The 72,089-nt window shown below is 42.8% G+C and overlaps 2 protein-coding genes across 2 annotated transcripts in view; one reads left to right on the forward strand and one right to left on the reverse strand.

Moving 5' to 3' along the window:
* Positions 1-9,325: 9,325 nt before the first annotated feature.
* On the reverse strand, positions 9,326-56,738 carry LOC308301179 (palmitoyltransferase ZDHHC14-like; the record flags this gene model as incomplete). The annotated part of the gene is made up of 10 exons (XM_080745074.1): positions 9,326-9,657; positions 11,566-11,845; positions 12,389-12,494; positions 16,501-16,610; positions 18,167-18,259; positions 19,010-19,077; positions 23,108-23,245; positions 24,616-24,774; positions 39,856-40,016; positions 56,419-56,738. 10 exons carry the CDS (start codon positions 56,736-56,738, stop codon positions 9,326-9,328), a joined length of 1,767 nt encoding a protein of 588 aa, XP_080601200.1.
* Positions 56,739-65,580: 8,842 nt separating this feature from the next.
* Positions 65,581-72,089, forward strand: part of tmem242 (transmembrane protein 242) — an 11,133-nt gene continuing 4,624 nt past the window's right edge. The window contains exons 1-2 of the mRNA XM_080744288.1: positions 65,581-65,670; positions 67,767-67,867. Of these exons, the coding sequence (XP_080600414.1) occupies positions 65,589-65,670; positions 67,767-67,867 (183 nt within the window). The 5' untranslated portion in view covers positions 65,581-65,588. The remainder of the gene's footprint in view (positions 65,671-67,766; positions 67,868-72,089) is intronic.

Consider the following 72,089-nt stretch of genomic DNA (forward strand, 5'->3'; position numbering starts at 1 on the left):
TATTGAGAGGAGCTGTTTTGTTGCATTGATCTCATAGACAGCCAAGAGTTGAGCTAAGCTTGGCTAAGCTCACGTTTCGACAAACCTTTGAACAGCAGAGGCACGAAATCCTCGAGTTTAACTGGAGGAGAAATGACCCTGATTAACCCTGGCACCGATCCTGATCCTGAGGGTCCCTCAACTCCCCCTCTCCAAACTGCACTTCACACAAATGCAAATAAACAGCTTAAATGATGAGGGAAAAGTTTTAAATCTGCTCCCCACTCCTTCATATCGTCACTGTTGGGCAGAAACCTTGTATCTCCAAGTTTCAAATTTGTATACATTTCTTCGCAAAGTAAAGCCCTGCTTCATCACGCAAGGCCGTTGCACAAAAGTAGTGAAAATAGCAGATCTACAAGCACACAACGCCTCGCGGTGCAAGGCGTTGTGTGCTTGTAGATCGGCTGTTTTCACTAGTTTAAATCATTTTTAAAATGATAAATACAAAACAAACGGTTATGGACATACAAGGTTTCCACCCGACAACGACGATATCATATGCCAATTGCCAATGCAGATGTGATTCAAGTTTGATTGGTCAAATCTACTGAGGAGAAAAAATGGATGAGGACACAGACAGACATATCGACTGACAGACGGACAGACAAAATGGGAGGAAGACGTGAGAAATACAAGGCCCATTTACAGTATGCCTACAGAGCCTCGGCACACACCAGTTTGAAAAGCACAAAGTGAGCCAAGTCAAATATAGTTCTCAAACCTTGTTATGCTAAGGATCCCCAAATTGATAGATATTTGGCCCCGGACCCCCCATCTCAAAAATGATTTGTGCCATTTACATTTTCAAATACTTTACCATCAAGATTTTTCAAAGGATGTCTAAAATCGCAGATGTACACAAGTTCGTTCATCTGCTATTTCTAAATGGCCACAGTAAGATATTTAGCTGGGGACCTCCTGGAACCCCTCCAAGGACCCCTGGGGGTCTCCGGACCCTACTTTAAGAACCACTGAAGTTGTAATAATGAACCACAGAGTCTCATTTTGTACATAAAAAGTTGTGAATTTATTGACATCCACTCGGCACGCATAATAACAGCCCGGAAGTCAATGAGATTCTTGGCACGTGGTCACGTTTTGACATCGTCACATTTTATAGACCGAGAGTACAAAGTGTGGCACTGGGTTTGATTGACAGACTTAGCCTCCAATCAGCGTCCAGATGTTATCTGAAAAGCGCGATGTCCGTTTACTAAGATGGAACGTCGTCAGATATCGACACCTCTTATCACCATTTATCTTTGTGTTTTTTCTTCTTAAATGAACGCCCTACTTCAGGGGTCTTCAACGTGTTCAGGCCAAGGACCCCTTAGTTGAGAGAGAGATGAAGCAGGGACCCCCACAACCTGTTCATATATATAGTTTCATTGTTTGACAGCACGATTAACAGTGTATTTTGGATTCATGTTAATGTGTGTTTTCAGTCTGATATTTAACCTTTCACTGTACTTCACTGCTCTTTTCACACTCCAAAGCGCTTTGCCAAAAATAGCCGATCTACAAGCTCACAACGCCAGCTTGTAGATCTGCTATTTTTGGCTAAGGTTCTCAGAATATGGACGCTAGGGTTCAAGTGGTTAATATAAGAAAGGGGGGGAAAAAACAAGTTCCTATCACACAAATATTTGGACGACCCCCTGTAGTAACTCTGGGGACCCCCTAGGGGTCCCGGACCCCCTGTTGAAGACCCCTGCCCCACTTGATACTACTACAGCGTCACACAAAAGTAGGAAAAGTAGCAGATATACACACGCTCGAAAGTCAAAACGCGGTGTGAAGCGACACATTTTGAGCTTGTAGATCTGCTACTTTTGCCAAGTTCGAATTTGAATCCTGAAAAGTATGAGTTTTGGACAGTCTTTCCACCCGACAGGGACTACACATATGTATTATATACAGTATATACTGTATAGGCTATGTTCACACTAGAGGATGACATTTGACAGGAATTCCCGTGGGTCCCGTGGGATTCCCGCAGGACAGGAGTAAAATTCGTATTAATGCCAGGATCGGGACGGGACAGGAATGAAAATCAACAGGAGTGGGCAGGAGCGGGAATCATCCCAGACCAGTTCATCAAATTGCAGAAATAAATTGGACAGGAAAGTGAGGTCTTTGAACTGCGAACATTATAAAATTATACATTATATAGTAATAAACATGATATCAAATATAATATGGATCAAAATAGAAAAACATCTGCGCAATGAAAATCCACTACCGTGTCATCCTCTAATTCACACTGTCAGCCAACATCCAAGATTTGAATCAGATTGTTTTTTTTTTTTCACCATAAAACCAACATGGAAACTGCTTTTATTGTAAATCAGATTCAAACCACATTCCTAGGTGTTTTGAAATGTGATTGCAATCTGATATAATAACATGCGTGTCTCAGTCTGGACACTTTTTGGACACTTACCAAATAATTTCCAAAACTTTTTCAGAATATTTAACCCGATTTCCAGGACTATATAACAATAATTCAGCTCAATAACGAGTCACTTACTCCTATGCACAGTGCCCAAAGACAGGTAGTGTATGCCAGTGGTTCTCAACCCCCGAAATAGGAATTTTGTACAACACAGTTTTATTGTGAAAATAGCCGATCTACATGCTCAGAGGCGTTGTGAGCATGTAGATCTGCTATTTTCACAATTTCTGACTCTGGTTGGCCAATGTTGAAATAATTTTTTTCCTGGACCTTCCAGGACCCTTGATCAATTCCAAAACTTTTCCAGTACTGGAAAAATATTTTTCTAATTTCAAAATATTTCCAGGAATTTCATGACGGTGGGAACCCTGTATATTGTTGTTTGACAGTAACACTCACCAAAAGTAAGCCGATCCACAGTCTCACAGCGCGCTGCGATGGACCTGCTATTGTTGGTGACGTCTCTGAATGAACACACACATCCAATCTGATCTCTGTGCAATTAACAGTGTGGACGGTCAGTCCTAGAGATCAGATTCGATAAACAAATCAGATTTGCCTGCAGTCTTTGAACAAGGCCTCAGAATAATATGACACGCAAACCGCTAGCATCAGCATTCTAGGACTGACGGGATTATCAAAGGGACCTCCTAAAAAAGGGTAAATTTTTTTTTAAAACCTTTCTCCGTTCATATACAGTGGAACCACGATAACAACACACGAGCCAATCTGCGCTGTTCCCATATAGTGCATAATGTTTACAACATGCAGGAATGAAACTCTTAAAAGCAGTAGCTCACCCCATTAATTACCCCAATAATTTGATGACCAGGTCATCGGCCAATAGAGGGTATGCGCATGTATACAGTGAATGGCAAATCGAGTGGCAAAGTGAGTGGCAAAGGTAACGTAGTTTAATGCAATCAGATAGGACTTTTCTGTTTGGATGTATGGGCTGTCAAGGCCAGAAAGTTTTTATTTTTTATGCCACTCAGTAGGCGTTCCCGCATAACTTCCGGGTATGGTGGTGATGTCACGTGCATATATGCCCTCTATACCTCAGTAGGAGACCTGTGACAGTTATCAAATTATTGGTTCAGGAATGCAAAACAAAAAAAGTCTCGCTTCATGTGATGAGTAATGTATAGAAAATAAGTATTTTTTTTGGAGGAGGTGAGCTACTCCTTTAACTCTGGCAGTATTTAGTGTGGTGACGTAGCCTATTAGAGCAACACAGGGAAATGGAACCAGCAATCCTGTATAGTGTTAGTAAAGCCGATCTACAGGCTCACAACACCGCGTTATTGGAAATGACACCCGAGCTCCAGGCGGAGCGGCTCGATTGTCCACGACACTGCAAGCGGCGCGCAGGCCAGCGGACCTTGCCCCCGAGCGCCGCAGGCGCGAGTGGCCGCGAAGAGCGGGCCAGGGCCGCGCGGCCGGCGGAGCGCCGCGCGAGTTACGAAGCCGTGGTGAATGCAATCGTTATATTTATGCCCAGGCCGTAAGGCCTGGGCAAGCCCACGATAAACGCCCTGTCCAAGCGACTACAATGGAGCGCTCCCTAGCTCCGCTTCAGCCAATCAAAAGCTTCGGTGGGCGGGGTTTCCCTGGAGCTCGGGTGTCATTTCCAATCACGCCACAACACCACGTCGCACCGCGAGCCTGTAGATCAGCCAGTTACGACCAGTAAGGCTCCCTAATCGGGAGATAAGCGACCGTAGGTCACTTATCTCCACAAATAGGGCAAAAATGTGTTTTGCCAAAATCTTCCTGATCCATGTTGATGACATGAGTGTAGACATACTGTGTAGTGATTTTCGTGATTTTAGGGCAAAATCTGTAGGAGCAGTGTCCAAAAATGTGTTTTTAAAAATGGGCCTGGAGGTGGCGCTATATGGGACAGATTCATGTTGATGGGATGAGTGTAGACATACTGTGTACCGATTTGCGTGATTTTAGGGCGAAAATTGTAGGAGCAGTGTCCAAAAATGTGTTTTGCAAGAATCGGCCTCATGGTGGCGCTAGAAGAGGGCCATGTGAGAAATGAGGGGTGGGGTCTCCGCGCCGGCAAGGCAAACGAATAGGTACCGGCCCCGGCTGTCCCGGTCGCTCCTAGCCGGAGTTACGGCATTTTATGTGAGCTGCAGTGTAGGGGGTCCTCCACTGGGGGCGCCACCACTTTTGCATCCGTTCTGGAGCACCAGGAGTCGGTGGTCCCCGGGAATTCCCCGTGAGCAGCCCCGTTGGGGTGGTCATTTGGTCATGTTTGCGCATTTGGTCATTTTTTACATCTGGGGGTCCCCCAGGGACCTGGGGGTCCCTGGAGCTCCGGTGGTCCTTGGAGGTTGTAGTTTGGCAGCCAAGGAACGTGTGTGCAAAATTTGGCATGGATTGGGGCAACGGTTGCGGAGATATAAGCAGGGAAAAAGTGTGACGTGTGAGGTGTGACAGACAGACTGACTGACGGACGGACTGACTGACTGACTGACGGACTCACTCACACTTTGTGCAGGTTTTGATAGTAAATGCGACCTACGGTCGCAACAAGGCTCTTTAAGTGATTTTTGTTACATTTTTGATCGTCTGCTAGAATGTGCCATGAGTATGGCGTGGCCATTGTAAATGTTTCTACAGATTATGGATTGTACGTTTTAAGTTTGAAATAATGTGTCACATGTACTGATATTACTTCAGTTACCAATAGTATCTGGAAAGAAACACATATATGTGAACAGGAACAGGAAATGGGTAGCCTACCGTTGTTTCCTGTTGAGATTGGCACATTGCACCCAGATTTTCTTTCATCTCACTCACGTCAATTTGTCTGCTGACCTCACTCAGCAACGAAATAAACAGAAAATAAACAAAAATTAAACAAGCAGTGATCACCCCATGATGTGCACTGCAATGTAGTTTCAAATGCACTACATTGCAGGCGCTTTTTAACTGTTATACTGCTCCGGATGTTCCCGTTCGCCCCAATTTTCCCGGCAGCGCGATGCCAATAGTACGTTCTTTGGCTCGTTCTTTTGTACCTTGGTTTGATGTCTGTAAACTGAAAACCCACTGGACGTTAGCATCAATGGAGTAACAAAACACTTCTTTGTTATTTTCTCTGGGTCTATTGCTCTGTAGCGATTGAGCGGCCTTGACGAACGGCAGCCTACCGCGGCCATTTCACATTAATTCTTGCATGAGGCTGCCCTCTACTGCTAGTATAGCCAAAGTACACCTATTTAAGGAGAAAAGAAAATAATAATGATAAAACAAAATTAATACATCTTTGTCTATAACATCGCAAAGGCAAGGTGCTTTTGCTGGCACAAAACCCAATAAATAAATAACAACATCTGGCAGTAAAACTGTTAAGAGTGAAAAAATAAGAAGACACGTGTGACATGTGTGATCTGGGCAGCTTGCCCCAGGAAATGTGCCAAGCTCAATAGGGAACAACGGTATGCCACCATCTGGAAACATTAATAGTTTGAGGACCACCGTTTGCACAGAGCCAATCGAGTGGATTCCTCATCCTTTAAAGCAGCACTATGTAGTTTGGGGTGTCAGTGGCCACTTTGGACACAAATAACATGGCAGCCAACGTCTGACTACATTACCCAAGAGTCTCTGCAAGCATGTCCGACGCGCTGTGATTGGCAGTTCTGCTTTAGTGCCTTGGCAAATGCCAGGACGATATAAATACAGTAGTAATAAATACAGTCAAGCCCCTGGCAGGGACCCACCTGAGTCTATACATTCATGGAAGGATGATTGTTATTGCTTAAATATGTAACTTTATATACATGACATGCTATGGTTGTTTACATAGCGGTGCTTTAAACTGCTCTTAAAAATGAAATTAAGAATACAACGTAATGTCCTTCGTTTGCACAATGTCATGTTTTCCTGTTTATGGCACATTCTATCAGACCCGGTCACCAGAATACTTTTTCAGGTACTTTTAGGTACATATGTCTCGACGTGTTGGGAGACAAAGCCTATTATCATCAAGCCAAGTGGGAGCTTAGTTTAACCACTTAAAGTGTTAGTTCACCTATTTTTGACATAAAGCTGTGTGAAATACTTGCCATTAAAATAGTGGTTACAAATGTATTAATTCATTACCAGAGTGCCGTGGTCAGAGTTCTGGTCAGTTTTAGATGAATACAAAGTAGTTCCGGTGATTTGGCAGGGGCTCATGGCCCAATCATTAAAAATAGATGAATCCACAAAACTAGCTTCATTTGTATTGTAGACCTATTTCTACCAAATAGACCAACTTTCGTTCAACTTTGACCCCTCTGTCACATGGTACTATTTTTTTATCACTACGCCACTGCAACGTATTTCCCCAAAACAAGGTGCTTTGCAGTCAGCTGATCAGAACGAAACCTCGCTCTATATGGTAGAAATAGGCCAACAATACAAATGGCGCTAGTTTTGTGGATTAATCTATTTTCAATGATTGGGCCACGTCAAATGGCCCCCACCCCATTGGAACTACTTAATATTCATCTAAAACTGACCAGAACTCTGACCACAGGACTCTGGTAATCAATTAATACATTTTTAACCACTGTTTTAATGGCAAGCATTTCACACAGCTTTATGTCAAAAATAGGTGAACTATCACTTTAAGCACAACATACTTCGTCCTACGGCAAAAATAGCCCATCCACAAGCTACTGTATGAGTCTGTAGATCACCTACTGTATCTTCGCAACATCTTTTTTAAATGTTTGACCATTTCTGAAAATGTTGCGCCTATAATGATTGGGAAAGTGGTTATCAACTCTGACAGGGTTAATGGGGAGGGGAGATCTTCGACTTTGGTCCCCGTTGGTTGGAACGCCGTTCCGTCAGAGAGGGACCCGGCTATTTTACCTCCTGTTAACTCAGTGGTTCTCAACCTGAGGGTCGGGACCTCTGGGGAGGTCCCCACATGATTCTTTTGGGGGGAGGGGGTTGCCAGATGACAGTGAAGTGACAATTTAATTAAAAAGAAAGAAAAGAAAAAAGACCATAACTGCATCAAAAGTAATCAACAAACTATACTATGAGCACTGGTCAAACCTTTGCCAAATTGTCAAATAAGAAAGAGGCAAACGTTTTGAAAATAGAAAACGGATCTGCTGTTTTCACAATATTTATCTGTGGAACTGACTAGTCAAACAAGATGTAGCGCCTCTACTCCTACAATTCCAAGTGCTTGTCAGGGTGGGTGGAGGGTAATAATAATAGTAATAATAATAATTGAGTTCAAATTCAATTATTTTGTGGGGTCACGGCCTGAAAAGGTTGAGAACCACTGCTGTGCGACTGAAAGATCACAGGTTCGAACCCTCACGCTGGCCCCGCGCTTCCATGTCGCACTGTAATGTCTGGCGTTAGTTAGCGTGTTGCTAATCTCATAGTCTGTCTTGCTTGAAGCTCTAACTAGGAGCAGCAGCTAAATAAAGGTACAAAATAAGGTTTATTTGGCACTGCAGTAACGTCATTCGGCACAGGCTGGGTGGGTGGACAAATAAACACAACCTGATTCAGCATTTTTAAACTGTCGTCAACCAGGAAGCTATTAAGAGTCTGAAAACGAGAGAGGCTGGAGGCGATGCCGCGTCTCCTGGAAACTGTGGCGACACAACGCGTGGGGAGTCATTTGTAGAAACACAAGGGAATAGAAGTGGTGAAGTTTGTTGTAGTCCCGGAACACGGAACTTAACATAGTTTTCCACTTCCTGGTTCGATCTCTCAAAGTCTATGGGGTTTGTTTTGAATAGGGCCAAAAAGAAATAGGGTCTGTGGTTAAGATGGGCTTTTCACGTTTTGTTCTACGACATAAAATTCATTAGTAAATACCACTCACACACGTTTTTACGGGTCTTAAAAAATGCGTTAATGAATCTACCTGTACAGACGTCAGGGACATGACGCATCATCATCACGTCGAACACACGAGCATCTGCGGTGGTGGTGATGTCCAAGACGTGAAAAGCTGTGGTGCGTGAGGGGGTTAATAATACTCTGAGCTTAAACACTGCCTGTCTGTATGTACGTATTACTGTACGTATTACTGTATGTGTCCCAAACAGTTGAGTTTAACATCCATGACCATCATCTTGGTGTCTGTCTGTGTGTGTGTGTGTGTGTGTGTGTGTGTGTGTGTGTGTGTGTGTGTGTCAGAGGCGTCAATAGGCTCTATGCATATAAACCATTTTGTTCTACTTCCGGGTGTCTTTCGACTTCCTTCACAGGTGTTACTGATGATACTAATGAAGGCTCTGTTTGATTTATTGTACAGTGGTTCTTTAATTTCAAGGACCCCCATAACTCTCAACAAATGGAATCAAATGGACCCTTGCAGGTCCATTTGCTTCCATTTGTACAGAGTTACACACCTGTATGGGGACATTTGGAACCCACTCAAGGACACTTTGAGACCCACTGGTGTAGCAGAGAGTTTCCAGTGAGCCAACATGCACAATATCTGCACCCTGACTCTGTTTGACCAGAATGGAACAGAGCCTTCATTAGTATCATCAGTAACACCTGTGAAGGAAGTCGAAAGACACCCGGAAGTAGAACAAAATGGCGTATATGCATAATAGCCTATTGGGTATGGCAGCTGCCATACCTTGGCCACAGAGGGAACAAATAAATTCATCATGCCTGTTGCTAAGGTATGGCAACATGACCGGTGTCTTGCACGCGCCATACCTTAGCTTTTGCTGAACTGACGCCACTGATTGATGTATGTGCGTGTGTGTGTGTGTGTGTGTGTGTGTGCGTGTGTGTGTTTGTGTGTTTGTGTGTGTGCGTGTGTGCACAGCGTCAGACGGAGCTGAGCTTGACCAGTCCCCGGACAGAGTCTTCGTGCAGCGAGTCCTGGCTGGCCGGGTCGTACAGGACGTGAGGCGGCGGGGGCAGGTGGGCGATGTGGCCGCAGGGCTGCAGGTTAAGGACCCCTCCCCCCAGCGTGGGGGGTGGTGGGGGAGGGGCCGGGCCCGGCGGCGGCGAGGTGGGCGTGTCCTCGGGGCTGCTGACGGAGGTGAAGTGGTGGTGGTGGTGCAGCTGGTGGTGCAGGTGGTGCAGGTGGTGGTGGTGGCAGCGCGTCGTCGCCAGCAGCTCCGCCTCGCGCAGGGACAGCATCTCCCCTCCCCCGCCTGGGGTGGAATTCAGATCAATCAATAATCAATGACAAAATGAGGAGACAAGACAATGTATTAGATGGTGGTGGTGGTGGTGGTCAAGTTTATGTAACCCATGGACGGAGATGCGAGAGACTAGGAAAGTCTTTTGTACCAGCTGCTCTCAAGCTGTACAACGAGACACACTGCTCACATCTCCGCAACCGTTGCCCTGATCCATGCCAAATTTTGCACACGCACTCATTGCCTGCCAAACCACAACCACAACCCATCAATTCTCACATGACCCTCTTCTAGCGCCACCATGAGGCCGGTTCTTGCAAAACACATTTATGGACACAGCTCCTACAACTTTTGGCCAAAAATCACGCAAATCGGTACACAGTATGTCTACACTCATGTCATCAACATGGATCTGTCTCATTTAGCACCACCTTCAGGCCCATTTTTTAAAACACATTTTTGGACACTACTCCTACAGATTTTGCCCTAAAATCACGCAAATCACTATACAATATGTCTACACTCATGTCATCAACCCATATAGCGCCACCATCAGGCCGATTTTTTAAAACACATTTTTGGAAACTGCTCCTACAGATTTGGCCCTAAAATCACGCAAATCGGTACACAGTATGTCTACACTCATTTCATGAACATGGATCTCTCCCATACAGTGCCACCATCAGGCCGATTTTTATCTGTCTATGTAACATGATACCATGGACAGAAGTATAAGTTTAACTTTCTGGTCAGTGGTAAAGTAGTTCTGCCAAGAAAAATGGTCAGACATAGCCTGGTTAATAAACCAGACCGCACAACACCACCCTGTGGTGTAGTGTGGTCTGGAGCCTCACAATTGAGAATCCATTTCCACCAGCCACCAGAAAGGGTTAGCCAATCAGGGCTGTAGGCTGTGTGGATACAAAAACATTCCCCCCTCCCCCTCCCCTCTATGACAGGCATCAAACAGTTAGTTTTCTTTGATGTTTCATTGATTAGAGAGAACACTAACGAGGTCACAGGCATCAAACAGGTAGTTGCTTTCATTGACACTAACGAGGTCTTGACACGTGTATGGCCCAATCAATTACCTTAGTGTGCAACCCCTTTGAAGTTCAAAGGGAGCAATTAGGAGCTCACCAGGCTTTAGCCCGCCCCCCCCAGAAATGGAATCTCTCCCTGCAATCCCAGACTCTCTTCCCAAAACGAAGTGTGTGATAGAGGCTGGCACCGCCAGGCAAGGTCAGACACTATAGTTATACTGTGTGGCTTCAAGGCCTCTGGGACGAGCTGTACCATAACAAGATAGGCTTTACCAAAACAATAACTACTAGGGCTGTCACAATTATTACATAATTGTCTAATTATTACATAATTGTCTAATCGTAATTATTTGACATAATCGCAATTATTTTGTGATAATCGTCATAATTGTTTTGTTGTTGAAAAATATTTATATATTATGTTCACACATTTAAAAAATAGGGGAAATAGCAGATCTACAAACTCACAACGCGTCGCATCAGATTGTCTATTTCCACTATCAATGTTCTTTTTAAAGTGTAAAGTTGTCAAATATGCCAGTAATTTCTTTGTATATTTAGGTTATGTGTCATATCTGCCATGTGAAACTTCAAAGCCTATACAAGCCAAACAGAAATGTAATTGTCAACGACAAAAACAAAATTAAATCATTAATCGCCATTATTTGAGTGACAATTAATCGTCAAGTAAAATGTCATAATCGTGACAGCCCTACTCAGTCCTAGTGAGACATCTAGACTACTACAAGCTATCCCGTATCAATGATGTATCATAAGAACTAGATATTAATATAATCAATGAACACATGATCTACTCTATAACGTCACATATAACGTCACACATAATCAATCATGATAATATATAATCTATACACACCCCCTCCCCCTCCCCCGCCGCCGCAGTTGAGCTGCAGGGGCATCATGGAGGAGGCGGGCAGTGCCGAGGGGGGGGGCTGCTGGTGGTGGTGGTGCCCGCCTCCTCCTCCTCCAGGGGCCACCAGGTACGCACAGGGGCCCCCCAAGGAGGTGGGCTTGTGGTTGGCGGGGGCAGGGGCCCCGCCTCCCCCCAGGGACGAGGGGGGCTCGCTGTGGAGGAGAGGCGTGGCAGCCGCCTGCAGCACGAACTTGGTGCTCTGGAGACACTGGTCCTGATCGCACTGAGAGAGAGAGAGAGAGAGATTTATTTTGTCAGTGGTGCTCAAACATTTTCATGTGAAGGACCCCCAAAATTATATGTATTTGGCCACGGACCCCATCTCAAAACATTTAGTTCCAGGGACCCCCCAGAAGCAAAATTTGAGTTACAAATGTTTGCAAAAAGATTTGCACATATTTTCACGACTTTTCAAAAAGAGCAGATCTACAAGCTCGCAGCGTGGCACTTGGTGCCGCGTTGCGAGCTTGTAGATTTGCTATTTTTCAATAGCTAAAGTATTAAATAATTCCAGGCCCCTCCACCTTGGGCCCTAGTAACTCAGTCCCACTTTCACCCCCTTGTGACGCCCCTGAGCAGGTGTACAGCCGTATGTACGTACCATGTGCGTGTGGAGCTGGGTGGAGGTACGTACCATGTGCGTGTGGAGCTGGGTGGAGGTACGTACCATGTGCGTGTGGAGCTGGGTGGAGGTACGTACCATGTGCGTGTGGAGCTGGGTGGAGGTACGTACCATGTGCGTGTGGAGCTGGGTGGAGGTACGTACCATGTGCGTGTGGAGCTGGGTGGACGTAGAGATGCTGCTCCCGTTGGAGTGAGAGGTGATTGGCTGGGGCGTGTCAGGCTGGATCAGACCTCTCCTGTCAATCAGACTGAAGACACACAGACACACAGAGCTTTAGGTGCCGGCTACACGAATCTGGATATTTCTGAAGCTGTTCTTTTCTTTGTGCAATTGGGGCTTGCAGCCACACGAAGCTGGATATTTCGTCCGCTAAACTGGATCTTTTTGAAACTGGATAAACAAGTGGAGATGGACAAAAATATTCTATCCACTGGATCCGTGTAGGCATGAAAAACGGAGCTGCTCTGAAGACGATGAGTGCAAATTAAAATAATTTGATTTACAGTAGGACAAATCTACGTGACTTCAAAGACTAGACAGACAGGGATGGGAGGTAGAAATTGATTAAGGAAGATATTCCTGCCTGGAATGTATGATTTGTGGTCAAATTCCAAGGTTCCTTGGATGTGCTGCTGTGTGTGGACTGATTCCTCTATTCCACAAAACCAGGCACATGTATGTAGACAGACAGACAGACAGACAGACAGACAGACAGACAGACAGACAGACAGACAGATAGTTCCCAGGTGAGAATGGGTGTGTAATGTGATGGATGGATGATGCCTGAAGAAACAGCCTGCTCAGCAAAACCCCTCAGGATAAATAAACAGTGGAAAATATGTTACGTCTGCAGTGTGTGTGTGTGTGTGTGTGTGTGTGTGTGTGTGTGTGTGTGTGTGTGTGTGTGTGTGTGTGTGTGTGAGAGAGAGAGTGAGTGTGTGTATGTGTTTGGTGTGTTGGTGATGCATTCAGTCTCGGTCTATGTGACTGTCCAGAAGCCGCCCGCGCACGAACGCACGCACGCACGCACGCACGCACGCACGCACGCACGCGTGTGTGTGTGTGTGTGTGTGTGCTTGCGTGCGTGCGTGTGTGTTTATAGCACCTCCCTCCTCTTTCCACCCTTTGAATCTTCAACCTCAACCGTCTGTCAAAACACACTGACTGTTTTTTGCATCCCCATCTTTTACCATGTCATTGTAGGCAAATCAAATTATTAATATTAGTTCGTTTTTTTAACAGCAAAAATAGCCGATCTGAAAACTCTCAACCTACTCAGCCTGTATTCACAGACGTGCAACACCATCGTATGACGAATTATAAAGTATTGGTCTCATCAAGCGCGGTAATGAGGATGTTTCACCAGCGGGACAAGAAGACACGTGATTGGTTGAATCGGCCCACATGACTCCCCAGACAGAGAGGTTCAGACTGTGTGTAATTACTGCTGACTCCGTCTGAACGAAACCTTAAGCACACCGGCAACACTACCATTCACACCAGGGAGTTACTGTAGGTCAGGGTTCCCCAATTAGTTTCCCCCAAGGGCCGAATTATGTCTAGGGTAACAAGCCGAGGGCCACAACATTGCAGGGGGCGACAATGGCGTTCCCACTACTCCAGCGACGGTTCAGATATCGTCGTTGTCGGGTGAAAATAAATAAACAAATTAAAACATATATTTTTGGGGGAAACCCCCTGTTTTCCAATGTAACTACTGTACCTTTGTCTTCCCTTTTTATTAATATCACCTAGATGTTTTTCCTTTGGTACTTTAAATAGCAATAATGAGGCAATGATAATACCCTCTCCCCCCATTCACTGCCACTATAAAGACAATCTGCTAAGGGTAATTTGTACTACTTAGTAACAGAGCAGAATGGGGCGGGATTTGACAAACAGTGAATTGGGTAAGGCAGGGGTATGCAGCTGCCATACCCTGGGGGGGAGAGTAGGGCCAACGCCGTAGGCAGTAATATCGTAACTCGCGATTTATTTTGTGACGATTAATAATCGTGATATGAAATGTTCATATCGTCCCATCCCTTGTACAGACATTCATCAACAGCTGCCTGAGGTGGAGCCCCAGCATCCACTGGCCAGATTACTTTAGCAATAAGGATCTGAGGTGGAGCCCCAGCATCCACTGGCCAGATTACTTTAGCAATAAGGATCTCTGTCAGAGAGCGGGTCTGCCACCAGTGGAGGAGGAGATTAAAGCAAAGGTTGAGTCTGCCCAGGCTCCGGAGGCCCAACACCAGCATCAAGGGCAAGGACGTCAATTGGGTATGGCAGGGGTATGCAGCTGCCATACCCTGGGTCCAGGGGGGGAAATAAAAGTTACTTTTAACTATAAATCCATGAATGTCTCTTTGTCTATCTGTGCTGGTTATTATGTTGTTAAATTACATAAAAATTACTACAAATGCAAAATGAACAAAATGGTCACTTTAACAAGGTATTATAATTATATTCTCCACACTTGCATTCTCCCCATCTTGACAACATGGTATATTCCCAGGTTCCGTAGGTCAGCAGCACAGGTGCAATGCATTATTGTTAACTGTGGCACGTTTACTAACATGCCAAGTTTAGCTGCACTTGAACAACCGTTCCAGGCTGCCATATCCAGCCCAAGAATCCGTAGAAACGGGGGAAAAAATAGAATGTACTTCTTAAAATAAATGTATCATGCCTCTTGCTAAGGTATGGCAACATGACTGGTGTCTTGCACGCGCGCGAAGGCGCACGTGCAAGACACAAGTCATGTTGCCATACCTTAGCTTTTTCTGAACTGACGCCACTGATCAAGAGACCCTTAGATGGAACCCAACATGAAACCGTTGCCTGGAGACCACAGACTCTGCAATGCATTGTGGTCCGTGTTGATGATGAGATGAGAAGGGAGCGATTGAGTGAGCAAAAATAGCACAAGAGCGGGGGACTTGCAGAGGAGAGAAAGACTAGTGAATAGACGGAGTGACAGAGTGATAGACAGAGCAATATAGTGATAAAATAAATGATATAGTGATACAGAGCGATATATATAGTGATGGAGCGACCCCCAGAAAAAGACAGACTTGATCACTAACCTCGCGTCACCAGGCTTTCTCGGGGGGAAAGCCTGGTGTTCGTTTACAGCGGGCCGTTTGATCCGGTCTAGGAGGAAACCACAAGCAGAAGAAGCAGCGTCGCTTTGTTTTGTTTCCCCCTAATTCTAATCCTTCGAGTACTACAACATGACGTAGAGTGGTTTCCTTTGAGGACTACAACATGACGTAGAGTGGTTTCCTTTGAGGACTACAACATGACGTAGAGTGGTTTCCTCTCCCGACCGGATCAAACCCCGAAAAGTGAAGACTGTACTCTGTGACCCTTTGACCCGACCCCTACCTGGGAGGCATGGGTCCACACAGTGACCTTTGACCCCTACCTGGGAGGCATGGGTCCACACAGTGACCTTTGACCCCTACCTGGGAGGCATGGGTCCACACAGTGACCTATGACCTTTGACCCTACCTGGGAGGCATGGGTCCACACAGTGACCTATGACCTTTGACCCTACCTGGGAGGCATGGGTCCACACAGTGACCTATGACCTTTGACCCTACCTGGGAGGCATGGGTCCACACAGTGACCTATGACCTTTGACCCTACCTGGGAGGCATGGGTCCACACAGTGACCTTTGACCCCTACCTGGGAGGCATGGGTCCACACAGTGACCTTTGACCCCTACCTGGGAGGCATGGGTCCACACAGTGACCTATGACCTTTGACCCTACCTGGGAGGCATGGGTCCACACAGTGACCTATGACCTTTGACCCTACCTGGGAGGCATGGGTCCACACAGTGACCTATGACCTTTGACCCTACCTGGGAGGCATGGGTCCACACAGTGACCTATGACCTTTGACCCTACCTGGGAGGCATGGGTCCACACAGTGACCTTTGACCCCTACCTGGGAGGCATGGGTCCACACAGTGACCTTTGACCCCTACCTGGGAGGCATGGGTCCACACAGTGACCTTTGACCCCTACCTGGGAGGCATGGGTCCACACAGTGACCTATGACCTTTGACCCTACCTGGGAGGCATGGGTCCACACAGTGACCTATGACCTTTGACCCTACCTGGGAGGCATGGGTCCACACAGTGACCTATGACCCCTACCTGGGAGGCATGGGTCCACACAGTGACCTATGACCCCTACCTGGGAGGCATGGGTCCACACAGTGACCTTTGACCCCTACCTGGGAGGCATGGGACCACACAGTGCAGCGCAGCAGTTGGTGAAGATGTTCCCGTAGCTGTACGGGTTCCAGTTGTCTTTACCTCGCTTGGACGACCACGCCCCTTTAATCTGGAGCACCACAGACAGACACACAGACACACAGACAGACAGACAGACATGAAACAATCCATCAGAACTGAGAATACATTCATGGTCAGTGATGATTCGGTGAATAGGCGAAATCTTTAAAGGAATTATATGTCATTTAAGACTATTAAATACTAAATATGTATATACATTTTTAGCAGTCATTTCCCTTCATCAGTAACTATATTATTGTGCTGGGGTGTTTCCTTGCAGAAAGACACATCCCCCTGGCTGTATCTCTGTTCTGTTCCACTCTTCATGTTGACATTAAATGTCAACAGAAACAGTGGAGGGATGTTTTTGTCAGGGGGAGCTCAGCCAGAGCTCTTAATTGCTCCCTTTGAACTTCAAAGGGGGTGTGCGCTAAGGTAATTGATTGGGCCGTAAAAGTGTAAAGTCCTTGTTAGCGTTAGTCCTCTAATCAATGAAAGCATCAAAGACAACTACCTGTTTGATGCCTGTCATTGGGACGGGGGAGGGGGGAATGTTTTTGTGTACACACAAGCTTGCATATTTTTCCTTTAACACTCGGGTGACTGAAAATAAAAAACTACCACTCTGACTGCATTTATAGGTCAAATTGACAGGTAAATTCTCTCCCTTTTTGCCCAGGAGAACATCACCTCCTCCCCTGCTGCCAGCGGGGGTTCTATTGTCTGTTGTTCTATTGACAATAGAACACCTGCTGGCAGCAGGGGAGGAGGTGTTGCTCTACTGGGCAAAAAATTGAAATAATTTACCTGTCAATTTGACCTATAAATGCAGTCAGAGTGGTATAAATGTATATTATTTCATACTTGGGAAATGTTTCAGAAGGGGAAAAAAAACGAGAACATAAGTCTTGAGTATTTAGGAAAAGTCATGGAAGGGGACATTTCTGAGACCTTCACGGGGATAGTTATTGCACTTTGTAATCTCAAAATTGGCCAAAATGACCTATTAGTCACCCATGTGTTAAAGAAAATTGAAAGTATACCAGTAAGACTCCCTAATAAGGAGATAAGTGCCCGTGAGGTCGGCAACCTCATGGTGGCGCTAGAAGAGGGGCATGAGGTTGTGGTTTGCCAGGCAAGGAGCGATGCGACACATTGTGAGCTTGTAGATCACATTGTAGACACATTGTGAGCTTGTAGATCACATTGTAGACACATTGTGAGCTTGTAGATCACATTGTAGACACATTGTGAGCTTGTAGATCGGCTATGTCCACTAGCAATGTTCTTTTTTAAGTATAAAGTTGTCAAATATGTCAGTAATTACTTTTGTATATTTAGGTTATGTGTCTGCCATGTGCAACTTCAAAGCCTAAAAGCCAAACAGAAATGTAATTGTCAATGACAAAAACACAATTCAATCGTTAATCGCAATTATTTGAGTGAGAATTAATCGTCACGTAAAATGTCATAATCGTGACAGCCCAATATGTGTGTGTGTGTGTGTGTGTGTGTGTGTGTGTGTGTGTGTGTGTGTGTGTGTGTGTGTGTGTGTGTGTGTGTGTGTGTGTGTGTGTGTGTGTGTGTGTCGGGGCAGATACTGACGTCTTCGTTGGTGGTCTGGTTGGAGGAGATGAGGTACGTGTGGAAGCCAGACAGACCCACGATGGACCACACCGAGAAGAAGCACACCACCACCTCCAGCACGGTGCACAGCAAGGTTAAGAAACACTGCAAAACCATTGGTTCTCAACCACACACCCCGGGGGTCCTTGGGGTGTCAAATACATACATGTTGTGGTTGCACTACACCTCCAGTACAGTGGACAATACAGTTCACTCACTCACTCAAGCCAAGCCTGTCTTTGTGTGTGTGTGTGTGTGTGTGTGTGTGTGTGTGTGTGTGTGTGTGTGTGTGTGTGTGTGTGTGTGTGTGTGTGTGTGGTGACCTTGGCAGTGAAGTGCAGTGTGGGACATATCGATCGCTGGCTGATTGATTTAATGGACAACAACATCAGCTTCATAAACGTCCTTTAGAACTGAATCTGCACTGAGTGACTGAGTCTGCACCCAACAATGAACTACTGCCCTGAGAGAGAGAGAGAGAGAGAGAGAGAGAGAGAGAGAGAGAGAGAGAGAGAGAGAGAGAGAGAGAGAGAGAGAGAGAGAGAGAGAGAGAGACACAGAGAGGGGGGGGGGGGGTGTAAACAGAAATAGAGAGAAAGGGGGAGGTACACTTAAAGGTAGGGCAATAAATTAAAATAGAAAGACTGTGGGGGAGCACGCACGCACGCACGCACGCACGCACGCACGCACGCACGCACGCACGCACGCACGCACGCACGCACGCACGCACGCACACACACACACACACACACACACACACACACACACACACACACACACACACACACACACACACACACACACACACACACACACACACACACACAGGAAGGAAGGATATCTGGCTGGACAGTCTTTGAGTGCGCTGAGGAAGCCAGTCCTGTTGGATCCTGCAGAGGAGAGAAGCAAGCGTTGGTCACTCTGTTTGAACACCAACAACATCTTCAAACATCATTTTATTTATTGACATGAGCAACTCAAATTGCACAAATGGACCCATTTGTACACTCTCAGAGTGATGCACACACACACACACACACACACACACACACACACACACACACACACACACACACACACACACACACACACACACACACACACACACACACACACACACACGTGTGCGCACACATGCGCACACAAATGCAGGATCATTCATCTACGTTGTAGATGACTGGACTCTACGATACACCAGCTTGGCCTTAATGTGACATCATGTCTACGTCACACGTAGACCCGCTAACCTATATAAGTGCTGACACACACAGTAGGACTGCCTTCTTTTACTAGGTGAAACTTATAACCTACTCTGATAAATGCTTAGCTTGGTGGTGCGCCTAAAAGGGCTTCCAGAGTTGCCGTACGATGCTGCTGTAGCAGTGGAGCACAACGTGTACTGCATCAGGTTCAAGCTTTGGACTGAAGTGCATGTGTTCAACACAGTGTCTTTATGCTGGACCAGGTTGCCCCCAGAGACGCCTGGAAGAGGACAACAACGTCCCCTTAAGGTCCAACCCATGAGCACCGTGGGCACAGCTGTGCTGATAGACACGCTCATCTACATCTGGGGCGGAGTCACTGACACAGGGACATACAGCAAGGTGCTTTATGCATATGACGTGGACGCCCACAGAATGCTCAAACCCAGGGTTCATGGGATTCATCCAAAGGGGAGGCGGGGCCACTCAGTCTGTGTCTTGGGGAGTGTCATGTTTATATATGGAGGATACACCACCACCGGACACATTAGTAATGACATGTACAAGTTGGACACCACCACAATGACCTGGTCTATAATAAGGTCTATAATTAACACCGGAGGTGCTAAACGACCACCTGCTTCAGTATGGAACTACGGGACAAAGATGTTTGTATTTGGGGGCCAAGGGCACCAGTGGGATCAGAACATCAGAGTTTTTGACACAGAGACCAACTGCTGGCTGAGCAGACCTTCTGCACAGCGTCCTCCAAACGGATGGAGGGGTCATGCATCCTTCGTCTACAACGGAGAGCTGTACATAATCGGTGGCCGGGCACTTGGCCAGGACTTGAATGGTCTGTGGAAATGCAGTCCAAAGACCTTAAAATGGAAGAAGGTCTGGGAGTCCCAAGGGAATGTTCCATGTTTAAGAAGTGATGATCACACAGGGTACATGGTGTGCTGTTGCGTGGTGGGGGATCGTATCGTCCTCTTTGAAGGATTTAGACCTTACAGCAAAGCCAACGATAACCTGTACATCTTAGACTTAAATACTAGTCTGAAGACGTTCTGCAAGCTGGCAGTTGTTCAGCACGGTCTGCAGCAGTCTGGACTCCCACACAACATCAGGTGGGAACTGGCAGGCCACAATTACAAGAGGAACAAAGGTTAAGTTAGTGTCGTACAGTATGTGGCCGATGTGGCCTCCATATATGGGCATTCCCATATGAAGTCCTAGATATGGGCATTCTCAGCCATTTTACAATATGCTTGTGCGCCTATACTGCCAGGAATATTATTAATTTCCAAGGGTTAGAGAGTACAGAAACCAAGCAGGCATAATTATGATTGCAGACTGTAGTACACGTACTATACCACTAGAGAGTGCCCAACGATTAGGTCTTCCAGGCTGGACCAGCCTGGACCGCGCGTGGACCATAATGGCCGCCGATGGACGCTGCCATTGTTTTTAACGGAGAGGCCGGTCCGTCGAACGGGACGGACAAAGGTGTCCGTTTGTTTTATGCCAGGGTCCCATTGGATAAGCTTCACAGGACGAGCTGTGATTGGCTAGTGGGGGACGCATAAACAGCACCGCCCACTTCACACTAGGTGTGTTTTTTTTCTTTCTTTTTCTACTGTTCAACATCAAGGCTGAACAGTGCCAGGTTATCTTTATATTGTGAGTAGGCAGTTCTCAAATCTTTCATTTGAGCAGGAGAGCACATTTGAACCTGGTCTCTCTTGCCTCTCACAATGTTCCGATGCTTACAGTCTGTCTTTTGAGCGGTGGTAAACCGCTCCATAGAGTGGCTGTGCGTGTGTCTGTAGCCACTTTTCCTCAGCGTTTTGCCATAGCAATGTGTTTTCCTCAGCGTTTGGCCATAGCAATATGTGTGTGTGTGTGTGTATGTGTGTGTGTGTGTGTGTGTGTGTGTGTGTGTGTGTGTGTGTGTGTGTAGCCATATTACCAATTACATCCTAGACTTATCTGTAGCCACTTTTCCTCAGCGCTTTGCCATAGCAATGTGTTTTCCTCAGCGTTTTGCCATAGCAATGTGCGTGTGTGTGTAGCCATATTACATCACCAATTACCAATTGAAGACGTTATGCGAGCACGACCACCGCTCACTTCACATTGGGTGTGATTTTATTTTTATTTGTTATATATTTTCGTCAACAGACGTGACGAACAGATAACAGCTTCTGGGCTATGTTTTATAATATAATCATTTATATCTGCAAAGTAACTACTATACAAATAAATGTAGTGGAGTAAAAAACACAACATTTGGATCCGAGATGTAGTGGAGTAGAAGTAAAAGTATTGGAAATTGGAAATACTCAAGTAAAGTACAAAGTTGTACTTAAAGGAGTAGTTCACCCCCAAAATGCCTTTTTTTTTTACTATTGATTAGTCGCGCCATGGAGACTAGAGTTCAATAATATTTTTAGTTTTTTGTTGCATTCCTAAGACAAAATGTGATAACAATAAATTTACCCCCATTCGTTCCGGATGGGGACCCGTTTCGAAACGGGTCCCCATCCGGAATCAATGAGGGTAAATTTACTCGAATCAAATTTTTGTCTTAGGAATGTGACAAAAACCAAAAAATATTATTGAACACTACTCCTTTAAGTACAGTACTACTTAAGTAAATATACTCTGATACGTTACACCACTGGTTGTGTGCGAGGCTAGTGGAGTTTCTCCCTGGCCCCTCCCCTCTCATCTGATTAACGGAATGCTCTGGGATCGATTAATGCTCCTGTTCCTCCCCTTCCTTCTCCTTCCTGATTGACAGCCTTGTCAGGAAAACTGCTGACACATCGTTCCTGTGTTTTAGAGCTAGAGCTTTGTGCGTGCGTGTGTGCGTTCGTGCGTGCGTGGAGGTATTCTGAGGCAGTGGTTCTCAGAGTGGACCCCTGGAAGCTTGGAGGCGGTCCAGGGGGTCCCCGTCAAAATCAGACGTGCAAGCTCGCAGCGCGTCCTTCTGCCCGACAGCAACGATATGATCTGAGTCTGATTTACTAGTAGGACAAAATGTATGCGACTGAAAATAAAATACGAATCGGAGGATTAACAGGAATTCGCTTCATATTTTATTTTCCGTCTCCATGTGATTGATATATATATATATATATATATATATATATATATATATAATTATATATATATTATTATTTATTTATTTTCCCCCGTTTGTATCACTCATGTGTATGACATTTGTTTTTGGAGCGGTGAAGCCAGCTCCCACCGTTCGACTTAGTGTGTCTGTCCCCATTAGTATGAACAGCTGCAATACCGCTGGGTGACCAGAAGTGGCACTGCTGCACAACCTAGGCACAAACACACACAGGGCATAGCTGCTCAAATGCAGCGCTCCACTTCGAACTGATGGTTTGATTTTCTTTATTTTGTGTGCAAAAAAAGTGAAAAAGAGCATTGATTGTTGCAGGTACACACTTTCATGTATACTGTTGTAACCTTTTGACTACTGTCTGTCATGTCATTTGCTCAAATGAAAAATTACAATATTTGAAACAAATACAAAACGGAAGCCAGGGAGGAGGCGGGACATCATCCTCTATTAATCGTGGATGGTTTTCAGAGCACTTGAACACTGTGTGAGTCAACAGACACTCTGGCTGGAGAGACTGCTTTTACACACCTACAGAGCTGTGTGTGTGTGTGTGTGGGCGGACGGTGTACTCACTGAGGATGACGTGTGTGATGACGAAGGCGAAGATGAAGATGGTCAGGAAGGAGAGGGAGAGGATGAACAAGTAGAAGAAACGATAGTTCCTCCGTCCCACGCAGTTCCCCACCCACGGACAGTGGTGGTCAAAACGCTCTGAGAGAGAGAGAGAGAGAGAGAGAGAGAGAGAGAGAGAGAGAGAGAGAGAGAGAGAGAGAGAGAGAGAGAGACAGAGAGAGAGAGAGAGAGAGAGACAGAGAGAGAGAGAGAGAGAGAGAGAGAGAGAGAGGGAGGGATATTTATGTATTTTTTGGAGATCGGCTATTTTCAAATAGCCGATTTGTGTAGGTTTAAAGTGCTCATGTGGCCTAGAGTTGTTTCTTTTGGGCTTATTTCTTGGTTGCTTATTTCTCTCACAAAATCTGGCAACACTGACACGCAGCCCACTCAGGTATCATGACTTCATGACGCTGTAACACTTACTGACTGCACGCTGTAACGCTTACTGGCTGCACGCTGTAACGCTTACTGACTGCACACTGTAACGCTTACTGACTGCACGCTGTAACACTTACTGACTGCACGCTGTAACGCTTACTGACTGCACGCGCTCCAACTGAAATATTGGACTCTCTTATTTTGAGGAGAGGTTGTGTGAGGCGAACTCGCATCTTTATAAGCCGTTAAAAAGCCTATAAAAAGAATCCTGGTGTAAATAAAAATGTGCAAACAAAGTGCTGCTACTGTCGATAGAGAGGAAATAGCGTGCAGACATCAGGGTTCTTCTCGCCTCCCTCAAATCTGTGGAAGGCATGCGTGTCCGTGTTCACTGTGGGCAGGCCCTCGTGGGCAGGCCCTCGTGGGCAGACCCTCGTGGGCAGGCCCTCGTGGGCAGACCCTCGTGGGCAGACCCTCGTGGGCAGGCCCTCGTGGGCAGACCCTCGTGGGCAGGCCCTCGTGGGCAGACCCTCGTGGGCAGACCCTCGTGGGCAGACCCTCGTGGGCAGGCCCTCATGGGCAGGCCCTCGTGGCTGTTAAGCTGACACCACAAGCACAATCAGGGCCTTGAGAAACACTCTAAGATGCTGCTCCTGGTAAAAGAACACTCTTTGTATGCTACTAACTAGACCAGGGGTTTAAAGAACACTCTTTGTATGCTACTAACTAGACCAGGGGTTTAAAGAACACTCTTTGTATGCTACTAACTAGACCAGGGGTCTTCAACAGGGGGTCCAGGACCCCTAGGGGGTCTTCAGAGTTAATACAGGGGGTCCTCCAAATCTTTTAGTGATAGAAACTTTTTTTTTCTCCTTTTTTATATTAACCGATTGAACCCTAGCGTCCATATTCTGAGAACTTTAGCCAAAAATAGCAGATCTACAAGCTCAGAGTGGTCCTCTTGAATTGTAAGAAGAATCATACTATTATGCAATGATGTTTTCTAATAAAACTTGATACGATTATAGCTTTAAATACAAACGGCTGTCAATGTGACATTAAGACCACATACTGTATGCCAGACTCACCCACACAGTTGTCACACAGGCTGCAGTGAGAAGCCCTGGGCGGACGGAAGATTTTGCAGGTGAAACAGTACTTGAGTTTGACCGTCTGCCCGTTGATCAGCACCTCTCTGGTCCTGGGAGGGGGTCTGTAGCCCGGACCACTGGAGCAGTTGGCCGTGTCTGGAGAGAGAGACACACATGGGAATGAAGCTAAATAAAGAACTCACAACTCACAAGCTCGCAGCGCAGCACTCGGTGCCACGCTGTGAGCTTGTAGATCTGCTGAGGAGGTCCCCGGGGTGGAATCTGCCAGCTTTGGGAAAAGTACTCAATTTTGTTTCACTTAAATTAAAAGTATCAATACATACTGCCATGTAGAAATACTCGGTCACAAGTAAAAGTATTTTTTTTTAATTAACGCCCTAATCACAAAAATATCAAAAGTAGCAGATTTGTCGAACAATTAATACTCCATTTTGGAAGAACTAATGTTAAATGGTGAATGTTAAATGGTGCATTTATATAGCGCCTTTATCCGAGGCACTTTATAGAGATTTGTGCATTACATTCACCCATTCGGGTGCATCTCTCCACTCCGACATGTCTCCTTTCCGACATGTCTCCATTCCGACACTAACCCTATCTCTAACCCTAACCCTAAACCCCATGGGAGTGTCGCCACAAGAAGTCAATTTCGGAGTGGCGACATGTCGGAATGGAGAGAGCCTCCCCACCCATTCACACACATACTGTACATTCATACACCGATGGCAGAGGAAACCATGCAAGGCATCAACCTGCTCACTGGGGGCAACTAGGGGTTCAGAGTCTTGCGTATGAATGGACCTCACTTTGAGAACCACTGTCTTGGAGGACCTTCCTTCCTGATTGGATCAGGATTAGAATCGAGTTAAAACTAGATGAGCCAATCATACTGGGTTATCAATCTACAGGTAATAGGATTTAGCAGTTGGATTGAGAGGCTGGATGAAGACTTGGCTGGTGTCCAAGATGAAGAAGAGCTTGCGTTATAGAAGTAAGTGCATTGACTGTAAAGACAGTAAAGGTGGTGAGTGAAGACCGCTACACTGTCAGCGTAGACAGTATTGTCGTTGTTGGAAAATATTACGGTCTAAGTGGTCGTTGTGTATGTAGAGAATCGTATCAGTTGTCGTAGTGTTGACAAATTTGGTAAAAAGGAAAAGGAAAGATAAGGAAAAAGCTCATGAAAAGAAGGTAATTCCTTTCTCAAATGCTGATGATTCCTTTTATCTTCCTCAGTGACAACACCATTCTCTACGGAGACTCTCACAGAATGAGTGAAAAGAGAGATGGGCGAATATGACACAGTTCTGTTAATAAGTTGTTTGGGCTTTGATCAAGAATCAAAAGAAGATTTGTCTCACTAAGCAGCCTACATACTGTACTCCCACTAGTCAACATCCCAAGTTTGTTCAGACAGGGTAGCGGCAAGAACAAAATGACATCATTCAGAACTTTGGCAGTGCCTGTCGGAACTTTTGATCGGATGTTCTTAATACACCTCTGAGATGTTCTGAGCCCTAGGGGATCATCAGAGGTACTACAGAGGTACAAAATGTAATGCCTCAACTCTTAGTGCTCGTCAGGGTGGGGGGGGTCCCCAGTTAAAATATGATTATTTTGGGGGTCGCGGCCTGAAAAGGATGAGAACCACTGTGTGAAGATGATCACCCTCCAGACAGAGTACAGCTCAACTGTATCGCTCTCTTCCACACCAGCGCCACGGTCCGAAAACAAACAACTGCCTACCGTAAGCACTGTCATTAAACACATAAATATATAGCAACAAACTCAACCAGACGGCAATTAACTAATGGAGAGAGAGAGCACACTTTGTCCACGGTCTGAGTCTACCGCCAGAAACCACAACATCAAATAAGGAGACAAATAAACATGTCAAAGCAAATCTGAGATTGAGATATCTAGATATATACACAGTATATATATATATATATATATACCTTAGGCTTAGAGGATTTGTGTGGAAATAAGAAAAAAGACCCCAGATATTGATGATAATACTATTGCGTTGCAAGCTTCTTTTTTTTCCGCTAAATGTTCATCAATCTTGTGTTTGTCTATTATGACACACCCAAGGGGAGGCTAGGGCTCATGTGGTGTAGGCAGGGTATGCTAAAAATAGTTGTGTGTGTGTGTGTGTGTGTGTGTGTGTGTGTGTGTGTGTGTGTGTGTGTGTGTGTGTGTGTGTGTGTGCGTGTGCGTGTGCGTGTGCGTGTGCGCATGTGTGCGTGCGTGCGTGCGTGCGTGCGTGCGTGCGTGTGTGTGTGTGTGTGTGTGTGTGTGTTTGTGTTGACCCCTCAGGTCCATGAAGTGTCCAGAGGTTTAGTTAAGTTATTATTAATGTGTTTAACTTCAGAGACGGAGCTAAAAACAGAACTGGTCGTCACAGACATTCTTTTCTTCTCAGCTCCTTTAACTTAGAGCAGAGTCATGTGTCTGTCTGTCTGTCTGTCTGTCTGTCTGTCTGTCATGTGTCTGGTCTGGTGCTGTCTGTCTGTCTGTCTGTCTGTCTGTCTGTCTGTCTGTCTGTCTGTCTGTCTGTCTGTCTGTCTGTCATGTGTCTGGTCTGGTGCTGTCTGTCTGTCTGTCTGTCTGTCTGTCTGTCTGTCTGTCTGACTAAAGGGCTTTGCACACAGACGCGTTTTCTTCGCGCTGAGAAAACAGACGATTTCATTTTTTTAAGGAAAAAATGATTCTCTATGACCTCGTGCACATCGGCTCCAAATATGCCATGCAGCAGGTGACTGCGGCCATGCGTTTTCTCCCAGATCGAACCCAGTTCGATTTGTGCGTGTTGTCGCATGCGGTAAAAACAAATTGACTCCTTTTGGGATCTGCAGTGTGGATTCCGCACAATCATTCCGATAATCATGCAGCAAACGGAAAGAAACGCAACGGTCCTGTGTTGCAAAGCCCTTTAGTCTGATGCTGTCTGTATGTCTGTCTGTCTTAGTATGGGTAAGTCTGTCTGTCTGTCTGTCTGTCTGTCTGTCTGTCTGTCTGTCTGGTCTGGTGACGTCTTCTGCCCGTCTGTCTGTTGCCACGCATCCCAACCAGTGTTGCCAAGTTTTGAGAGAGAAACAAGCAACCAGGTCAATGAAAACAAGCCCAAAAGAACACTTTAAAACCTACAGCAGTAGTTCTCAACCTTTTCAGGCCACACACACACACACACACACACACCCTGACTAGCACTACTTGTAGTTGAGGCATTTCAATTTGTTTAACACAATTCTATTTTGGAAAATAGCAGATCTACATGCTCACAACGCCTCGCAATTTCTGCCTCTAATATTAGACAATTTGGCAATTTTTTGGAGGTATTCAAAAGGTCTTAAAAGTCCTTTAATTGTCACTTTAGAAATATGCAGATACCCTCATACACATAAACTGAGTTTGTTTACTGTTGAGAAAACAATGTTGCACATTAAGCCATCATCTGGGGACCCCCCCCCCCCCCAAAAAAAAATAATAATTGGGGGTCCTGGCCCACAGGTTGAGAACCACTGCAGTATATGTATATACAATCGTCTGTTTGAAAATAGACGACATGCAAGCTCCCAATGCATGGCGATGCAACATGTGCTACTATCGACTGTTAATGATAATCTTGATTTTTGAATATTTTATTATTTTAAACATTTGAAATACAAAAAATCTTGTACGGTGGTCTCTGGCATATTTAATATTTGTATACTACCAAAATAAAACATTTCGCTTTGTGACACATGGTAAGCTTGCAGGGCTTTTTCAACATGGAGACGATGATGACAATTATGCATAAATTCTTATCGCTCATCTCAAATAATTGCGATTAGACGATTATGTAATAATTGTGACAGGCCTACTTGCACGTGGAAAATACAAATATTGTTAAAGGACAACTTTAGTTTTTTTACAACAAGGGTTCATATTTTAGATTGTAATTAAAGAATAATATTAAAAGATGAGTTTTAAAATGATTTCATTTACTTCTTTCTATTGTTTTAGAGATTCTTATTTCATGGGCATGCGTACAAGTGGCTAAATAAGTCATTTTACACAGAATAAGCCCATTCCCAAGATACAACGCAACCTTTCATGGTTGGATGTGACTAGAAGTGTTACTGTAAATGTGTGTCAAAAAATACATATTTAGCCACTTGTACGCATGCCCCCATTTGTACGCATGCCCCACATTTTAGCACGCTAAACCTGATAAAACAATAGAATGAAGCAAATGAAAACATTTTAACCCTCACTTTTTCTTTTCTCTAATTACAATCTAAAATATGAAGCCTTGTTGTAAAAAAAACAAAAAAACGAATATTTACAAGCGAGAAAAAGAAGGCCAAAGTCGCTGATAGTAAGCAGACCTGGCAACGCGGATCCGAACCCCCTTCCACAGACAGGAAACGAGCCGTGACAAAGACAAAGTGCGTCAGAGAGTAAACAAACAAATCAGAGACAGTAAAAAAATAACTCCAGTCTCTCTCTCTCTCTCTGGGACGTTGTCTGCGCAATAACTCTTACAAAAATAGAATAATGCCCACATTTGGTCATTTCCTGGAGTGGGTTCTGTCTATGGTGATTTGACTGTGGCAGTCGGTCTGTTCTGGGACGTTGGATGGCACATATTTGTGTTGCTGTGAAGCAGAAATGTCGTCGTTGTCGGGGTGGAAACCTCGTATGCAGTGGTGTAAAGTAACTAAGTACATTTACTTAAGTACTGTACTTAAGTACACTTTTGAGTTATTTGTACTTTACTTGAGTAATTCCAATTTCCAATACTTTTACTTCTACTCCACTACATCTTGGATCCAAATATTGAACTTTTACTCCACTACGTTTATTTGAAAACTTTAGTTATTAGTTACTTTGCAGGTGTAAATTATAATATTATAAAACACACATTAACCCACTTTAGCCCTATTTTATACCTTGGCTACTTGAAAATAGCCCATCTACAAGCTTGTAGATCTGCTATTTTCAAACATTTAGTACTTTTACTTTTGGAACTTTAAGTACATTTTGATGCCAATAATTTCATACTTTTACTCAAGTACATTTTGAATTCTGGACATTTACTTGTAATGGAGTACATCTACAGTGCAGTATTGATACTTTTACTTAAGTACAAAATGTGAGTACTTTTTACACCTCTGCTCGTATGTCCAAAACTGTTACTTTTCAGGAAAACATTGTAAAAGTAGCAGATCTACAAGCTCAAAAACGCATCGCTAAAAAGCTTGTGGATCTGCTACTCGTGATGCTTTTGTGTGACGCTGTGTAGGAGGATCAGGCAGGGCATTCATTTACGGGAAAATAACAAACAAATCGTCACTGTCGGGCAGAAACCTTGTATCTCCAAGTTTCAAATTTGTACGTTTTTTCACCAAGTATAAGCCCTGCTTCATCACACAAGGCCGTCGCACAAAAGTAGTGAAAACAGCCAATCTACAAGCACACAACGCCTCGCGGTGCGAGGCGGTGTGTGCTTGTGGATCTGCTATTTTCACTAGTTTAGTTCATTCTTAAAGCGATAAATACAAAACGAACGGTCTTGGACATACAAGGTTTCCACTCGACAACGACGAAATACAATTTTGAATATGTTGACATGAGGTTTGTGTCTGACAGCAACGATATGTGGGTGGCAGAGCACAGAACGCCTCACTGGCTTTATTTTAGAAACAGTAGGAAAGTAAGGCTGAGAGGATGACAGCATACAGGTGAGTCAGTAAGCTTCTGATAACCCCTACCTCTGGTCACTGTCTCCACCAGCCCAAAGGCACGGGGAGAATATGTGAATGTGAATATGAGTTACATTCACATTTCTGTAACTCGTCAAGTAAGTGAGATACCTTTTTGTGTCATTTTTGGCTCAAGTTACAAGATACAAGCGAAGTTATCTATACCTACATTTTAAAACTGCAGCCAGCGGTTTTTGTCAGTTTGTGTGTGACTCAGACACGACCAAATGCAGCACTCCAATTGGCTAGGAAGATCACGTGGCAAACGTGCCGACGTCCTCACGCACACGTCCTCACGTCACACCAGCGCCACACAAAAGTCAACACAGAGAGAGAGAGAGAGAGAGAGAGAGAGAGAGAGAGAGAGAGAGAGAGGCTTTACAGTCCGTGGGTCTAAACAGAAAGTGAAACTTTACAACGCGAGAGAGAGAGAGAGAGAGAGAGAGAGAGAGAGAGAGAGAGAGAGAGAGAGGAGAGAGAGAGAGAGAGAGGAGAGAGAGAGAGAGAGAGAGAGAGAGAGAGAGAGAGAGAGAGAGGCTTACGGTCCCCGTGGCTCTAAACCGAAAGTGAAACTTTACAACGGCATGGAGAAAGGCAGCACAGCAGTCCTCAATTATTCATTACTAGAGGTTCACGGCCCTTCGGGCCGCTCACATCTAGAGTCCACGCCCGCTTCTTTACTAAAAAACTGTTTTTTTCAACAAAAAAAAAGTGTTTTGAAAAAAAAAAAAAGTTACAAAAAAAAGAAAATATTTTTTTTTTAAAAAGAAAAACATTTTTTTTTTTTTTAAAAGTAATAAAAAAATAATAATAAATTTAAAAAAAAATTGGGGGGGGGGGGGGGGAACTATTGTGGCGGAACTATTTTTTTTTTACTTTTTTTTAGTAAAGAAGCGGGCGTGGACTCTAGATGTGAGCGGGCCGTAGGCCCGCGAACCTCTAGTAATTTTACATTTAAGTTTTGTTAAGATTGAAAATATCATGTAACAGTTGAATTAATATGTAGCAAAGGTGTAGCTATCACTATACAAGGCACCAGTCTTTTTCTCTTTTTTACAGTGAAGAGGCATATTTCTGCTGGCATGTTACTTTTTTATAGGATATTGTATTTTGTTTCATAAAGGCCTACACCAAATGTACATTCTCAATTTAACACTGAAAAAAAAAAAAAGTAACTGAAACCTTTCAATTTATCCAGGGGTAGAACTGTAACTTGATCAAGTTACTGTCATGGGTGAGTTAATAACAAATGTTATATATTCTGCGTCACCCCTGATCTGCCACCTAACCCACTTTGGGAGACCCTGGTCTAAATGAATTAATTTTGGGAGCATGAAGATGTGTGTGTGTGGAGTGCAGACCTTCTCCTTTTGTTATCCACATTAGCCCTGGCATCACAATGCATTGTGAGTGTTGTTGTTTGGCACATGACAAAGAATATAGGGCTTTAGTGGAATACGAAAATGCCACCCTCCCTCTGTTTTCTTTTTACTAATCGCCTAGCCAGACAACTATTAAACAATCTCCGAATGCTATATAGAGTCTGGAACGACAGCTCCCGAACGGCGAGTATCGGAAGTAGCCACTGCTGCACTGAACTGTAGTCCCATTGGAAACATAACAGAAACACACTCACACAGACAGTCATTATAATGAACTGTAGTCCCACTGGAAACATAACAGAAACACACTAGACAAATTCATTCGAGCGGCATGTTCTTGTTATGCGTGTATAGTTTAAGAAAACATTTGAAAACATCATGGCAGTAACACCAACAACACCATGAGAAAGACGAAATAACGCCCCAAATAATATTGAAAGAAGACATAATGCTTCCAGTAGGATTGTTATCGCTGCTGCACCAAGGGAGCAGGTGCATCATACTCATCATAAGACTTCCGTTGCCCCGGACTGCATGACCGGAGCATTTGCACGATTTAGAGTCAACAGTCTGACCACGTGAGACTACTAATGGATCCCTGATTGAGAGCCTTCAGAGATTGTGTTTGCTGGTCTCACAGACTCTCAGTATGAAACAGTCTGAATGAGCAGAGTTGTCAAGATGTGTGCTAAGGCGGGGGTTCCCAAACTGCTTTGTCTTAGGGCACCCCATAAATATTTTTTTTAATCCGAGGCACCTTATATTTATAGCATATCGTCGTTGTCGGGTGGAAACCTTGTATGTCCAAAACCGTTCGTTTTGTATTTATCATCTATAAAATGTACTAAACTAGTGAAAATAGCAGATCTACAAGCATACTGTGCTTGTAGATCGTCTGTTTTCACTAGTTTAGTGCGACAGTCTTTTATGATGAAGCAGGGCTTTGCTTTACCAAAAGACGTACACATTTGAAAGTTGGAGATACGAGGTTTCTCCCCGACATTGATGATATTTTAGTGATTATGTTGCGAGGAAAACGTTGACATCATAGCCATTTTGGTTAGAACTGACTGAAAATAACTTTGTACTAAAATGATACTAAATATTTTTTTAAGTGTCCAAATAAATTCCACATATTATCAAATGATCTCGCGGCACCCCTGGACCGCTGTCACGGCACCCCAGGGTGCCCCGTCACCCACTTTGAAAACTCCTGTGAGTGAAGCAAACAGACTCTGTGTGTTAGCCTCCAGAAAGCTGCTAGCATTTTGTCTTCTGCTGGACGTGTTTTAACTAGAGGATTTTCTCCGCTAGCCATTGGGTGTTGTTATGCTTTACAACCTGCTGGTAAAACCACATCGCCGTTCCAAATCCTCCATCCCCTTGACAACATGACTTTGAAACGCTCCAGAGGTTTTTGTTTTTACAACCGTGGCTCTATCTGTGAGAAGATAAAAAGATGAGGGACTAATGCAGACCCCTGGGGCACACCAGGCAAGTTGGCCATTATTTTTAAACTCTCTTTCTTCAGAATTTAGTCGTTATGCCAATTAATTCCTTCCAAGACACATGTGTTGTTGTTGTTGTCACTGCGACGCGTTTTGAGCTTGTAGATCGGCTATTTTTGATATGTACAGTATATGCATTGTGGCCCTCTGGAGTGAGAGTGAAAATGTAGTGGCCGTCTCCATCATCAAAGTTGCCCACCCCTGCAGTAGGACTACATGCAATGACAGATATCACCCTCCACACCCGGCTACCCCGAACAGGGCGTATGGGAGGGTAATCCCGATCTCGGGTCAATAGACCATATTCACACCGCGGCCATCTTGGATCACATGACTTCCTGGGGTAGCAGCCTGCATTACAAACCATTGTGAACAATGGAGCGATGGTCCCAAAATATGAGTTCTCTTCAACCAATTTATTTTTTACCAAATTGACAAATGGGCAGATGACAACATCAACATCCCCAAAATGATTAAATAGAAGGGTATATCCACAATATTCATGGTAGTTAGGTTGCAGTGTTACTCTGTACAAAGACTTGCTACAGTATGCAGACTAGTGCTTGCTCTGCCATCATATAGTTGGTATTACTGTATTGTGATTTTTGCATATTAATCAGAAACAATCTAACAACAAATAGTTAATATGATAGTGGAGCAAGCACTGCACAGATAGCAAGTCTTTGTACACAGTAAGGTTGCAACCTAACTACCATGAATATTGTGGATGTACCCTTCTATTTAATCATTTTGGGGATGTTAATGTTGTCATCTGCCCATTTGTCAATTTGGTAAAAAGAAAATGGTTGAAGAGAACTCATATTTTGGGACCATCGCTCCATTGTTCACAATGGTTTGTAATGCAGGCTGCTACCCCAGGAAGTCATGTGATCCAAGATGGCCGCGGTGTGAATGGTCTATTGTGTTGGCGTAGAATAGATGCTCGGCAAAGTGGGATGCACCACTGTGGTGGTGGTGGGCAGGGACTTAAAGGAGCTATAGTCAACTTTTTCTTGAAAAACGGATGCTAAAATAAAAATAACTAGCCTACAGCCCCCTGCGGGGGCCTGGCCCCTTTGTGTGTGTGCCTGTTAGTCCCCCTTGGTGTGAAGCAGACAGACTGTGATGTTGCTCTCTCTGGAATTGCCCCCGGACTGGGAATGCGCTGCTTGGTGACGCCCATTTGTGATGTAAATCGCATCACAGGACAAAGCCGCCTACAGGCCAAAATTTGGGAAAATATTTTAAACATTTGGGGATTATGAGAAGTAGAGACACATTTGAAGGTGATAAAGTTGATGTTGGGCAAGGTACATGCGTTATTGATTTTTGTATTATGTTTTTTAGACAATTGAACAACTGCTGAACGTGGAGTTACAGACGGACAAACGGACAAACATACACACTATTTTTTGGGGCGATTCTAATTAAGGTTGTGGGATGTTTCGAAAATATTTTATAAAAAAATAAGCTTCATATATGTGTTTCAATTAAAAAATGACCACAAAAAGCGTAAAATAATGATAAAAAAAATCATTTTGGCCATTGTCGGGCCGACTTTGTTTACATCCTAGTCTAACACGATCAAAGAATAGACTAGAATGTAAACAAAGTGTCGGCCCGACAATGGCCAAAATGATTATTTTATCATTATTTTATGCTTTTTGTGGTCATTTTTGAATAGAACACATGTATGAAGCTTGTTTTTTTATAAAATATTTTCGAAACATTATTTTAATTTTAACATCCGTTTTTCAAGAAAAAGTTGACTATAGCTCCTTTAAAGGAGTAGTTCACACCAAAAATGATTTTTTTTCCTATTGATTACACATTCCATGGAGACTTTGTTCAATAATATTTTTTTGTATTTGTCACATTCCTAAGACAAAAAATGTATTATAGTAAATTTACCCCCATTGATTCCGGATTGGGACCCAATTTTGTTTTAGCAATTTTAGTATTTTGATTGAGGCATGCGTACAAGTGGCTAAATATGTAATTTTAGACACAATAAGCCGGCAATTTCTTTCTTACTACTTACACCAGCCCCCATAAGTCACATCTGCTCATGAAAGATTGTGGTGCATCTTGGGAATGGGCTTATTGTGTCTAAAAAGACCTGGGCATGCATGCAAATCAAAATAGTTAAAATCAATAAAACGATAGAAAGCAGTAAATGAAAAAAGTGTTTTAACACTCATCTTTTCTTTTCTCTAATTACCATCTAAAATATGAACCCTTGTTGTAAAAAAAAGTTGTCCTTTAAGCACTGTGCCACCCGAGATGACTCTTGATTCTAATAACACGAACTGAATCACCATTAACATTGAAAAACTAGTAAGTATACAAACTAAGGCACGCACACACATGCAAGCACGCGCACGCACGCACGCACACACACACACACACACAGAGAGACACAGATAATTGCATCCTTTCAAGAGTCACAGGGTACAAAACAACAAACAACAAACTGTGTCCTATAAATAGACATGAAAGCTTGGCCGAGCCTCCATGGAGCCGAGTGTGTAGAAGTCATTAGTGTTGGCACAGAGCCAGAGTCTGGAGGAGGGAGCAGCAAAGACATGGGACCATACGCCATGTTATCTTTTATCGTGATAAAATAAATAAACACACGATAATCCTATTGTGGAGATTTAATTTATCATGATATCGTCCTCCGTCATGCACTGGGAGCCACTGGCATCAGTTCAGCAAAAGCTAGGGTATGGCAAAGATGGGAGTCCTCATGGAAAAGAGGCATTACATTTTGTATAACACGGTTCTATTGTGAAAATAGCAGATCTACATGTTCACAACGCCTCGCGCTGCGAGGCGTTGTGAACATGTAGATCGGCTATTTTCACAATGTCTGGGGGAAAAAAAGAACAAGTTTTGTCAGTTTTTTACACAGGTTTCTATGGTTTCTTGGGCTGGATATGGCAGCCTGGAACAGTTGTTCAAGTGCAGCTAAACTTGGCATGTTAGTAAACGTGCCACAATTAACAATAATGCATTGCACCTGTGCAGCTGACCTGCGGAACCTGGGAATATACCATTTTGTCAAATTGGGGAGAGAGTGTGGAGAATATAATTATAATACCTTGTTAAAGTGGCCATTTTGTTACATTTTGCATTTGTAGTTATTTTTACTATTTAGCAACATAATAACCAGCACAGATCGACAAAGAGACATTCATGGATTTATATTTATGTATAACTTTTATTTTTCCCCCCTGGACCCAGGGTATGGCAGCTGCATACCCCTGCCATACCCAATTGACGCCCCTGCTGGGAGCAATTCACCTCTTATTTTGCCGAGTTGCATATCCGGTACCACTTAAACAACTTAAATCATTGGTAAAAGGTGCTTACGTACTTGACTTTTTTTTTCACTCTCTATCAAATGTCTTTGCCAAAAAAATAGCCGATCTACAAGCTCACAACGCGTCGCATTGTGACGCGTTGTGAGCTTGTAGATCGGCAATTTTTTGGGCAAATGTTCCACCCCAGCATAATGGATTTTGATCATCACGATAATATTGTAAATTCCGATTTATTTTGTCACAATAATCGTGATATGAAATTTTCATATCGTCCCATCCATAGAGAGACTAAAGCTCTGTCCAGACCGGCAAATTAGCGAAAGCGACGTGAAGAAGCGAACCAAAAAGGCGAAGAATTCGCGATTCGCCTTTTTCCATACACACCAAAAAGCGACGCGAATATGCATATAATATTCACTTAATTCGCCTAAATACGAGGGGGTGATATCTGCCTGTAGACACAGGAGAAAGGACAGAGAGGAGAGAGAGGAGAGAGGAGAATGGAGACAGGGAAACAAATAAAACAATGGAAACTACATCCTCAAGTAATGATGACCTGGAAGCCTATTAAATAAGAAAAAGAAAAAGAAGAATGTCTTCGCCTGCGCACACAACCCATCACATCAAACAACACGCTTTCACCGTTCCCCCTCCGCTCCGTTCCCCCACATACAGGCAGCTCGCAGCAGCAGTGGTGTAAAGTAATTAAAAGTACATTTACTTGAGTAGCCTGTACTTGTAGGAATTTGTACTTGAGTCCAATTCCCAGTAGGCTACTTTCCTTCTACTCCACTACATTTCGGATCCTATTGTATTTAATACCCAGGCAGCGATTTATTTTAAAACGTTAGTCTTTTTGTAGATATAAATTAACAATAAAACATACATAAACCATGCTTTTACCAGTAGACATTCGAGTACTTTCCCCAAGCAGCCACACGGACGAGAGACACGGAAAAGCAATGCAAAGGCAAGGTCCCTCGACCTTGCTCTCTCTCTCTCTTTAAGTAGGATAGAGTGAGCTTGATTTAATACAGAGAGAGAGGAGTTCACCAGCGAATGTTCGCTAAATTCGACACAAGGGCGAATAAAAAACAGACGCCTTTTCGCTTTTTTAAAATTCGCGTTTGGTGTGGATGCTTCCATTGACTTTATAAGATTTTAAACAAAAGGCGAATTATACGCTAATTCGCTATTCGCCAATTCGCCGGCGGTGTGTACGAAGCTTTAGGGTCGAGTCATACTCCACTTTTAGATCCTAATTAATTTTGGTTCGGCTCTGTCTAAACTATAATAGGGTTATAGTAGGTCATTAATGACATTACCTTCATAAATTAAATCCCTTTCATAACGACGTTATCTCAAGGCCAAGGAAAACAAGCAGAAATCAGCGACAAAGTCAAGATGGCAATGGAATGTGACCTGATGCCTCAAATCCACTGGCTGTTAAGAGCTTTTTTACTTTTAGTGCATTGGCACCCTATCATCCACACTAATCAGGATTTTTTTAAAGGTATTTCTTTTTTTTAATTGTTTTTCACATTATATAAAAAATAACAATAGTAGTGAAGTGTGACGTAATTTACACATCCTACCTGGTTCGCGGTTTTCTTCCCCCATTCTGAATTCCCATAGACTTTTTTCATATGGCGTCATATAAGAACTGTGTTACAAACATAAACAAATGATCTCAGCGGTTCGACTCATGGATATGAAGAATCAACTGATGGTGAGAAAACGCTAATGTTACTGTTGCCGAATTAGTTATATTTTCGCTAGAAACAGGCTTTATCAAATATGAGTGACTGACTATCATAAACCACACAGAGCCACCTTGCCGACAATATCGCAAAGACCGTTTGTTTATTTTTGGACCACAATGCTTATATGAGACGATTTAAGATGACCCAATGTTATTCTCCATAGAGAATTACTTCCGTGGAACCGGGGGATGAGTGAGTCACGTCATGACTTCGCTGTTCTATAACAATATACATTAATTTAAAGGTATTTCTAATGGATTTGGGGTCTTTTTGGAATCTTACTTCATTTGATAGATATATAGTGGAGAGAGACAGGAAACACAGAGGGGAGCAAATGATGTGGCGAAACAGGACACAAATCCTACCAATGGTCTCCTACAGCAGGGGTTTTCAAAGTGGGTGACGGGGCACCCTGGGGTGCCGTGACGGCAGTCCAGGGGTGCCACGAGATCATTTGATAATATTTTGAATTTATTTGGACACTTGAAAAAATATTTAGTATCATTTTAAACATTTAAAAAAGTACAAAGTTATCTTCAGTCAGTTCTAACCAAAATGGCTATTATCTCAACGTTTTCCTCGCAACATAATCACTAAAATATCGTCACTGTTGGGCAGAAACCTCGTATCTCCAAGTTTCAAATGTGTACGTCTTTTGGTAAAGCAAAGCCCTGCTTCATCATACAAGACTGTCGCACAAAACTAGTGAAAACAGCCGATCTACAAGCACACAACGCCTCGCGATGTGAGGCGTTGTGTGCTTGTAGATCTGCTGTTTTCACTAGTTTAGTACATTTTATAGATGACAAATACAAAACTAACGGTTTTGGACATACAAGGTTTCCACCCGACAACGACAATATGCTATAAATATAAGGTGCTGGGAGTGAAAATTATAATGTAGGGGTGCCTCGGATTAAAACAAATATTTATGGTGTGCCCTGAGACAAAAAGGTTTGGGAACCCCTGTCCTACAGAAAGGCGTGAGCCTACTGTACTTCACTGCACTTGTGCAGATACAGCAGGTAAACCATAGATGACAGGTCTTTGGTCTACGATATAATTGTGTTTTTGTCGTTTGTCGACAATTACATTTCTGTTTGGCTTTTAGGCTTTGAAGTTGCACATGGCAGATATGATTGACACATAACCTAAATACAAAAAGAAATTACTGACATATTTGAACACTTTCTACTTCAAAAATTACATTGATAGTGGAAACAGCCGATCTACAACGCGTCGCAAGCTTGTACAGTAGATCTGCTATTTCCACTATTTCTGAAAATGTTCGAAAATGTTTGAAAATTTTCAACATTCACGATTATGACGATTATGACAAAATAATTGCGATTATGTCAAATAATTGTGATTAGACGATGATGTAATAATTGTGACAAGCCTAATTGACCTGAGACTAGGGCTGTCACCATTATGACATTTGACATGACATTTAATCGTAGAGATGACAGGTCTTGGTCTGCACTCACCGATCTGTCTCTCCAGGTCGGCGGCCTCGTGGGCCGTGGCTCTGGGCAGGACCCCGGGGTCCGTGAAGCTGGCCCTGAACAGCATGCCCAGCACAAACAGGAACAGACCCCCGCCGATCACCGGGATGACCGGACTCAGGTTGGACGCCAGGAAGGGACAGCTGGAACACACACACAACACCGTATACTGTCAACAACGTCAGGGGTCTTCAACGTGTTCAGGCCAAGGACCCCTTAGTTGAGAGAGAGATGAAGCAGGGACCCCCACAACCTTCCATATAGTTTTATCGTTTGACAGCACAATCATCAGTGTATTTTGGATTCATGTCAATTTGTGTTTTCAGATATTTAACCACTTGAACCGTCTTGAAATATAAACAAAAATTGTTAATTTTCTATTTTTTTGGCATCTAGTGTTAGGTATGGCCATATTATCACTACAGATATGCTCTAAAAGTGTGAAAAAACATGTTTTTGATTTCCCCCCGTCTTTAACTTTATGAACTTAAATACAAATATTGTTGGACATAAAAAAAAACTAACATTTGGAGCAAATTCCCGTAGCTGAAAGAAGAAATAAATAAATAAATAAAGCATACTCCACTCCCACACACTTTCCTCTGCTTAATTTATCAACTTTGGTAGATTATAGTACCTCATATCGTTGGCTACATTTGCATAACTTCACATGTTTTCTCTCTCATGTGAGTTGAGAATGCATAATTCGGGGATATTTATCATTTTCACCCTTGGGTGCTTGTTGTTGTGGGCGGCTGAGTAGCAAGCGAACACTGGTGAGTACCCGTGACGTCAGTGACCTCCCAGTAGTCAGGGGATATCTTCAGAAATAGTGTCAAATCCTGGAATAAATTCCTTACCAAAAAGTTTCTTCACCAATGTGTTTGTAAAGGTGTCTAGTAACACATCTCACAAAGACTGAAATTCAGTTTCCCTAGGAGAATCCTTGACAGCTGATGAAAGTTGGGGTCCCATTAAATTAACTATACAGGATAAAACACACCAAAATAAATAAGCTTTAAGTAGCATGTGAGGGGTCAATCTAGGGTTTTTTCATGATTCTGAATCCATTGCAAGCCTTTGTTTTGCACGAAAAACATTCCTTGGGCTAGAAACGGCCCCACAAAAATATGGTTTAGTGATGAGTCATCACTTTTCACAGTTTCGTGTGAGCCGCCTTTACCCCAAGGAAGTTTTTGTGCAAAACAAATGCTTGCAATGGATTCAGAATCATGAAAAACCCCTAGTTTGACCCCTGACTACTTAAAGCAGTGATGTCATTACGTGCGCATCCCGCATCAAAAACTCATTCAAGTCGCCCAGGGACTCATTCATGTCATGGTCCTGGGGTCCCGGGGATGCGCCTCCATTGGAGTCCATGTTAAAATAATTTACCGGGTCGTGGTAAAAGAACGCCATTTTGCGTGCCCGAATTCATTAGGGGCACATATTTTAGTAGTTTTAGTAGTTCTAAGTTCAAACATTAGCCAAATTGTAAAATAAATATAAGAAATAGGCAAACATTTTGAAAATAGCCGATCTACAAGCTCACAGCGCTCGAAAACATTGTATTGAGGACTCATAAAACTTTTCTGGGACCCATTTGAATGACCACCTGTGGGTCCCGGGACCCATTACATTGAAAACCTAGTAACATCACTGTTAAAGCATATGTATTTTCGTGTGTTTTATCCTGTATAGTTAAGTTAATGGTACTCCAACTTTCAGCAGCTTTAACGGATTCTCCTAGGGAAACTGAATTTCAGTCTTTGTGAGTCTACTAGACACATTTACAAACACATTGGTGAAGAATTTGTTTGGTAAGGAATTTATTCCTTACCAAACAAGGGATTTGTTCCCCCTGACATCACAGGGATCTCTCTAACAGGGCATCATTAATATTGATGACATCAGGGAACTCCATATATGGGCATAAAAGGGATTCTGTTAGTGTGATATGATATCACAGTGAAGCCAGAGCACGATGTCATAGCGGCTAACCCCACTTTTTATAGCCAATGGGTTTTGAGATGGCATTTAGTTTGACAGAGATAAAAAAAAAATCACACCCAATGTGAAGTGAGCGGTGGTCGTGCTTGTATAACGTCTTCAGACTAGGATTTGAGTCTAGGATGTACAGGCTATGCTACACACACACGTTTTGCTATGGCAAAACGCTGAGGAAAAAGGCTACAGACACACGCACAGCCACTCTATGGAGCGGTTTACCACCGCTCAAAAAGAAACTTGTAGATGTTATTTTCAATGATTGATGCGGTGATGGTCTTTTTTCATTTCTTTCCCGGTGTTAAAAAGGTCTTAAAAGTAATTAAATTGTCACTTTACTGTCATCTGTATGACAATCATGAGGGGACCCCCCTGGGGGTCCCTGAGTCATGAGAGTCATGAGGGGACCCCCCTGGGGGTCCCTGAGTCATGAGAGTCACGAGGGGACCCCCCTGGGGGGGGGGGTTAGGGTCCGACCCACAGGTTGAGAACAACTGTTCTAAATGACGTAAGTTATTTTTTTTCATAACTAATGCTGTCTGGTGCTGTGCTGAGCATGCATGTGTCCACAAATCAAATTAATAGTCTTCAATGTTTTCAGGCCAAGGACCCCTTAGTTGAGAAAGAGATGAAGCAGGGACCCCCACAACCTTTTAATAGATTCCATATAGTTTCATTGTTTGACAGCACAATCATCAGTGTGTTTTGGATTCATGTCAATTTGTGTTTTCAGATATTTAACCACTTGAACCGTCAATACTTAATAAACCTGACCTTTCACTCCGTACTTAGTCTGCTCTTTTTCCCCTCCAAGGCTATTTGCCGCTGTAGATCTGCTATTTTTGGCTAAAGTTCTCAGAATATGGACGCTAGGGTTCAAGTGGTTAATAAAAAAAAAAGGAGAAAAAAGTTTCTATCACACAAAGATTTGGAGGACCCCCTGTAGTAACTCTGAGGACCCCCTAGGGGTCCCGGACCCCCTGTTGAAGACCCATGGTCTATTCAATTTCATTTCAAGCAGACTATTATTATCACCCCATTTTCCACAGTAAACAGCATTTCTTTCCCAGAACCGACATTATGGATTGATTTTTTTCTTCTGGTGGATCCCCGAACTCCGACGTAATCCAATCACGTACACAGAATGCCGGCTTGCTTCTCCACCATCTCTTTTTCGATCGTTGTGTGCAAAATGAAATTAAACTAACATAAATGAAATGACATGTGTTGTCCGTAGGGGAAAATTCTGTTCATATCGCCCAACCCTGATCGAGTCCAAGAATTCTACGCACTTTAATTGAATAATTGTGAGTAATTGTTTGTCACATTCCATCACACAATGAATAGAAAAGCTTCTGTTCACTCCTGTCAGTTGGCTGGGTGTTCAGGGGCCCACTGGTGGAATGGAACTAAATACATTTACTTAAATACTGTGAAAAATATATTTTTTCAGGTTCTTTTACTTTACTTGAAAAAAAAAAGAGACAAATCTTCAATGCTTTATACCAGTGGTTCTCAAACTTTTTCATGTCAAGGACCCCCAAATTTAAATATATTTGGATGTGAACCCCCATCTGAAAATGTTTCACACAATTTGTGTGAAAGACATTCAAAATTATTCAAAATCTTCCATACATTTTCCATATACATTTCTGTCTGTGTTGCCAGATTTCGTAAGAAAAACAAGCGTCCTGGTCTATGAAAACAAGCCCAAAGAGAAGAAGCGATGGGCTTTGGTTTTTACAACTTTGTAATCAGCTATTTTGAAAATAGCAGATCTACAAGCTCACAACGCCAAAATATTTGCAAGTGACTTTACAGAAAAAAAAACAAGCCCAAAATCGCTTATAATAAACAGAAATGGCAAGACTGCTGTGTGTGTGTGTGTGTGTGTGTGTGTGTGTGTGTGTGTGTGTGTGTGTGTGTGTGTGTGTGTGTGTGTGTGTGTGTGTGTGTGTGTGTGTGTGTGTGCGCGTGTGTGTGTGTGTGTGTGTTGGCATGTGATCAAATCCCACCAGCGCTCCTTGACTAAATCCTCCTACTTCATCATTTCCCTTTCATCTCCTTCAACTCTCTCTCTCTCTCTCTCTCTCTCTCTCTCTCTCTCTCTCTCTCTCTCTCTCTCTCTCTCTCTCTCTCTCGCTTCTTTTCTTTCTTTCTGCCCCCCCCATTAAAAAAAAAATCAAACCTCGGTTCGAAGTGAAGCGGTGAATTTTTATTCTATGTGTTCTAGAGCTTTGAAATCTGTGTTCTAGATCTATACATTCTGTGTTCTAGATCTATACTTTCTATGTGCTTTAGTTCTATATTTTTATGAATTCTGAATGAATGAATGATTTTGTCTGGAGGGCCAAATTGGCATGTGAAGCTTGACCAATCCTCAATTGGTCAAGCATGCACGGGACAGACAAAATGTACCATTCAGATGGGGGGGACATGTACGGGACAGACAAAGCCACACCTTGGAAGTGGCTTTCACCGCTTCAAAAATGGCAAAACTAGCAGTTGTGAGCTTGTACTGTACATGTGTTATATTGTTGCTTATATGTTCTGCCCAGAATAGAGATGCCTGCTGTAAAGACTAAAGAGGTTCACAGCAACACATCTAATCCTGATTCATGAGGCTCTCAGGAGGACTTCGGTTATCACAATGTCTGTGACGTCAGTCGTATTCAACATCAGTCATCTATGACATATCAATGACGCATGACTTGGGCGAGTTTTCAGCCCTGTTGACCTTCCATCATGAAATAAAAGTTGAATAGTTCAACATGTATAAAACGTGGGGGGAAAAATAACTATTTTGTGGAGGCACTTCTGTGGCCAGAGAACTGGACGGTCAGTGGTATGAGAGATTAAGCTCTGGACAAACAAACAGCTCTTCATTTTAATGCACAGACCTTTTAATGTCACGGTCCTCCGAAAACTCTCAGTTTCTGTCAGAGTTACAGCCAGGCCTGTCCATTTCAACCACTCTTCTACATTAACCACTCTTCTACACTAACTTGAATATTTGACCAGTCAAAATAAATAACGAAAGTGCCTGTGCAATTTGACACTTTCAAAAATCTCAAAAATAGCAAAAGTAGCCAATCTACAAGCTCCCAACACATCAAGGCACAACGTATTGTGAGTTTATAGATTGGCTATTTTGCAAGACAGATTCATTGCGGTTTAGTATGTGACTGTCACAGCTTGACCGTATCTCCGTCTATAACGCCTGACCCTGTGGTTCCCCTGACACATCATTGTGACATCACAGTGATGTCAGATCCTCGAAGCAGGGATCTCCATATATGGGCATAAAAGGCTGACAAATCACTGTGTCAGACGACAGAATCCATATATGGCCAAGACAGATGGTGCAACCTCGCCCTTTAGGCCGAGGTCACTTTTCGCCCTTAGGCGTCTTACCGGTTTACACAGATGAACGGAAACGGTTCTGAAGATTATGCAAAATAACTGTGATTATCTCAAATAATTGCGATCATACGATTATGTAATGATCATGACAGGCCTTGTAGTCGCAGATATGACACACTGTCAGCTTTTAGATCTGCTATTTTGGGCAAACAACAAAGTCTAAAATCAGGCTGGAGAGAGAGACGGACCGGCGGGAAGAAGACTGGATCTCCTGCTGTTACCAAGGAGATCCAAGCTGCTCCTACATGACAACACGCAGCGGAGGAGGGGAGAGCGTTACCTTGGAAACCCCCCCTCGCAACGCTGAGGTGCCGCGCGAAGAAAAAAAGACACGAACACAGAGAGAAAGACAAGAAGAGAGAGAGAACCACCTGTCCGCTGTACTAAGACATCAGAGACACATACTTCCCACAGATCATAACCACCCAAGGAGAGTTTGAAAACATGACCAATGATGAAAAACTCCCATACCTGCTGGGGGAAGTAAAACAATGTGCAAACACAGCAGCAAGATCCGTGAGCTGCTGTGATAAGAGAAGGATATCAAATGGAACACAACCACCTTAAAAACCATTGTATATATCCCTGCTCTGCCTGCACGTAACCTTGATGCATGAAAACTGTTTTCACCTGTACATATTTTGTTCTGATTGTATTGTATTGTGTACACTTCTGCTTTGGCCATGTGAACGTATGTTTTCTCATGCCAATAAAGCCCTTTGAATTGAATTGAAAGAGAGAGGAGAAGGAGAAGAGAAGGGAGACAGAGAGAACACAAGGAGAGAGAGAAAGAGAGCGAGAGAAGATATACAGAAGAGGAAAGACAGACAGCTGGAGGACGGGAAGGGGGAGCTGGGAGGGCAAGATGACCCTGAACAAAAAAAGTTCTACTTGTTTTCTCTTCTTCTCTCGGGGACTGCCCATAAGTCCGAAGGTCCATTAGTCCGAAGGTTCATTAGTCCGAAGGTTCATTAGTCCGAAGGTTCATTAGTCCGAATTTAGTTAGGGTTACTGAGGTTAAGGTTAGGGTTAGAGTTAGGCATAGTATTGTTAACAAATTCGGACTAATGAACTTCTCTCAGCTTGAGATTTGGGTTTAACCCAGGGGTCTTCAATGTTTTCAGGCCAAGGACCCCTTAGTTGAGAGAGAGATGAAGCAGGGACCCCCACCACCCTTTCATAGATTCCATATAGTTTTCATTGTTTGACAGCACACTCATCAGTGTGTGTTGGATTCATGTCCATTTGTGTTTTCAGATATTTAACCACTTGAACCGTCAATACTTAATAAACTTGAACTTTTACTATGTACTTAGTCTGCTATTTTTCCCCTCTACACCAAACCTCTTTGCCGAAAGAGCTTGTGAGCTTGTAGATCTGCTATTTTTGGCTACAGTTCTCAGAATATGGACACTAGGGTTCAAGTTAATATACTGTAAAAAAGGATTGAAAGATGTGGAGGACCCCCTGTAGTAACCCTGAGGGTCCCGGACCCCCTGTTGAAGACCAGCTGGTTTAACCCATCAAGACCTGAGGCTGATTCTACAAATTCCTTCTAAATCCGCGGTTCTCAAACTGTTTCATGCCAAGGAGGACCCACCAAAACATGGAGATATATTTGGCCGCGGACCCCCCCCCCCAATCTGATTTGGGGCCTGGCACCCCCAGAAGAGAAGATCTGTGTTAAGAAATTCACGATTTTTTCCTAAATGTTCAAAAACAGCAGATGCACAAGCTCGCACAAGTATATGAGCACACTTTTATAGTGGAAATAAAGCATATTTTAAAAGAAAGTGTACATTGGTAGCCTTGAAATTAAATATTTATTCGAAGATCTATTTATAACGCTGTGATTCCTGTTGATAAGAGCCTCTATAAACATTTGCAAAGGGAAGCAAACATTTTATAGACCATTTCTGATGATGCCAGAACATTAATAAAAAGCTAAAACATTTTTCCTTCCTAACAACAACACAAGGAGCGCGTCCCGTCCCATAGTCAGTCTCATGAGAACATCTGGTTTAAAGGAACGCTTCGGTTGTCAAAGGAATCTTTATCAGGCAATGCTGCAAGCTCAGCTGAAGGCACTGGCCAATGAAATGTGATTACAGGTTTGCATACTGTGACAGACACACGCACGCACGCACACGCACGCACGCGCACGCACGCACGCACGCGCACACACACACACACACACACACACACACACACACACACACACACACACACACACACACACACACACACACACACACACACACACACACACACACACACACACACACACACACACACCTCAGTAACAAACTCCTCAATTGGGGAATCCAAAAATAACGCCACCTAAACAGTGGGAGCATTCTGGTTGCGGTGCGTCAGACATGTATGACGAGTTAATGGTATCTCTGTCTACACTGAGAGACACAGCATGTGCTCTGTAATTGTTTGTCTGTGGCAGTGGACCTATAGTGTCGTCAGTCATCACTTTACTATTTGGATAATGCTTGTCCCATTCCTCTCTGTTAGAAGCGGGTTACAGCAGTGGTTCTCAACCTGTGGGTCGGGACCCCCAGGGAGGAACCCAAATTATTTTGGGGGGTCCCCAGATGATTGACTTAATGGGCAACATTGTTTTCTCCCTCAACAGTAAACAAACCAACATAAAGTGTAAGTGTATAGACTAGGGTATCTGCACATTTCTAAAGTGACAATTTAAGGACTTTTTAATACCTCTAAAATGACAAATTAAACTCTGGCCAAATCATCAAATATTAGAGGCAGAAATTGTGAAAATAGCCGATCTACAATTCTACATGCTGACAACGCGAGGCGTTGTGAGCATGTATATCTGCTATTTTCACAATAGAAGCATGTTCTACAAAATGTAATGCCTCAAATCTTAGTGCTCGTCAGGGTGGGGGTGGGGGGGTGGTCCCCAGTTAAAATATGATTATTTTGGGGGTCACGGTCTGAAAATATTAAGAACCACTGGGTTACAGCAAAACACAGCTACTGGTATTGTGTGTCTGTAGTTACTATAGCCCCTTTTCGACTGCAGTTTTAGCACCACACCACAATACACTACACCACACCGCACCACACCACACCACATAAAAATATCTACATTTTCCATTACACAAAAGTACCCCTATCGGTAAGAAACAAATTGACCCTTTTAACTGTGATTATAATACAATATACATTTGTATTACACATTATAATGCACTATAATGGATTATAACTGTGATTATAATACATTATAAAGTATTAATGTATTACTATGATAATTACCAGTAAGACTCCCTAATCGGGAGATAAGCGACCGTTGGTCGCTTATCTCCTGTCACACTGCTGACATCAGTATGACATCACACCGTACACAAATGACCCTTATATAAGACCGGCATTATCTACCGACAGATTAGTAACAAGATGTCAAAATCGTTGAAGGTTGAATCTCCAGATATGGAGATAACCAACACATCCCTCCATATATGGAGATAACCGACGAATCTCACTAAGTCTGACCTCACAAGCCCCATATTTGGACACGAACAACATATAACTCCATATATAGAGACATAGCTGCTGACATCAGTATGACATCACACTGCTGACATCAGTATGACATCACACCGTACACAAATGACCCTTATATAAGACCGGCATTATCTACCGACAGATTAGATGCAAGCAGGATCTCGACTCTGACACAACTCATCGGCTCATAAGCTGGTTCTCCCTCCATATATGGAGATAACCGACGAATCTCACTAAGTCTGACCTCACAAGCCCCATATTTGGACACGAACAACATATAACTCCATATATAGAGACATAGCTGCTGACATCAGTATGACATCACACTGCTGACATCAGTATGACATCACACTGTACACAAATGACCCTGACGGCACACACCAAGCAGTGTGATGTCATACTGATGCGGAGATATGAGCACAATAGAATCTATTATCATGTATTACAACTATATCATGGTAGTCTAAATGAAAAGTCAGTGAGTGATCAGTCATTATGAAGTGTTTGGCCCTGTGTGGCCTAGCTCAGACCTACTCTAGAGTGGATACGTTTTAGTACCCTGTTTAGTACCACTTTCACACCACTCTACCCAGGTCCTTGTAGTGGAAAACCTGGCACAAGTGGGCAGTGTGGTGTGGAGTGGTGTGGAGTTGGGCCTGTGGAAAAGGGGCTTATGTTACCTTCCATGGTTAATTTACATGTACTCAAGTACTGCCAGAGCTAGGGTGACCAGACGTCCCGTTTTCAAGCTGCGTGTCCCAGTGTCCCGACAAATATCTCTAAAACACTAATATGTCCCGGTTTTCAACATTCACTGCAAAATTGTCCCGGTTTTCACCAGAATTAAAATAATCGTAGCTGTTTTCAGTGGTTTCATACACATTTATCATGTTCTTTTCATGAAAACATGCTCACCTAACCAATCAGAAAAAAGGAACAAATTCATTGCGTGTCTGAATTCAACGCTGAGGCTGTTTATCAATCACTCACTGCTTGTATGCAACCATGTGGTGCGTGTGTGCGCGTGCACGAACGTTAGAGAATGGGCACGCGCGCGCGCGGTAACGTGCGCATTGCTTTTAGGGTCCCAGTTTTAGGCAACAGTGTTTTGCGTCCCGGTTTGAGTGGCTGAAAATATGGTCACCCTAGCCAGAGCCCTCCTACAGATTTTGTCTAAAAATTACGCAAATTGGTAAACAGTATCTCTACAGTCATGTAGAAATGCCTTCATTCTTGATTTAGTTTTATCAGGGATGTTGGGGCTATATACCACCAGTAAGACTCCGTAATCGGGAGATAAGCGACCGCCAGGTCCCAGTGTGATTTTAGGCCAAAATGTGTAGCAGTGTCCAAACAATTTGTTTGAAGAAATCGGCCTAACGGTGGCGCTATATGGGACAGATCCATGTTGATGAGATGAGTGTAGACATACTGTGTAGCGATTTGCGTGATTTTAGGGCAAAATATGTAGGAGCAGTGTCCAAAAATGTGTTTGAAAAAATCGGCCTGACGGTGGCTCTATATGGGACAGATCCATATTGATGAGATGAGTGTAGACATGCTGTGTAGCGATTTGCGTGATTTTAGGGCAAAATCTGTAGGAGTAGTGTCCAAAAATGTGTTTTAAAATATCGGCCTGAAGGTGGCGCTAAATGGGACAGATCCATGTTGATGAGATGAGTGTAGAGCAAGTGTGTACCGATTTGCGTGATTTTAGGGCAAAATATGTAGGAGCAGTGTCCAAAAATGTGTTTGAAAAAATCGGCCTGACGGTGGCGCTATATGGGACAGATCCATGTTGATGTGATGAGTGTAGACATGCTGTGTAGCGATTTGCGTGATTTTAGGGCAAAATCTGTAGGAGTAGTGTCCAAAAATGTGTTTTAAAATATCGGCCTGAAGGTGGCGCTAAATGGGACAGATCCATGTTGATGAGATGAGTGTAGAGCAAGTGTGTACCGATTTGCGTGATTTTAGGGCAAAATATGTAGGAGCAGTGTCCAAAAATGTGTTTGAAAAAATCGGCCTGACGGTGGCGCTATATGGGACAGATCCATGTTGATGTGATGAGTGTAGACATGCTGTGTAGCGATTTGCGTGATTTTAGGGCCAAATCTGTAGGACTACAATCAAATTTTCGAGGCAACTTATGTGTATGACCCATATATTATGTAGCTATTTCTACCGTTGCCCTTGAATTCAAGCCAGGCATTTATCCTTCTGTCTGCATTTTAAGTGCTGTACATTTCATAGTCGCCCTACATTATTTTGTCTGACGATGTTGGGTTGACGCTGCTCTCTTGGCCAGGTCTCCAAAGAGCGAAACCATGTGATCTACAAAGCTCACAACGTGTGGCAACAAGGCGATGTGCTGTGATCTTGTAGATCGGCCATTTTAAGTACTGTATAAAGCACACAAGACACAAGTGGTTAACAAAATTAATTTCTGCCCGACAGCAACGGCATCCAACAAGTTACGACTCTGGGAAAAAAAAGACACTGATGTCTGGTCCTGTAAAAGAGACTGAGGAGGATCATAATTGATCTAGCTTGGGATCGCTTCCAACTGAAGCGGATGGCATCCTACGTCATGTTGTAGTCAAAACGGACTACACTTTGGCCGGAAACACCAAACCGGAAACAGTTTTAACCCAAAACAATTCCCCTGCGCTCAATGACATAATATTACTACCTACCCAATAAAACCGCTAACATGTCATTAGGTCGAACACCCTTTGGATCGACCACCAAACTCTAACCCAAACCCTAAATCCTAACCTCAGTAAAACTATGCATGACTCTAACCCTAACCTCAGTAACCGTGACGCGGGTGATTATCTAACCTGCCGACGCTGTTCGATCCAACGGGAGTTCGACCTATAGTTTAGTTTACAGTTTAGGCATTTAGCAGACGCTTTTAATCCAAAGCGACTTACAATAAGCAGATAACATCACAATAATAAACAAGATAATATGTCAGTACATCATCAACAATATAACAAATGCAAATGTATATCTATCTAGAAAAAACACAATATAATCAAAGTTCTAAAAACCTAAAAACAAAAACTAGCTTCATGTATGGTCATTGATTTTTTCTGTAGTGCTAAGGGTTTAGGTGGAGTCTGAAAAGGTGAGTCTTCAGTCCACGGCGAAAGCTAGCGAGTGAGTCCGTTGTTCTAAGTGCGACAGGGAGTTTATTCCACAACTTGGGGGCCAGGAGGGCAAACTGTCTCGGACGAGTGGATTTTTGCCCTGGAGTTTTTAGTGAGGGTTCTGTCAGCATCCCTGTGTTAGCTGATTTAAGTGAACGGGTGGGGGTGTAGGGGTTGATCAGGTTTTGGAGGTATGGAGGAGCCATACCTTTGGCTGCTTTGAAGGTCAGCACCTACTGTATGGGGCAGTCCCCAATAAAACCCTTAATGCGGCGTTGTTTTGCTTATTTTTTTAAAGGTTTGTTTGGTATATCCATCATTTAGTCCAACTTGCAGCGACTGGCAAGACCACACTCCTCTAGCATTTAAACAGGGATTGGGGAAACAAACGGGGAACCAAAACAAAGCGACGCTGGTTCTCCTGCCCAGGTCTAGGATGCCATCCGGTCTAGACCGGATCAAACAACCTGTTTAGTAAACGAATACCTGGTGACGCAAGGTTATAATTGATCTGAACTGTGGTTTTGTCAGAGCCCTGAGTGTGACCGATTCAGTCAGATCGAGACGGTTTCACCACAAGCCTGAAGTCTCTCTTCGTTGAAATCAACCAGAAGTTTGTGCAGGCTTTCAACTGGTCAGGCTGTTTCATGGAAAGACCAGACCTTCCTGGTATTTTGTTTCGCTCACTCGCTGTAATTCTTCACGTCTGGCTATCGAGACATCTGACATTCAATATTCCTCCCTCTGTGGAATGTGGAGAAGACTGCTCGCTTCACTTCAATGGGCGCGTTTATGCAACATTTGCAGCGCAACACTTTATGTTGCCACAAATAATCGTGTTAAACATGGATCACTCCGGACAAAAATAGAAATGAAAGACTGTGCAGCAATCTAGAGATATTCTAATTGGGTTACGCTCATTCATATTATGACCATACACCAATTGAGATAATCAGGCTACAGTGTAATTGGACTTTTGGCTTCATCAGATTAAGGTCGGTGCCCATCATCAACAAAACCATTGGCTAGGCTACAGTTGAGGGCGAGTCTACTCTTAATTTGGTTAACATCGGATTGTTAGAGTGCATGTAAACATGTCTAATTGCCAGTGGTGGAAAGTAACTAAGTACATGTACTCAAGTATTGTACTTAATGGAGTAGTTCACCACTTTTCAACCTGTCTTCATATAATAGGTCCTCACTAATGTTCATAATAAAATAACACAGTTTTTTTTCTATTCAGTCTGGGTCTCATAGGAGAGCTGTCAAATCCTTCTACCGGTGACATCATCGTTTGACAAAAACGAAATAAATTGGAATAAATTAATAATAAATTAAATAATATTTTTGAAAAAAAAATATTTAGATTTTTATTATCACGAGAACAATGGCTTCCACTTTAACATTGCAACTTTTTCAGGAATAGAAAGCCTGCATTGCCATTGATGATGTCACCGGTAGAAGGATTTCACCCACCCACAGCTCTCCTATGAGACCCAAACTGAGTAGAAAAAATTGTGATATTTTATCATGAACATTAGTGAGGATTATATGAAGATAGGTTGAAAAGTGGTGGAGTGCCCCTTTAAGTACATTTTGAGGTACTTTTACTTTAGTAGGAGTATTTCCAATTTTCTATACTTTTACCTCTACTCCACTACAGATATTTTACTTTTACTCCACTACAATTATTTGAAAACTTTAGCTACTAGTTACTCTGTAAATTTAGATTAGTATTACAAAGCATACATCACTCTATATTATATATTTTGTTTATTTAAAAAATAGCAGATCTACAAGCTCACAAGCAACACATCGTGAGCTTGTAGATCGGCTACTTTCAAAAGATTTGTATCCACGACTTTCCAACGCCCCATAGTGCATTGCGCAGACGCTGTACCGAGCTTCCGGCGCCGCAGCCGAGTGTGATTTACAAGCTCGCAACGTTTGCATCTGCGACGCGACGTGAGCTTGTATGTCTGCTGTTAAACCGGAAGTGAGGTCCAAATAATCTCCAGTAAACTCCCGCGGAAACAGGTGGATACAGTTTGAAAACCTGAAATGGGACATTTTGCATGATGATGAATGCTTTTATTTGTGGTACTTTAAAGGGGAGAACCACCCATCTTAACTATGTCATTAATATACCTTTGAGTTGTTATGTGGAAATAAGAACATTGATTGTGGGGTTTGGCTTGCAAAGTACACCGTGATGACATCATCACGGTGTACAGTATGTTAATGACATAGTTCAATGTTGAAAATGGGTGGTTCTTCCCTTTAAGTACATTTTGAGGCCAATACTTTTGTACTTTGTATTTATTTTTCCGGACTTTCACTTGTAAAGGACCATTTCTAAATTGTGGTATTGATACTTTTACTTGAGTAAAAAAAAGAAGAAAAAAAAACACCACTGTCTACTCTAGTCAGATAGATATCAGTATAATGAGATTAGGAGATTGTCAGTAAACTAAGCATGCCGCTGTATGCTGTACTATGGCTTTAAATCAGATTAGGCTTAGATTATCGGTGCTGATGTAAACAAACCCAGAAGCCCTGAGAATGTTAGTCACTACTACCATTTACATAACGTCTGCCCAGCAAATTAAAGTGGCGAGGGAAAGGTCGTATTATTCTGTTGGTCTACTCTGGATGTCTGCCACGGAACACAGCAGGGCTGTTTGGGTTGGAGAGGAGATTAAATGTCTGTCTGATGCCATGTCCAACTTGATAGTCTTTCAGAGAGAAGAGAAAAAGAGAAGGGGGAGGCAATCAAGCTGCACTAGAGTGGATTCACAGAGAGACTTGCTTCACTAACGCTCCTGTAGCAGACAGAATTGAACAAACTGATTGAAGAGAGAGAGCTGAGAGAGAGAGAGAGAGAGAGAGAGAGATAAAGAGAGAGAGAGAGAGAGAGAGAGAGAGAGAGAGACTGGAGATTGTGATTTAGGCTTAGCAATACTCAACATATCATATATATCGTGGTTGTCGGATGAAAACCTTGTATGTCCAAAACCGTTCATTTTGCATTTATCATTTTAAAAATGATTTAAACTAGTGAAAATCTACAAGCACACAACGCCTCACCACACCGTGAGGCGTTGTGTGCTTGTAGATCTGCTGTTTTCACTACTGTTGTGCGACGGCCTTGTCTGATGAAGCAGGGCTTTACTTTGCGAAAGAACGTACACATTTGAAACTTGGAGATACGAGGTTTCCACCCGACAACGACAATATGTAAGAATCAAACATTCTGTGCTTCTTTCCCATTACCCAATTTCCCATTTCCCAATAAGGACATATGGGTGCATGGTGGTATATAGGCTGAACTGATATCTTATTAAGCATGGCATGGGGTGACACCAGGTCATGTGGGGATCATAACCCAAATATGACTGATTAGCTGTAATAGTGATATAATCTTTGATGCGCTATGAGGTAGATGTGGAGGTAGCTATAGTATGTATTGTAGGCCTACAGTACATGGACTCTACTACTGTACAAGTTTGACATCATTGTCTCCAGTCTCTCCACCAGCCGAAAGGCATGGGGAGAGACATGTTTTCGCCTCTGTCCGTCCGTCCGTCAGTCAGTCCGTCCGTCCGTCCGTGCGTGTGTCCGTCCGTCCGTCCATCCAGTTTGTTACCAGCTAATCTCCGGGGCCGTTGGCCCAGTCGCTGCCAAACTGTGCACACACACTCCCTGGATGCCAATTCAGAAACTCTGCCCCACATTTTTCACATGGGCCTGTTCTAGCGCCACCAGGAGGCCGATTTTCGCAAAACTAATTTTTGGCCAGTAATACTACAGATTTTGTCTAAAAATCAAGCAAATTGGTAGACAGTATCTCTACAGTCACGTGATCGACATGGATCTGTACGATTTTCCATATTCCATCCTGATTGGCTAAAATTGGCTTCCAAAGTTTGCAGGATTGGTCCGTTGAATTTTGTTGAAATTGTGCATGCACATTCCCAATAGGCCGAGGAATAAATGCCACTTAAAAAAAAAGAAATCAGCCTCATGGTGGCGCTATAACAGACGATTTGTGTTTTTACCTATTATTCCACTGATCAGTGTACAACTCTGTATGCGCACTCCCTAGAGGCCAAGGAAAAACCTTTGCCCTGCATTTTTCATATCTGCCTTGTATAGCGCCACCAGGAGTACGTTTAGTAGCCTACCACTTTGATTGATTGAAGACTTTAGGAGTTTGCAGTGATACAAGGTCTACTAAAAGGAGATCCTAGAAAAGACTAAGCTTATTTCCACAGGAAACCATTTAAGTATCTCATATAACATTGAATAACACCCCCTCTACCCAGGTCCTTGTAGTGGAAAACCTGGCACAAGTGGGCAGTGTGGAGTGGTGTGGTGTTGGGCCATGTCAGTGGAAAAGGGGCTATTAAGTAGCCTAACTTACTCGAAGGTGAAGAAGAGGCCGCTGGTGACAGAGATGAGCAGCAGGGTCAGGTAGAACACCCCGGTCTGCCGGGCCATCATGATCCTCCCGTTACAGTAGAACCTGTTCCTGCCGGGGAACATCTCCCACTTCCTCCGCTTCTTGCCCCTGCTCTTCCCCGGCTGCTGGTGCTGCTGGAGCGGCTGCTCCGCCGCGCAGGGACCGGCGGAGGCTCCGGGCGACGAGCTGCGGGTGCAGATCTGATTGTACTGACATTCCCGCATGTTGGAGGAGGAGGAGCAGGGTTCATGTTCATGGTGGTCCAGACCCAGATGATGCATCTGTCAACGAGGAGATGTCTCGCTCAGTAATTCACCAACCGACAAACAAACAAACCAGAAACGACCCAAAATAATACCAATAACACCGATATATTCGTATTATTTGATCGTTTTTGTTGTTCGATTAAATGTCCGACTCTCCGATCGGCCCAACTCTCCTCCTACATCCTTGTCAGTCACATTTCAATCATTGAAAAGGTTTTCACAAACACATAATATGATGGTCAATAATAATTAGACGATCAATCCGATATTCCTTCGGTTTGGATCGTTTTGTTCGATTAAATGTCCCGACTCTGATCGGTCCAACTCTCCTCCTATATCCTTGTCAGTCACATTTCAATCATGAAAAAGGTTTTTTATTTTATTCCATTCCATCATCATCAGGAGGAACCCTGGTGAGACCTCTCTCTCTCTCTCTCTCTCCCCGCCGGTGGGTCATTCTTCTTCCATTGTTTTTCTACCCCCAAAGCAGCGACTATTATTTATATTGCTTTAGAATCCCAACAAGAAGAAGAAGCTGTTAGTTTCAGGTGCAGCTTCTTTTACACAACAAAACACACGTTTTCTTCCGATCCAAAGAAGGAGCCATCATCATCAGAGATGAATCAAGATCCATAGTAAACAACAGCGCGCGCTGTGCTGTCCTTTCCTTCTTCGGAGCGTCCTCTCCTCAGTCAACATCAACAACACAACGTCTTTCTGTCCGTTAGAAGTCCGTTAAAATGGACCCGATGATGATGATGATGATGATAAACAGGAGCTGATATAACAGAACACAGAGGAGGAGGATGATGATGATGACTACAGTGTGAAAGCAAGACGGTGGAGGAGGAGGACATCCATGGTGTTGTTGGACAGATAGTGTTGCTCACTGAGTGGTGAGTGGTTTCAGTGAGGGGAGAATATTTCCGCAAAACCCACGCCGAGCATCTTCTGCTTCCTCCTCCTCCTCCTCCTCCCCTCCCACCCTGCAGAACAGAGAGAGAGAGAGAGAGAGAGAGAGAGAGAGAGAGAGAGAGAGAAAGAAAGAGAGAAAAAGAGAGAGAGAGAGAGAGAGAGAGAGAGAGAGAGAGAGAGAGAGAGAGAGAGAGAGAGAGCAGCTCTCTCCTCTGTCCCTCAGGCTGCCCCCCCCACCCCCCCCATTGGCATGGGAAGCATGTTGTGTGTGATTTTCTTTTGCATGTATGTATAGGCTTATATATATGTATATATACATATATACATACATATATACATACACATACCGTATATATATGTGTGTGTGTGTGTGTGTGTGTGTGTGTGTGTGTGTGTGTGTGTGTGTGTGTGTGCGTGCGTGCGTGCGTGCGTGCGTGCGTGCGTGCGTGTGTGTGTGTGTGTGTGTGTGTGTGTGTAAAAGTCCATATATGGGTATTCCCCAGAATCCCTTTTGTGCCCATACATGAAGATCCCTGATGTCATTGATATACATCACTGGCCAGATGGACAAGACATGGCTCATATCTGTGTGGCTGGGATCTCCATGTATGGGCATAAATGGGATGTAGGCCGACTATATACAGAACATGGATCTCCATATATGGGTAACTGGTTCGATACACATCACTGGCCAGATGGCCAAGAATTGGTGCGACCTCTCCCTTTAGGCCAGGCAAGGTCTTACTAGTTTAGTTTAGTATGAAAACGGTCACATCTTGTCTCCGTCTGTCTACACTCGGTTTGACGCTCTGACATCACTGAGATGTCAGGGGAACCACAACAGAATCCTGTTATGCCCTTATATGGAGATCCCTGGAGTAATCAATATTAAGCCCTTATCTAACAGGATGGGAATGTCCATATATGGAGGCCACATCGGCCACATACCACACTAACAGAATCCATATATGGCCAAGACAGATGGCCAAGACAGCCCATATCTGTGTGGCTGGTTCTACAGATAGGGAACTCCATGAATGGGCATACAAGGGATTGTACGTATGATGTCAGATGTCATAGGACTTTCTTTCACATAATGAATAACTGAGTATAAGCATGTTTGGGTATCAGGGGTCTCCATATACGGTAGGTAACTGGTCCCATATACATCACTGGCCAGATTTTAACTGCCAAATGTTATTTATTTTGAATGGATTTAATATGAAATATGTCCACTTGTCCAGGCTCCACCAGGGGAAAGTGTATGGTTGTCAACCCCAGCAATAGGCCTATATCTCCAGAGAGGCCAGTCCTCATACAACCACACATGATAGGACCAAGGCCACTGCTTTGCTTGGGCAAAAACTAATAATGGTTCATGAATTTATCAAAAATAAAGGCATAGGCCTAATGATTACCTCCTTCTAGAAGTACAAGTAGCTACTCACATTTTGTACTTAAAGGGGCACTCCACCACTTTTCAACCTATGTTCTCATGGTCCTCACTCAAAAATAGCTTTTTTCTTTTTTTCTCAAAGAAGGGCTGTGGGCAAGTCAGAAACCCATCGTCTTGTGACATCATCGATTGCCAATCCAGTTTATAGAAACTGCAGGCTTTCTATTCCTGAAAAGTTGCAATTTTAAAGTGGAAGCCATTGTTCTCGCGATGATAAAAATCTAAAGATTTTTTTCAAAAATATTGATTAATTTCTATTTTTCTATTTCTATGCACGGCCGGCTCTATGCACGGAGCCGGCCGTGCATAGAGCGCCCCCTGGCGGCAGAACGCCGCCACTGCAGCCCGCCTAAAAGGCCGTAACTCGGCCCCCTGGCCCCCGGAAGACACAGGGCCGGCTCTGGGGGGGTTACCATAAACCATTCGCTATACAGCAAACAGTATAAAATCTGATAAAAATTAAGAAGATTTTTTTACCATAAAACAACTATATCCCCTTGTTCATGATGTACCTAAGTACCTCTAAAAAATATTCCCAACCTGTTTTACTGTGCCAATAATTTATAATAAATTCGACAAATATTACCATCCATTCGCTATACAGCAAAAAGTATTAAATCTGATAAAAATTAAGAAGATTTGTTACCATAAAACACCTATATCCCCTTGTTCATGATGTACCTAAGTACCTCTAAAAAATATTCCTAACCTGTTTTACTGTGCCAATAAATTATAATAAATTCGACAAATATTACCATCCATTCGCTATACAGCAAAAAGTTTAAAATCTGATAAAAATTAAGAAGATTTGTTACCATTAAACAACTATATCCCCTTCTTTATGATGTACCTAAGTACCTCTAAAAAATATTCCCAACCTGTTTTACTGTGCCAATAATTTATAATAAATTCGACAAATAATACCATCCATTCGCTATACAGCAAAAATGATAAAATCTGATAAAAATTAAGAAGATTTGTTACCATAAAACAACTATATCCCCTTGTTCATGATGTACCTAAGTACCTCTAAAAAGTATTCCCAACCTGTTTTACTGTGCCAATAAATTATAATAAATTCGACAAATATTACCATCCATTCGCTATACAGCAAAAAGTTTAAAATCTGATAAAAATTAAGAAGATTTGTTACCATTAAACAACTATATCCCCTTCTTTATGATGTACCTAAGTACCTCTAAAAAATATTCCCAGCCTGTTTTACTGTGCCAATAAATTATAATAAATTCGACAAATATTACCATCCATTCGCTATACAGCAAAAAGTATTAAATCTGATGAAAATTAAGAAGATTTGTTACCATAAAACAACTATATCCCCTTGTTCATGATGTACCTAAGTACCTCTAAAAAGTATTCCCAACCTGTTTTACAGTGCCAATAAAGTATAATAAATTCGACAAATATTACCATCCATTCGCTATACAGCAAAAAGTTTAAAATCTGATAAAAATTAAGAAGTTTGTTACCATAAGAAAACTATATCACCTTGTTCATGATGTCTCTAAGTACCTCTAAAAAATATTCCCAACCTGTTTTACTGTGCCAATAATTTATAATAAATTCGACAAATAATACCATCCATTCGCTATACAGCAAATAGTATAAAATCAGATAAAAATTAAGAAGTTTGTTACCATAAAACAACTATGTCACCTTGTTCATGATGTACCTAAGTACCTCTAAAAACATTCCCAACCTGTTTTACTGTGCCAATAATTTATAATAAATTCGACAAATATTACCATAATCCATTCGCTATACAGCAAATAGTATAAAATCAGATAAAAATTAAGAAGTTTGTTACCATAAAATAACTATGTCACCTTGTTCATGATGTACCTAAGTACCTCTAAAAACATTCCCAACCTGTTTTACTGTGCCAATAATTTATAATAAATTCGACAAATATTACCATAATCCATTCGCTATACAGCAAATAGTATAAAATCAGATAAAAATTAAGGTTTGTTACCATAAAACAACTTTATCACCTTGTTCATGATGTACCTAAGTACCTCTAAAAATATTCCCAACCTGTTTTACTGTGCCAATAATTTATAATAAATTCGACAAATATTACCATAATCCATTCGCTATACAGCAAATAGTATAAAATCAGATAAAAATTAAGAAGGTTTGTTACCACAAAACAACTTCATCACCTTGTTCATGATGTACCTAAGTACCTCTAAAAATATTCCCAACCTGTTTTACTGTGCCAATAATTTATAATAAATTCGACAAATATTACCATAATCCATTCGCTATACAGCAAATAGTATAAAATCAGATAAAAATTAAGAAGTTTGTTACCATAAAACAACTATGTCACCTTGTTCATGATGTACCTAAGTACCTCTAAAAACATTCCCAACCTGTTTTACTGTGCCAATAATTTATAATAAATTCGACAAATATTACCATAATCCATTCGCTATACAGCAAATAGTATAAAATCAGATAAAAATTAAGAAGGTTTGTTACCATAAAACAACTTTATCACCTTGTTCATGATGTACCTAAGTACCTCTAAAAATATTCCCAACCTGTTTTACTGTGCCAATAATTTATAATAAATTCGACAAATATTACCATAATCCATTCGCTATACAGCAAATAGTATAAAATCAGATAAAAATTAAGAAGGTTTGTTACCATAAAACAACTTCATCACCTTGTTCATGATGTACCTAAGTACCTCTAAAAATATTCCCAACCTGTTTTACTGTGCCAATAATTTATAATAAATTCGACAAATATTACCATAATCCATTCGCTATACAGCAAATAGTATAAAATCAGATAAAAATTGAGAAGTTTGTTACCATAAAACAACTATGTCACCTTGTTCATGATGTACCTAAGTACCTCTAAAAACATTCCCAACCTCTTTTACTGTGCCAATAATTTATAATAAATTCGACAAATATTACCATAATCCATTCGCTATACAGCAAATAGTATAAAATCAGATAAAAATTAAGAAGTTTGTTACCATAAAACAACTATGTCACCTTGTTCATGATGTACCTAAGTACCTCTAAAAAGTATTCCCAACCTGTTTTACTGTGCCAATAATTTATAATAAATTCGACAAATATTACCATAATCCATTCGCTATACAGCAAATAGTATAAAATCAGATAAAAATTAAGGTTTGTTACCATAAAACAACTATATCCCCTTGTTCATGATGTACCTAAGTACCTCTAAAAAGTATTCCCAACCTGTTTTACTGTGCCAATAATGTATAATAAATTCGACAAATATTACCATAATCCATTCGCTATACAGCAAATAGTATAAAATCAGATAAAAATTAAGGTTTGTTACCATAAAACAACTATGTCACCTTGTTCATGATGTACCTAAGTACCTCTAAAAACATTTCCAACCTCTTTTACTGTGCCAATAATTTATAATAAATTCGACAAATATTACCATAATCCATTCGCTATACAGCAAATAGTATAAAATCAGATAAAAATTAAGAAGTTTGTTACCATAAAACAACTATGTCACCTTGTTCATGATGTACCTAAGTACCTCTAAAAAGTATTCCCAACCTGTTTTACTGTGCCAATAATTTATAATAAATTCGACAAATATTACCATAATCCATTCGCTATACAGCAAATAGTATAAAATCAGATAAAAATTAAGAAGGTTTGTTACCATAAAACAACTATATCCCCTTGATTTTATACTATATAAGTTGTTTTATGGTAACAAATCTTCTTTATTTTTATCTGATTTTCATACTTTTGGCAATATAGCGAATGGTTTATGGTAACCCCCCCAGAGCCGGCCCTGTGTCTTCCGGGGGCCAGGGGGCCGAGTTACGGCCTTTTAGGCGGGCTGCAGTGGCGGCGTTCTGCCGCCAGGGGGCGCTCTATGCACAGCCGGCTCCGGGGCACAGAGGCGGACGCGTGGGTAACGGTCCCGTCTCTCCCAGTCGCTCCTAGCCCGAGTCATGGACGTTTTTGTGCGCTGCAGTGCCAGGGGCGCTGTCAATTTTCCTGGGTTCCATGGGTCCCCTGGAGGGGGTCTACGAAGTCAAAGTCCCGAATTTCTCAAAAAAAAATTGTCCGATCGTAGTTAACATTGGAGGTCCAAAAATCGGAGCGGCGCGAGGGGGTCCCCGGAGCTCCAGGGGGTCCCCGGTTGGTCCCTCGGCCGAGGCCCCTCGGTCGGATGCGAGAAGGAGCGGCGTCGGCCCCTCGCCACCCGGTTCTCAGTCTCTATATCCCCAGGGGCGCTGGTATATCGCCAGGGGTCCCTGGAGGTGGTCCCCGGGTGAAGGGTCTGCCACTCTGGAGTCCGAGGCGGAGGCCCCTCGGTCGGATGCGAGTGGAGCTGCGAAGGCCCCACAAAAGCCAGACATTGTGATTCCAAGTCCCACTCAAGATATATGAGCTACAGACATCACTATACATCATATTCATTCAGTATATGAGCTACAGATATCAGTACTCTGTACATCATATTTATTCAGTATATGAGCTACAGACATCACTATACATCATATTCATTCAGTATATGAGCTACAGACATCACTATACATCATATTCATTCAGTATATGAGCTACAGACATCACTACTCTATGCATCATATTCATTCAGTATATGAGCTACAGACATCACTACTCTATACATCATATTCATTCAGTATATGAGCTACAGACATCACTATACATCATATTCATTCAGTATATGAGCTACAGACATCATATTCATTCAGTATATGAGCTACAGACATCACTACTCTATGCATCATATTCTTTCAGTATATGAGCTACAGACATCACTACTCTTTGCATCATATTCATTCAGTATATGAGCTACAGACATCACTACTCTTTGCATCATATTCATTCAGTATATGAGCTACAGACATCACTACTCTATGCATCATATTCATTCAGTATATGAGCTACAGACATCACTACTATATGCATCATATTCATTCAGTATATGAGCTACAGACATCACTACTCTATGCATCATATTCATTCAGTATATGAGCTACAGACATCACTACTCTATGCATCATATTCATTCAGTATATGAGCTACAGACATCACTACTCTATGCATCATATTCATTCAGTATATGAGCTACATACATCACTACTCTATGCATCATATTCATTCAGTATATGAGCTACAGACATCACTACTCTATGCATCATATTCATTCAGTATATGAGCTACAGACATCACTACTCTATGCATCATATTCATTCAGTATATGAGCTACAGACATCACTACTCTATGCATCATATTCATTCAGTATATGAGCTACAGACATCACTACATCATATTCATTCAGTATATGAGCTACAGACATCACTACTCTATGCATCATATTCATTCAGTATATGAGCTACAGACATCACTACTCTATACATCATATTCATTCAGTATATGAGCTACAGACATCACTACTCTATACATCATATTCATTCAGTATGAGCTACAGACATCACTACTATGCATCATATTCATTCAGTATATGAGCTACTGACATCACTACGTGGGGGGGGGGGGGTCTAATTTAAAGCATCTGTTAATTGAATAGTATGTATTTCCATATTTTATACACTCTTGGTCTCGAAATCTAGAAAGTATAATTTACCAGCTCGCCTAGAACGCACCATCCCCTTGTCAAACCGTAAACAGCCGTGTAGAAGCGCAACATATTTTGAAGTGAGGATAGCGCGACCAGATTTTCCTGAAGTGTAGATGGCGTGACCGCAGTCAGCTCAGCTCTCCTAGGAGACTTGGACTGAGTAGAACAAAATTGTGATATTCTATCATGAACATTAGTGAGGACCTATTATATTGTAACCCTGCAAGAGATCAGGCCGTAACTCGCTCCGCCAAGCGGGCTAGCCTTCTTGGCGTTGCGGGTTGCTTCCTCGTCTGCTGAGTGGGGGGCTGGGGTTCGCATCCCGGTTGGAGCGAACTGCCTCACTCAGTCTGCTAAACGTTACATTATGAAGACAGGTTGAAAAGTGGTGAACTACTCCTTTAAGTAAAAACAATGGAAATAAGCCTCGTCTTACCTGAGTTTCCGTTTAGTTGACCTTGTACCAGTGAACTGTACTGTCATGAAACTGTACCTCGGCGACCTGGAGTGCAAAGCAATTGACTGTTTTCAAATGGTCTAATAATACAAATCTACAAAGTAACTTGCAACTCAAAAGTACACTTAAGAAAAGTACTTAGGCCTGTATCTTGTTTAATCCGTCTTAATTTGCCACGTCAGTTTGATTAAACACTGCTGTTCTCCAGACAGTAATTAATTAGACAGACAGCAGTTAATTAATTAATGGACGATCTGATAGCCTAATCACGGCTTTCCAAACGTTCCTACCTCCAGGCAGTGTTTCCAGTCGGAGGGTTTACGGCAGCGGACGGTGTCGTGCAGCAACCTATTATTATAGCTCTATGGCAGCAACATCAACATGACAGCAGAGCAGGAGAGCAGCAGCAGTTTAAATGTTGTCAAACAAACACAGGAGGAGGACAAGATCTTCCTTCTGAAAGGCAAGGAGTCACTAATATTATTACTATATTCACTGTAATATGTCACACAGTTGCTGCTCTTCACTGTTGATGTCTGGTATTTGAATGCTAGCTAGTTCGACCTCTCTGCTCTTCATGCTGGTTCCATCATGCTAACATGCTAATGTCATGTCATTGATTGATTGAAGAATTTATGAGAAATTTGCAATAGAAAAAAGTACAGTTTCATGACAGTACAAATCACTGGTACAAGGTCAACTAAAAGGAGATCCTAGAAAGCCGAGGCTTATTTCCACAGGAACCACACTTTAAGTATCTCATATAACATTGAAAGACAGACGGATAGAACATAGTACTTTATCTAGGATAATATCAGTTTCAAAAGCATAACATCAAATACAAAGGCAGAAAAAAAAGAAAAGGGGGGGGGGGGGGGGGGCATGTCAGTCAAGCATATTCATGTCAAGGACCCCCTGATGATAATCGATGAGGCCACGGAACCCCATTTGAAACGATTTTGTGCCAGGGACCCCCTTAACAAAACATTGTATTTAATTGCCAAGAATCTACAAGCTGAGCTTTACAGCTTGAAGAACCAATGCTTATAGAGAGGTACAGTAGCCTTGGATCAAGACTAGGCAGAACTTATGGTCCTAGCTTAGTAAATCACATGCTTAACTGTTCTCTGTTCCTAAACAGCTTTCATTACTGAACACCAGGGGTCTTCAACAGGGGGTCCGGGACCACTAGGGGATCCCCAGAGTTACTACAGGGGGTCCTCCAAATCTTTGAGTGATAGAAACTTTTTTTCTCCTTTTTTATATTAACCACTTGAACCCTATATAGCGTCCATATTCTGAGAACTTTAGCCAAAAATAGCAGATCTTCAAGCTCTTGTAGATCTGCTATTTTTGGCAAAGAGCTTTGATGTAGAGGGGAAAAAGAGCAGACTAAGTAGTACAGAGTAAAAGGTCAAGTTTATTAAGTATTGACGGTTCAAGTGGTTAAATATCTGAAATCACAAACTGACATGAATCCAAAATAAAACACTGATGATTGTGCTGCCAAACAATGAAACTATGGAATCTATGCAAAGATTGTGGGGGGTCCCTGCTTCATCTCTTTCTCAACTAAGAATGTAGAAGACCCCTGCTGTACACAATAAACCTGTGGTGCCAATGAAAAAGTCATGTGAAGAATCTAGCCGCAAATTGCAACACTAGATTTTTTTAATAATCGGATGAATCTAGGGTTGCAATACCTCCCATAGGCAGCCAATGCATCAAAAGGTTATTTTGCTATCTGATTGTATTAAACGACATCAAACTCACCAATATTGCGGCTCTATGGAAAGCTTGGAATTTACTCTTGCTATCTGCAAAGTGTTTGTTTCTGAAAAATCCACCGTATAATTGTTATGATTTATTTTCTGTCAAGAAATCCGAGCAGACATGGTTTATTTTCTAAGTGTTGAACTTCAAAAGCGCTTGTCTTCTATAACGCCATGTCCCGCTGCCTCCTGCATAATGTGACATTTAGAACCAGGTGGTCACAGGACCGTTGAGGGATTTTCCACGAGCGCTTCCAAACTCCAGGACTTAGAAAAAATTATCACCTGAACCAAATTTCTTGGATAGAAAGTAACTCATAACATGTCTACTGTGGATTTTTCTGAAACAAACACTTTGCAGATAGAAAGAGTAAATTCCAAGCTTTCCATAGAGCCACAATATTGGTGAGTTTGAAGTCGTTTAATACAATCAGATAGCAAAAAACTGTTTTGATGCATTGGCTGCCTATAGGAGGTATTGCAACCCTAGATTCATCCGATTATAAAAAATCTAGTGTTGCAATTTGCGGCTAGTGAAGAATCCATACAGGCATACAGTTAAAGGATGTATGGCCCCCTGCAAATGTAAAAATCGATAACATGCTATGATACTCTTTGTCACGTGACACGTTGTGAGCTTGTAGATCTGCTATTTTTTGGCAAATGTTCCGCCCCAGGATAATGGATTTTGATTATCAGGATAATATTGTAAATCGCAATTATTCTTTTGACGCAATAATCGTGATATGAAATGTTCATATCGTGTCATCCCTGCTTGTGTGTCCAGGAGCAGCCTTCCTGACCACGGTGGCCACGGCTGGGATGATCGCTGGGTTTGGATCCACGTTGGCCTTGGCTAAGAAGAAGAGCCCCAATTGGTTTAACAAGGTATGTAAAAACAAAAAAAAGACAAGTTTATCGTGTAACAATAACAAGGCAAGTCGATACTCGTCTGTTGTGCTGTTAAGTGTTGGATTTAGGGGGGAAATGCTTCTGTGTTCAATCATGTCATTAGAAATTCTAGAATCTAACCAAATGATATTCTTCATGTTATTCATTCCAACCAAATATGGAACTGCTGTCTGCTGATTTGCAGTGTTTAATTCATCTCACTCCAACAGGAAATGTTTTTGGAGCTGTGTGCAGCTCCCTATACGTGGCTGTGTGGGTCTGTGTGTCTGTCTGTGTGTGTGTATGTAGCCTGACTTCAGCGCGTAACTAGTGCCGCACCATTTACGCCACTCGCGCAATATATACATCAAAATGTGCGGCTCGGCCGGGAATGGTGTTCTATTACCTTTCGTTCCGATCCGCCTTACCATGCCGACGTAATCGGCAAAAAACGACGCTTAATTGTCCCCATTGACTTATAATGGGACAATGCAAGAAATCACTTTCAAGTATTTTTCTCTCGTAAACCATAGGAGCTACAGTTTCAAACCTCGGAGAGGAGATTCATAATGATTTTAAGAATGAATCGAAAAATAATTACATCACTCGGCCTCATGGTGGCGCTATAACGGCCCACTTTACGTTTTGCCCCGTAACTCTTGAACCGTAGATCGGAAATTTAAAATTCTTTTTTCCCTGGATTCCTTGGGTCAAGACGCATCTCCCCATATAGGCCACGCCCATTTGCGCCAGGATAGATTTTCCGCCATCTTGAATTTTCTCCAAAACACACTTTTTGCTCCTTTTCCTACATATTTTCTTCAAATGTCACAAAAATCGGTACACATGATCTACACACACACACACACACACACACACACACACACACACACACACACACACACACACACACAGCTCCACTTCACACGGGTGTGATTTTTTCTTTTTCTTTTTTTTACACCAATTTATGGAATTAATAATTTAAAACCATAATAAGTTAGCGTTTTTTACTTTAGAACAAATATAAAGACCACCCCACAGTTTATACATTCCAGGACCCTCTGTATGTCTGTTTGTCCTTGGCATATCTTGAGAACCACTCATCCGTTCAACCTCACTTGGCGGCAGGGGCGTCACAAGGGGTAGGAAAGTGGGACTGAGTTACCAGGGCCCAAGGTGGAGGGGCCCTAGTAACTTTAGCTGTTGAAAAATAGCAGATATACAAGCTCACAGACACAGCGAGCTTGTAGATCTGCTATTTTTGAAAAGTTGTGAAAATGTGTGAAAATCTTTGAATATATGTATTTTTTAAGCGAACATTTCTAACTCAAATTTTGCTTCTGGGGGTCCCTGGAACTGAATATTTTGAGATCGGGTCCGTGGCCAAATACATATCATCTTGGGGGTCCTTGACATTGGTTTCTTGCACACATTTTCACTATTTTTCAAAAATAGCAGATATACAAGCTCGCAGCGCGGCACTCGGTGCCGCGCTGTGAGCTTGTATATCTGCTATTTTTCAATAGTTAACATTCATGGGGGGCCCGCAGTGAATCCTTGTACCCAGGGCCCAGAATTTGGTGTGACGCCCCTGCTTGGCGGGTGCACTGGAGACGACCCAAGGGAGGCCAACGCTGTCTCTAGTGTCCATCCAGTCCATGGGCAGAGCAGAGCGGCCCTCCAGAACCCGGCCTGTGGCAGACAAGTCAGCATGTGTGAAATGCTCACAACGCCTCGTGTTGTGATCGTTCTACAAGCTCACAACATGTCAAATTGTGTGTTGTGTTGTGAGCTTGTAGATCCGCTATTTGCGCTTAATGGAGAATCATTTTAACTCATTGAGTGCCTATCCCGAATTAGTTCGGGATATATTATCGTATCACAGAGTGCCTATCCCGAACAAGTTCGGGATATAAAAAAAAAAAAAAAAAAATTTTTTCTTTTTTTTGAAAAATTTTTTTTTGAATTTTTTTTTTTTTTTTTTGGACCCCATCAAATCTGGTGAACATGATTTCAATCGCGATTTTGCATGTTCCACCCCCATACAACCCCATCTAACATACAGGGCAGCCATTTTTGTTTACATTACATGTAAAACATAAGGGCGATTATCTCAAGAATGCCTGAACGGATTTCCAATCGGATTTTTTTGTTTGAAAGCTGTGAACAAACTGCACAAATCCACTCCAATGCAATCCAGGATTGCATTGGATTTTTCAGAGCTCATTCTTCTCTGTTTTTTTCCCATGCATGAGGTGTGCAAGGTTTAATCATGGCTAAGTTGACGAAAATAAGGCTTCTAAAATGCTTGGTAGCCAATAGCTAACTTCAAGCTAACTTCATCCTCTTCCTGTACATGCAGTCATGCACAAAGGAAAGTGTTCAGGCAAGTCATGGCTGCAGGGCTTCTGCATATACCAGCATATCTCTATGGGATTTTCTCTGGCCACTGGGCGCCCTCTAGTGGTGAAAGGGGTGGCACTAAATGAGTTAAAATGTTTGAAATGTTTAGCCTGCAACTACATGCCTAAAATAAGTTCACCAGGTTGAAAGTGATTAATATTGTATAATTAACTCTTTGAGTGCCAGCGCCCTCTAGGGGCCAAAGAATGCCAGCGCATCTCTCATAGGCGAGCGCTTTAGCTTCCAGGACTTCAGCTTCCAGGACCTGACGTGCTCACGTTCATGCACGGCATGGAAATGTCCCGGATGAAGATGCAACAGAATGGCTATTCCCATTTTGTCATCTAAAAGATCATTTTTGGGCGATTTCGCCGTAAATAAACCTCGCGCCGCTTCCCTAAAACACAAAAAAGAGATATAAGCCTTTAAAGATGCGGTCTTTCATTGGATTAGGCGGAGATTGGCGATTGCGTTCGCAAATTACGGCCGGCCGGGACGTTGTTAGCTTTCGGCTAGTAGCTACAAAAATCAAGCCAGGCTTCAGAAGGCCTCTTATCATTTTATTCATTTAATTAAATAAAGCCGAACTACTTCGGGATCGGCACACTCGTGTACTCATCGGAAGCGGCGCCAAACATCGGGTGAACATTGGGGAGCTCAAAAATGTATTTTAAACCATTTTTAATGGAATATATCGTCGGACAGAGTAGAACGGCTAGCTGACTAGCGGCTAGCGAGCCAGGACCACCCACGACTCTACAAGCTGCTCGGGGTAAGTGAATTAATAAAAAAAAGATTGTATTGGATTGAAATAAAGCCGATCTAGTTCGGGATCGGCACCAGATGAGTTAAGCAAACTTGACTCATGCAAAATAATCAAACATTCAAGAGAGGGGAAAAAAAATCTAAGGTAAAATCATTTATTTCTGGGTTAAGACAGTTATTTGGTTTCGTAGGGAAGACTCTAGTATCTTCCTTACTTTTTTTTCCTTTTTTCTAATATTTTAATCCCACGGTTTTTGCAACCCATTTTTTTCTCACCGGGTGACTACCTAACCTGTAGTCCTGGTGCACCTGTTTCGAATGATATCAACGCACTTAATGCGAAATATTCACGTACTTTCAGACTCTTCAATGCAGAGGTATCCAAGGATACTTGGATATCCAGTATCCAATATCTCACCAATGCAGAGATATTAGTAGTAAAATGTCGACATCTAGTGGTCAACCTCAGAGGAGCGCAAAAATAAAACCTGAGGTGAATCCAGATGCCAAGTATTCTCTGTTCCCCGGTGTAACGCTCCACGCCACAGACCCCGACGGAGCGGCGCGGTATTGGGCGCCGATGACCCCCGTGAGTCGCCACCGAGGCGAGCGCTAGCGAGCCGAGTTGCCGCGACGAGCGGTGGGAACGGCGCCCAATCCCACTCAGCCGCGTTACCGAGTTATGTGCCGTTATGGACAGAATAGTAAATATTCAGTCCCTCACTATCCACGTCTACCCCACTATCCACGTCAAAGATAAATGCACAAAAAAGGAGTCACATCATCCGTTCATTAGCTCAGTCAGTAGAGCACGGATGCAACAAACCCACGGTTTGGGTTCGATTCCCCTGAGGGGAATAATATTCAAGGCGAGAGATATCGGCGCATGCGTACTTCAAAGTGCACGGAGAACAGGATACCGTGGATACTCCTCCGTGGATACCCAGTGGATACTCTCTGCATTCAAACGTCTGAGAAATGGTGAAAAAGTCGGATTGAATGCGAAGAGAGCAGTCGAAGCTGGTGCCTGGTTTCCGCTCTCCCCCTGCTG

Source organism: Nannobrachium achirus (assembly GCF_963921795.1).
Source record: "Nannobrachium achirus genome assembly, chromosome: 16".
Lineage (NCBI taxonomy): Eukaryota > Metazoa > Chordata > Actinopteri > Myctophiformes > Myctophidae > Nannobrachium > Nannobrachium achirus.